Consider the following 61,035-nt stretch of genomic DNA (forward strand, 5'->3'; position numbering starts at 1 on the left):
AGAATCGCAACAACAGTCGCCTCAAGGTGCTTTATATTGTAAGGTAGACCCTACAATAATAGATACAGAGAAAACCCAACAATCATATGACCCCCTATGAGCAGCACTTTGGTGACAGTGGGAAGGAAAAACTCCCTTTTAACAGGAAGAAACCTCCGGCAGAACCAGGCTCAGGGAGGGGCGGGGCCATCAGCTGTGATTGGTTGGGGTGAAAGAAGGAAGACAGGATAAAGACATGCCATGGAAGAGAGACAGAGGTGAATAACAGATATGATTCGATGCAGAGAGGTCTGTTAATACATAGTGAGTGAGAAAGGTGACTGGAAAGGAAAAACCCAGTGCATCATGGGAATCCCCCGGCAGCCTACGTCTATTGCAGCATAACTAAGGGAGGATTCAGGGTCACCTGGTCCAGCCCTAACTATATGCTTTAGCAAAAAGGAAAGTTTTTAACAAATGACAGTCGTCCAGCCTGGAAGTAATAAATGCATGAACTCGTTTTTCAGCGTCACTCTGAGACAGGATATTTCTAACTTTAGAGATGTTGCACAAATGGAAGAACGCAGTCTTACATATTTGTTTAATACGTGCGTTGAAGGACATGTCCGGTCAAAAATGTGTGTTATCTGGCTTCATGGACAGATAGAGCTGGGTGTCATCAGCATAGCAGTGTAAATGTATGCTATGTCTTCTAATGATGCTGCCTAAGGGAAGCATGTATAATGTAAACAGAATTGGTCCTAGCACTGAACCCTGTGGAACTCCATAATTAACCTCAGTGTGTGAAGAGGACTCTCCATTTACATGCACAAACTGGAGTCTATTAGATAGATATGATACAAACCACTGCAGCACAGTACCTGTAATACCTACAGCATGTTCTAATCGCTCTAATAGGATATTATGGTCGACAGTATCGAACGCTGCACTGAGGTCTAGCAGGACAAGCACAGAGATGAGTCCACTGTCAGAGGCCATAAGAAGATCATTCGTAACCTTCACTAAAGCTGTTTCTGTGCTGTGATGAGCTCTGAAACCTGACTGAAACTCTTCAAATAAGCCTCTGCAGATGATCTGTTAGCTGTTTGACAACTACTCTTTCAAGGATGTTTGATATAAAGGAAGGTTGGAGATTGGCCTATAATTAGCTAAGACTGCTGGGTCTAGAGATGCTTTTTGAGTAAAGGTTTAACTACAGCCAGCTTGAAGGCCTGTGGTACATAGCCGATCATTAGAGATAGGTTGATCATATTTAAGATCGAAGAATTAATTAATGGCAGGACTTCTTTGAGCAGTTTTGTAGGAATGGGGTCTAAAAGACACGTTGATGGTTTGGAGGAAGTAATTATTAAAGGTTAACTCAGAAAGATCAATTGGAGAAAAAGAGTCTAACTTAACATCAATGGTACTAAGAGTAGCTGTAGATAATATTACATCTGTGGGATGATTATTGGTAATTTTTCCTCTAATGATAAAAATTTTATTTGTGAAGAAGTTCATGAAGTCATTACTAGTTAACGTTAAAGGGATGGTTGGCTCAACAGAGCTCTGACTGTTTGTCAGCCTGGCTACAGAGCTGAAGAGAAACCTGGGGTTGTTCTTATTTTCTTCAATCAGTGATGAATAGTAAGATGTTCTGGCTCTGTGGAGGGCTTTCTTATAAAGCAGCAAACTATTTCTCCAGGCTAAATGATCATCTTGTAATTTTTCTGTTGAAGGTTAAAATTTTCCTGTAACACTAATGATTTTAACTAAGCTAACACAAGACGAAGGCTAAGTTTATTTATATAGCACATTTAAAACAACAGAGTTGACCAAATTGCTGTACATTCAGACTGTGTCACTGCACAGTCTGAAGAGGATGGAGGAGATTCCAGGAGACAAGCAGTTAATCTAGTAAAGCTGCACAGGGCCTCCTTGCACTATCTGTTCCCTCGTGCAAGGAGGAACAGGATGATAGCACCGCCAGAGGCCTTAGAAACGAGCTCCAGCAGACCACTGGTGTGAAAATCTTTGACCCAACTGAACTGTCTGTCTGAACTGGAGCTTTGTGATTCTGTTCCCCACTGTTGCTTCTTGGTCTCATTTCCCATTCATATTGAAAGATCCCACAGTCGGTTTGAATACATGACAGACAGCCAACTACTGACTTTGTAGTTACTAATATTTGCTTGATCTGTTATTGATTACCTGCAGGTTCTGAAGGAGGATGAGTATGACTTGTGGCTGAAAGCACACATGCTGGCAGAGAGCAGCATAGAGAACAGAGAGGAGCTTCTTCTGGAGTCAGCTCAGAGGCTTGAGACCAACCTCACTCTGTTGGGTAGTCACTGCAGCTCAGACTTAAATCATTCGATATCAGAGCTGAAATACCAGCACTTAAAGCGTATGCGTGTGTTTTCAGGTACCACAGGGATTGTAGACAGACTCCAGGAGGAGGTTCCAGAGACCATTGCTGCTCTTCAGAGGGCTGGGATTAAAGTTTGGGTTCTCACTGGAGACAAACAGGAAACAGCCATCAACATCGCTTATGCCTGCAAACTTCTATGTGCCAGTGACAAACTGCTGACAGCTAACTGTGGAAGCAAGGTCAGTGAGTGAAAAAATCTTTGTTATTTTACTGTAGAGCATGTGCAAAAGGGTGTAAGGTCTTCTTCACACACTGTGCCCTTTGCATTAGATGGAGGAGTTGTACAGGGAGATGGGTGCGTTTGGCTCATCTCAGTCTCTCACTAAACATGCTCCTGTGACTACCCAGCAGTCACACCATGACACCCCAAGTATGACGGATGGAGTGTTGAGTGCGAGAGAAACTGACCTGAAAGATAGGATCATGGTAAAGCTGGACCCTCCGTAGTGGGTTACATAGAATATGTTAAGTACCCTCTGAAGGTCTACTAGAAGATGTAAATGCACCATAATGGAGAGTCCGTACTGCAACCATCACCAAAAAGAACCAGCTGATCTACACCACAGCAGCAGTGATCATGGAGATGCTTGGCTATATGATGAACAGCCCAAAGGAGCAGCGCAGTTCATGGAGAAGGAGTCGAGAGGCCAAGATCAAGGTAGCACGGAGGGAAGTTGAAAGTAGAAAGTTGAAGAAAGAGGTACCTAAGAGCTGCCCGTGCCTTGGAAACTCCCAAACAAAGACTTACAGCCTTGGCCAGCCACTTGAAGAAGCATACCACAGAGACAGAAGGCAGGAGCGTAAACCAGCTGTACTGTAGTGATAGCTGTAGCTATACCAAGTGACAGCAACATCAGGAAGAAGGAAAACCAGAAGCTGGAGAAGTGCCACGGGCTGAGAGAAGAGCTCGAGAAGATGTTAAGGGTGAAGGTGACGGTGGTCCCCGTGGTAATCAGAGTACTCGGTGCGGTGACTCCCAAGCTAGGCGAGTGGCTCCAGCAGATCCCAGGAACAACATCAGAGATCTCTGTCCAGAAGAGCGCAGTCCTGGGAACAGCTAAGATACTGCGCAGGACCCTCAGGCAGAGGACCCGAGCTTGAAGGATAGACCACCCACAGGGCTAGAGGGAAACTTTTCATATGATTATTTTATTATTTTTATATATTTCAGTCATGAAACCCTCAAAAACCTTTCTTATAAATCCTGTCTACACTCTTATAAATGCTTATTAAAAACTCATTTGTTCGTGTACACAGTGAATCAACTGTGTGTGAGATGAATGTAGTGTACAGCAAAGAAGAGCATTAGAGCATGTCCTCTTTCTTTTTGTTGGTGAGGAACATAGTGATGGGTTGTTTCTTCTGGACAAGGTTTCTATAGACATTTGTAGACTCATCCATCGACCAGTACTTTTACCAGTGCTAATGAACGTGTTCTATTTTTATTTATATTGTTATTCATTGTTTTAGGAAAGAAAATGCTTCTTTTACTGCATAAAATAATAAAAATCTAAACAAATACAAGTACCAATACGCAGCAGAAACCGCTTTCTGCAACTCGGATAGTTAGCCAATCATTGGAGCTGCTGAAAGATTCGAATTACAGCAAGCTGTCCATGCCTGAGGGCTTGCTTAGTGATAGGTTTGTAGCATAAACCTATTCGCTGGAACGTTCAAGACAATTTACTACACAGCGAAAGCAAGACACTTGCAGCCTCAGGAGTAGGAGTGGGTTTAAGAACATCAATTTCCAGATTCAAATTGATTTTATATTGAATAAAGCGATATCGATTCATTAAATCCTGACATCGATTTTTAAATATAAATGTATTTTGCCAGAAACACCAGAATCTCAGCTTAAAGCTCACAAAACTATTTCAACAACCGCCAAACAGCTAAAAGAGCAAAAGAGCAGGTAAACGAATTCACAGTGAATTTCAACTTTTACATATTATGCCAAATTACAAAACGCTTAGCTGTGTCTCTAACAAAACCTCTGTAACGACGCTCTGCTTCACTTCACTGGGGGTTATCTACTATAAAAATCCAGCCCAGGAAAATCTCCTTCATATTTTTCTGTGTTTTATCTTCACTTTGTTTGACATAAATGTGCTGTGATGCTTGCACCTCTGGTGAAGTCTCACAAGACTGAGATGCTCTAGCGTGACCTTAAAAAGGCGGTTCATGCTCAGAAACCCTCCAGTGTCACTGAATTGCAACAATTCTGCAAAGACAAGTGGGCCCAAATTCCTCCACAGTGCTGTAAACGACTCGTGGCCAGTTATCGTAAGTGCTTGATTGTAGTTGTTGCTGCTAAGGGTGGCCCAACCAGTTATTAGGTTTAGGGGGCATTCACTTTTTCACACAGAGCCATGTAGGTTTGGATTTTTCCCCCTTATTAAAAAACACCAACAATCAATCAAATCCAATAAAACACTGGGCAGGAGAAGCCATGTCTGAACTCACTCGCAGCAAGCAGCCCACCAATTTCATGAAAGAAACAGTTGCTATATAACAGCTCCGCTCCGCTCAGGCACATAACGGTCCTTTCTTTTCCTTCAGGATGCTTGTGCAGCTTTATTTGAGGATCTCATACTGGAAGTCCAGGGTGGTGAGAGTTTGACTGCCCTTACTGGAAATGGGGAATCCATGTCCAGCAGCTTCATTCTGGTCACAGATGGCCGGACGCTGGGTTGGGCCTTGGAGGACGAATTGAGGAGCAACTTCCTGGAGCTGAGCCGGCGATGCAAGGCAGTGATCTGCTGCCGTTCCACTCCACTGCAGAAAAGCCAAGTGGTCCAGCTGGTCCGGGACCATCTTGGTGTCATGACCCTGGCTGTGGGTAAGAACTCAGCCAACAGAAAAGCAGCTTGGAGCTGATTGTTTATTATTCCATAAAGACATTTCATAACCCTTTGTCTGTTAAACATTTGAAATACAGATGATCTGTCATTGCATGAGTACTGTCAGCTTTATTTATCACATCACTGCTTGAAATAATTTGACACGAACTAGTGGAAAACAATGCTGCTGTTTCAGGTGATGGAGCCAATGACGTAAGCATGATTCAGGTGGCTGATGTGGGCATTGGGATATCTGGACAGGAGGGAATGCAGGTATTAACAAAGAAAAGAAATGATAATAATACTAGTAATAACAAAAAATACTGTCAAACCGAGGTCTTTACAGAATACTATGAAGCTACTGTTTGTTAGTATCGGTTTAGTTCAGCCTCCCATCCAAGACCATGACAGAGAACTCTTTGAGAGCTGTAGCTTTCTGTGGTTATATTAGACTCAGTGTGATATTGCATTCGCCCGTATCATCTGGTTTCACTCACCAGCAGGCGCTAAATGAGGCTAACGCTTGCGTTTTTTCTTCTTCTTTTCATTATTTTGCTCTGTGGTCATTTTTTGTTGTTTTAAATCTTTCTCCAGGCTGTGATGTCCAGTGACTTTGCTATTTCACGGTTTAAACACCTCAGCAAGCTGCTGCTGGTTCACGGCCACTGGTGTTACTCTCGTCTTGCAAACATGATTCAATACTTCATCTACAAGAATGTGGTAAGAGTCTTTTTTGACAGCTTTATAAAAAAGGTTATAAACGGCTTGACTGACGTTTCGCATTAAGGCGGGTGTTGAACTCACAGCAGTTACACTGTCATCCCTAAACTCACCTGCTCACAAGAAAACAACAGCAAATCATTGTTTTAGTCTTACAGCAGTTTTGTCTCTGTCATGTTGCTGCATCCAAATATTTGTTTCCGGTTTATTCTGCCTATTATACTAACGACTACATTTAATAAGACTTAATATGACTTTGGAGGGTTCCTGTTGTGGGACAGGTCTTCTCCCCGGCCACTGAGTCCAGCTCTCCCAGCATGTCTCAAATCTGTCCTGAGGTCAACACTAGTCTGACAAACCCAAAACACCTCACACAGGTTTGAGGCACCCAGCAGCCTTCCTACTCTAGCTTGCAATGATGCAGAGGACTTGTTGATATTGAGCTTTGCCTGTGCAGAGATTAGTAATGACACCTTAAAGTAAGAAGGTTCCTGATTAGAAAGAGAGCTGGGGGCCTTTTATATGTGGACTTTGCATGTTTTCCTTACGTGTGAGCCAAAAGGACACATTATTAGCTTAAATCAAACATACGATCAATGAACAATCATTTATCATCGTATCACTGAAAGGATAAAGAGCTGGTGCAGTGATTTACGACCACGACAAAGCCGTGGTTCTCTGTGTCAGCATGGAGCATGGTTGTTCACTGAGCTCCTTCCCTCCTTGCACCAAAGCTGCTCATGTTCTGCCTGAAACTAAAGAATCTCCCAGAAATGGCACTTATTCGTTACAAAACACAGAAGATTTTAGAGCAATTCGTTGTTCACACAAGGATAAAAAAAGTATTAAGTAAGGAAATTCCTCACTGCTGACTGTGTGTTTCTTACCTGCAGATGTATGTGAATCTGCTGTTCTGGTATCAGTTCTTCTGTGGTTTTTCTGGGAGTGTCATGACCAACTCCTGGGTGCTCATCCTCTTCAATCTAATCTTCACATCAGCTCCTCCGCTCATTTACGGCATTCTCAACCAAGATTTACCTGCTGACACTCTGATGGAGCTGCCCGAGCTCTACCAGGATGCACAAACTTCCAAGGTCACTGCAAACACATACATGCCACAGAAATGACGTACAAACTCTACAAAAGGCAGTTGCTGTTTAAGGATTTCATTTGTTTTTTCATTTTTGTCAAACATTTTCTAGAGTATGGTCATTGCTCCTAACAAATGTATTTTCTGAAACAGAGCAGCTTATGAACACAAAACCTTAGCGGACACAGTTAGCATCATGAAGTCTCAGCAGGTTTGCATCACGTCGATGAAAAAAGAAAACTGCTTAAATTATGAAAAGTTTATTGATCGCTACATTTATTTGGCTTTCAAAGTATTTTAAATTACTGAATGTAAACTGGTTCTGCACTTGCTATGATGAAACTCTAATACCTACTAATGTAGGCTTCACACTAACCGGGCTGCTAACTCATAATGTGCATACACATGATCACAGCAGTCCTGTATAACAGGAAAACACATAAATTCACTTTAATTAATATGTCAACAGCTACATTTCTGCGATCATTTTATTATTTGCACAGAAAGAGGAAACAGAAGATGGAAAATAGGGCACTATCATAGCCATACATGTGTACATTACATATAGTAGAAAAATCACAATGCACAAAAAGAAATGCATACCGACACCACCTGCTGGTTCATATGATCATGTCCCAACATACTTCTGTTGGTCCTTTTATCTGTGTGCTACCGCTGACCTCTGGCCTAGCTCATTACCTCATTATCGTTAAGCATGGGTCATTTGTTTTTCATTGAAGTGTCGTGGCCTGTGTTAGCCAAACAAGTATTGCATGTGTGACATCAGTAACACTCATATTTGTTTAGAAAGTGTAACAGATGATTGTGATGTCTTCACAGACGTTTGTTCCATACATGTTCTGGATCACGGTCCTGGATGCTTTTTACCAAAGCCTCGTTTGCTTTTTTGTGCCTTACTTTGTAAGTACACCATGCAAATCGTTACTTATCACATTCCTTCTATTTACATGCACGTGGGTCTGTCTGTCTTCTCCTCATGTTCTAAGATTTTCATGTGAGAGTGTTTTAGGGGACTTTTTTCTGTTTTCACAGGCATACGCAGGATCAGATGTTGGGGTGCTGTCCTTTGGCTCACCGATCAACGCATCAGCACTTTTCATTATTCTGCTGCACCAAGTGATCGAGAGCAACACGCTGGTCAGACTCACCACCACCACTCAAAATCATTTATACTTCAGCTGGGCTGTGTCTCAGCTACTTTGCCTTTACAATAACAAGTGTGTAGCTTAAAGGTTATGTGTGTTATATTAGGGGGTACAGCAGGGGTCTCAAACTCACGGCACAGGTCACCACTACTTGTTGACCTGAAGAAATCTAATGCAGTTTGTCCCTTGAAGATTTGTTTGCTGTTGTGTGCAATCTTAAAATAAATTCTTTAAATGATTTAATATGAAGGCAAGATGAGCAGAGAGCACGAACATGCTGAGGGATTGGCTGTGTTAGTTCAGTGAGAGTCGCACACTAATGTGTACACTTATGTCTGCACTTTGATTTGTTACATACGAACAAAATTAGTGCTGCACGTGTCTGTCCGCAAAGACAGGACCAATGTGTTTATCTGGTAGTTCAATGAAAGGCTTCAGTTAGTTAAGAGTGCGAAACAAGAATCTGCATTCACGTTTGCAGTTTGTTGTACAATATTTGAAATTTAAAAAACAAAAGAAAAACTACACTTTTTGTTGTTTGATTGTTTTTTGTACGACTTGAACACTAAAGTGGCCCTCACATGAGATGACAGTGGCAGCAGTGGCCCTCAGCTCATTTAGGTTTGCGACCTTTGGTGTAGAGCGTGAGGAAAAATGTAATCCAAGTCAGAACTGAAAATGGAAAGATTCAGGAGCAGCTCTCTCTCTTTAGTTGTGCTCTGGAGTTTTGAATCTTTTTCTTTTTTGCAGACATGGATTCATATGGTCGTGTTGGTGCTCAGCTGCACTTCCTATTTTGGTTTTGTACTGCTCCTCAGTGGCTTCTGTGTGACCTGCAGCCCCCCTGTCAACCCTCTGGGGATTGAGTTACTCCAAATGTCCCACTCTCTTTTCTACATCACATGTGTTCTCACTACTGTGGCAGCTCTGTTACCCAGGTACGCGCACACACACACACTGCAAAAACTCATGTACAGGTAGTGTATTTCCTTTGGGGGCACTTCATAATTCATTAATAATAAAGAGCTTTACTCTAATGACACCTGGAGGTGCCAATGTCGTCATCACCGACACAGCTATACACTGAATTTGTTTTGTCACTCCAGTGGTTTCCATATTTCAATTAAACAATGTGGCAGAGTGGACTCAAACGCAGGACTCGCAGGCTGGTTGAGGATGTTTATTGTGAAGGCAGGATGAGCAGGACATGAGACGACTGGCTGACTGAATGCACACAGACAGAGGCGAACACAAGAAAACCGGACGCACGTGGAAAATAAACAGAGACAAAGTACAAACTGAAAACACTGAGTCAACAGCCCAGGAAACCTGACATCACTTTCATTGCTAAAACATTACCCAGATATCCAGGATCGTTTTTAAATACAAATATTTTAATTTGTTTATGACCAGACATATGCTTCAGGTAAAATAGTGCTGGTTACCATGGTTTCCAGGGGTCTTTTGGAGTATCCAATTTTCTATTTTTGGAAACACTAATTTTAATTGGACCAATCAAAATTAATACATAATTAAAATATTGCAGTATTTTTAAAGAAACATATATAATAAGCTGTAGGCAACAGCACTTTAAGGGATCCTGTTAGGAAAAGGTTTAAATATTAACCTTTAATTATATGGTTTTAAAACTGAAATCATACAATTCCATGTATTATATATATGTGTAAATAGTAAACAGCCCGACACACATAACTACAGTTGTAAACAAAAAAAAAGATTCTCACAGGACTGGTTTTGGCAGTCCGACAGCTAGATGCAGTTCACCTTTTAATATTAAAGTTCATTACAGTGAAATTAGGCAAAGACTGAAATAGGGCTACAACAATTCACTGAGTAATAAAATCACAAAAAATTCTTTGCTACAATGTTTCGTTTCACACGAGGCCCTGTAGTGTGTCGACGTGTTAAACGACACGACCGCGAGTGCTTTACCCGCATTTGCTACTAAAAACAGACCTGCACTATAACGTTTTGACAACATGAAGCCCACACAGCCTTCAGTTTGAAACAGAAACGCTGCTAGCAGCCGCAGTGATGATGACTCTGGGACAGTTTAACATGGAGCCGGTGTTCTGAGAAACCATCCTACTCTGGCAAAACGTCCTACCCGTATTATAATTTGACGGTGACCTGCGACTAACCATAACCTTAAGAAGTATTCCGGATGGGTGAGAGAAAAGGAAGTTAATTCGGCGTTGGTGTTGTGCGCATGCGCCGCGTCTGCGCAAAAACATTGGGTAGGATGTCTTTCCTGGTAGGATGGATTCCCAGAATCCATCTGTTTACTGCGGAGCCCCTCTGATGACATGGTCCAAAAAATAAATATATTGAGGCCACAAAATACTATTTCAAGGGCACCAAATAGGTATAACGTGCGCATGAAATGCTAATTTGTGCCCATGAAACACTTGACCGATAACCGTGATCCTTCCCTTGCAGTTGGTTGACAATAAAATCTATCCCGGCGTCCAGGTCCTACTTACGTCTGTAAAGCAACTGGGCTCTCGATGTCCTGTTTAAATGTCTCTCCGTAATAATGGTTCCTTGCATTGCAGGCTTTTCAGAATGCATTTGTAGCTCATTCCCAGCCTAAAATAAAACTCAATCATACCGTCTCTGTCCACGGTGCATAGGTTTAGCCTACTTATGCTTATGTCTCTACGCAGCTGTCCAGGAATTGTATCAATATGTTGTGCGCACGTTATCTATTTCGTTGCCACAAATGCATAATTCGTTGCCACGTTCTATCCAATTCATGGCCACAAAAAGTATTTCGAGGGCACAAAGTAGAATTTTGTGGCCACAATTTATTTATGTTTTGGACCATGTCATCAGAGGGGCTCCGTAGTTTACACACCACGAAGAGGCGGAGGCGTTACCGAGAAACCGAGCTCAGGTTGAGTGAAAGAAAACGTGTTTCTGGCGTCCAAAACAGGAGTACAGTTCCAGTGATGACCATTAAAACCTTTACTGGGAAAAATCTAGAGTGCCGAGTCCTTCATCAAAGCACCTGATCAACTCCAATGTGAAGAAAAACGAACTTTGTAGCTGCTCCATTCACACACAGAGAGTAATCTGCAGTAAGCCTCAGAAGTTATGCAGATGACCTGTTAATTTAATAGGTCATTAAGTTAATAGGTCATCCAAAGAGTTAAAAGCCAGAGAATAAAAATAGGCTTTTAATCTGGACTTAAAAACGGCACTGATGTAGCCTGTCTAATATTAAGAGGAAGATTGTTCCAAAGCAACGGGGCCACAGCAGAGAACGCCCGGTCTCCTCTGAGTTTCAGCCGTGACTTAGGGACTGAAAGCAGCAGTTGCTCAGCTGACCAGAGGGAACGAGTGGGAACATAAGGCTTTCAACAAATCAGACAAATAAACGGGTGCCAAACCATTTAAAGATTTAAAAACCAATAAAAGAAGTTTAAAACGGATCCTAAATTTGATTGGAAGCCGATGTAGGAGGCCAAAACCGGAGTGATGCGGTCGAATTTCCTTCTACCAGTTAAAAATCGAGCCGCAGCATTGTGCACTAATTGTAAGTGTGACAAAGTGCCCAGCTCCTATTAAAATGGAATTACAGTAATCCAGGCGTGATGTAATAAAAGCATGAATTACAGTTTCTAATGTTAAACATTGTGTTAATTCAGTTGCATTAGAATTTAAAAATATGAAAATAAGAGCTTTTTTTCATAAGCCACATTTTTTTTTTACACATGCCATTAAACTCGTTGTTGTTAGATTGGGCCCGGGCATTTTGACTAGAGACCGGCCCACCAGGTATTAAAGCCATAAAGCCTTTGAATGAAAACAGACGCTGTTGTGACAGTGATGTACAGTCTTTTTGGTATATGTACGATTTCTATACATTTTACATCAGATAAAAACTTTGTTCGCAAGATTCAGATAATTATTTAATAACAGTGAGACATTTTAAATGAGAATAAGAAAGTCTTTCTTTGTGCCCCCCTCTCCCTGTTAATGCCCTACCTGCCCCCCTGGCAACACTTTGCTAGACCCGCCCCTGCACAGTTACCAGCTGTCAGCTACCTAAAAAAGGATCCTGGTGTTATTTGTCTCTCAGAAACAGTTCATAACTTCAGCTCATTCATGTCACCTAAAAGGTAAACCTGTTTCTCCATCACCTGTTCAGCTCTGATGGTTCAGTAAGGACATCTCCTGGTTTCATGTTTCCCTCTCACCACATATCCAAACCAACATCATGACCAGCAGCTTTACAGCTGTGGCTCCAGCAAACATCAGCTGATACTAGAAAGTAATATTAAATAAATTCTAACAGCAGCTGACCAAGCTTAAACGTGCTGCTGTTGTTTAACGCGACATCTGCTGGTTTCCTGTTTCTGGCGCAAAGTGGGCGATAAACAAACGAGAGAGAAAAGCCGATCAGCTGATCATTGATCAGTTTCATGATAAGTAGCAACAGGAGAGGGAGGGGGAGAGGATGAGAGAAGAAGAAACAGCTGTGCACAGAATAATTCCAGCTTTGTGTCTTTTTCCATCCTAGCTGAAGTCCGGGACAAACTGTTCCTTTTCACCTCAACACGAAACGCGTAATATTTTCTCTGAATGCGAGACGATTCAGTTTTTTACGGAATGGTTGGAAACTCTAATAATTAACCTTATGAACAAAATAAAGTTCACTATCAGTAACATCATAGCACCACCCAGCTGTATAGAAACTCCGTCAAGCTGGCTAGAACACAGTACGAGTTATTGTAACTGACGGTAAAAAGTCAGCACAACGAAAATAAACTCCACCTAAACTTGGTTTATATCTGACCCAGATAGACTGCAGGTCATAACTTCTTACCTGAAGTTCAGTTCACCTGACACTCGGACCGGCGGCCGCCTCGGGTCTCTGCTCCTCCTGCCTCCCCTTCCCTCATCCACCTGCCGCCTCTGTGGAAGCTCCGCCATAGCCACCACCAAACAACTGAGTTATTTTTACATTTTACACATCTGCCAGCATCTGGACAATCCACCACATTTTATTGTTTATATAGTTACAAAAAAACAAACAAACAAAAAAACATCGGCCCATAAAAACGAAAAATCACCATCGGCCCAAATGCCCAGTATGCCCGATGGCCAGTCCAGCTACGGGTTGAATACTTAAATATTATTTACATTACTTAATGTGTTCATCATCATTGCATCTGTTTTCAGCAGCACAAAAACTTGCTCCCTAATTTGAAAGTTTTTCAGGCAGACAGAGCAAAGGTACATTTATCTTATTTGATTTGACCTTTGACAGTACATGAGATTATTTATATAATTTTGCATTTAAGAAAAAGTTTTCTTTAAAAGTTTAATTTAAATATGGTACGTACATACAATCAAAGGGTTGAGGGGTTTTTGACAGGTGTTGTATGCAGTTCAACTTTCTCTTTTGAATAGTTACTATTTCTCATTAATAAGACAAAAGTATTTCTTATCTGATTACTTGATTAAACAGTGGAATAATAAATGGATTACTTGATTACTAAAATAATTGATAGCTGCACCCCCTACTGGTGCTGAGCAAGTGTGGCTTGCTTGTAAGAGTTTTCAGGAGAAAGTCTGTTCATGTAAAGAGAACAGCAGTATGGTTTAGGTTGCATCCGAGCAAACGAGAACAGTTTGTTATGCTGCAGCTACAGGACCTGGGCACTTTGCTGTCACTGACGCTGTGCAACAGGACAGTGACCTCAAGTAAATCAGCAACTCTACTGAGTGGCTGAAAAAGAAAAGAAACAAGGAACTGAAATTGAAATGCTGCGGTTGGATGTTGAGAGAGCGCTGCAGAAACAAATGCCTGGAAATCTCAACAACTGAAGAAACAAAGAGAAGAGTGCAGCAGAATTCCTCCCCAGTGATGATACAGACTGTTAAAGGACTTTCTATAAGCCACTGAATCATGAGTTGTACTCAGTTTTTCACAGGAACAAATAAAACTATTTTAATGTGACTTTATATGATTAAAAACATACTTTACATAGTGTGTGTAGTAAGTAACATATGCATGATGCATGATTTTACACTGATAGCCAGAAGGCCACCTATTCTGTGTTTATTTATTGCATATACGTCCAAGCCCAGCTAACCAGCTGGATTTCATGGTTTTGGGGTTTCAGTAGGGGCTCAGCCCATTCACTCCGTCTAACACAAACATATTTATATCCTCCTCACTTAGTAAGTCTGAGGGTAGGCTAAACAAACGGCTGCATCAGGAGTTCGTTCCAACAGCGGACCAGGAGTGGCCTACCTCGAACGGCCTGGTCTATTTGTTTAAAGAGAAGAAGAAGTAATAAAATGTCATATATTGTGCATATTTTGTTTGGAAGGGCCAAACTTCCTTCTTTTGGTCCGCATTTTTAAAAAACCCAGAGGGGTTTTTTGGTGTGTGTGTTCCTAAAACTGACTGGAATGAAATGGGGGTTGATCAAACTTAGAGTGGGTTAGTTTTATTTTCCCTTATCAGTGAGTGAGAGTACCTTAAGGTGACGTGTTGTTGTGATGTGTTTTTGTCTTGAGTATAGTTCTTTACTCACAAACTAACTGAGCTGTTTTCAGTCAATGTTGAGGGTGTAAGGTTTGACGTTACTTAATTGTAAGGCAACAAACGTGTAACAGCACCATCATATATGTCAGGAGCCAGACTTGGCTGGCACTCCACAAGGAACCGCTTGCTTGTTAAAGTCTAATCAAAATGTCACGTTACATATTGTTTTCTAAATTAGGACTTTTATCAGCATGAAGCAGAGTCTAAACCGAACCACTGCTTTAGAGCGAAGTCGTTAATAGAAAAAAAGGCGAAATCAATGAAGTTTGAAAATGTCACGTGCAGCCACAGCTCTAGAGGACTGACTGATGTGCTCTTCTCTACAGGCTGTTTTTTCAAGCTTTATGCAACACACTGCACCCATCTACAGTTTTGAAATCAGCTCACATGGATACAGTGGACTCTGAAAATTACCGCAGGAGAATGCAGCGCTGGAACATGACCCACTCCAAAACCAACAGGCTCTCGGCGGGTGCCGACAACGCTGGCCTGGAGCCCAGCTTAGCGTGAGAGCTACGCACATGCAGAGAGTTGCACTTGATACCTCTACTGATGCACAATCTCCCCTGAGAAAAGTATACCTGAAACTGAAGGAAAGGTTTCTGTTGATGTGCCGCACTGAAGTGTACATCACAGCCAGAACAGAAGTTTTGGTTCAGTAAAAGACTTTGACTCCAAAGAACACTGAATATAACTGGCTGCGTTTTGTATGAATGAGAAGTATGCATCTGTGATTTTATGAATAAAGTATGTGAAAGTAATCCATCCATGTGATTCATTCAGCGTCTGTTTAAAAATCACACCCAATGTTTATCTTTATATAATCTTTCTTGAACAAACGCACTGGTGTCGTGCTTGGGACGGGATTGGAGCTCACACACGGTTCATGTGTGAGCTGTGGTGACGCGTTATCTTGTATGTCAGTTGGATTCTGATGAGATTTGGCAGAGTGCGAGAATCCTGTGAACCTGTGCGGCACATCATTTGACGTAAGAAGTTAGGTGTGTAGGCAAAAAATGGCACCAAATTTGACCACGGTCTGGAGAAATTACTGACGGCTGCTTTTGCAGCAGAGCGTGAAGCATTTATCTGTCAAGACTTAATACTAGACCGTCCCGTTATTTTCTTTTCTTATGATGCTCAGCATTCAACAAAGGCTCTAATTAACCTCTGTACTTGAATGACAGTAAGACAAACACTGATCAGTTTCTCAGGTTTGACTGATCAATATTTAAACATTTATTCTATTTTTTCGTCATAGCTTTCAGCTCCTTGTTTTTATGCTTTGGATTATGTTTGTAATGAATCCAACCAGGTTTTCATCTGTCCTGCAGTTTAAACAGAAGCCCTCGTTTAAAATCACAGTATTGATGTAAGTAATTGCTGTGCCACTAAATGAATAGATACACAGCCTGGAAACAGAAAAATAGATTTACATGTTTCAAAACCAAATTTCAAAAACATATTAAGGATTTTTATCGTGAAGACTTGTCTGAACCAAACTGAATTTAACCAGATAAACACGCACACACGCACACACAAACATAGTAACTTACATATAAAATGATATATAACTTATAAAAATAAAATATAAAACAAGCAAACACAGAAGTCAAAATAAGACGTACATAAAACAATTATTATACTAAATAAGATTAAAAGGCAGATCCAGTTTAAATACGCACTCTCCTCTTCACCTCTCCTGTGCACATTGGATGGATTCAGGTATTTAAAGTTACCTGCCTTCACTACCTCTGCTCCTTGCATCTTCACTGAATGTTTGCCTCTCATTCACATGCATGTATGCTGTCGTGCTTCTGACTCATTCCTCCTCTTTCATACCTCGACCTTGTCAGACTGTCTTCCTGCTCCCAAATCTCAAGCATCAAGGAGACGGTAAACGTAGGCTTTCTTGCAAGAGGGTGGAATAATCCATGTGTTTCAGTATAATTTAAATCCATTAAATTATGTTAACAACAATATCACATAAAAATATTATTAATAATATTACATTGTTATATGAGTAAATTAAAGTTAGATTTGTAGAAATGCCACTTTTTCACATTTGATTGGCCCAATTTCGCTGATTAGCTGCCCTGTTTTATCTAAACACTTCTCAAAAATGTGGGACAGCTGATGTTTCAGTTGCTGTATGGCCTCAACAGATCAGAGCGACCTTCTGATATTCAAATTAGGCACCGAATGGGAAATGAAAAAAAAGGGACTTTGAAAGTGGCATGACTGTTGGTGCCATGCAGACTGGTCTGAGTGGTTTAGAAACTACTGTCATTTTTCTATGGTTTACATTGGATTGTAAAGAAAGAGAGAATATATTCAGTTGGTGGCAGTTCTCTGGGCAAAAATGCTTAGTTGATGCTAAGGGATGGGGAGAATGGACAGTTTGTTTCAAGCCCAAAGGAAGGCAACAGCTAACAAATATATGAATATATGAAATGAAAATAGGATATTCAAGACCTTGTATGTGATGACAAAGGTTTTAAATTCAATTCTGGATTTGACAGGGAGCCAGTTCCTCACAGTTTTACTGGAGACTGGAGGAAGATAACGAAGAGGAGTCTCCATTTACATGAACAAAGTCTACAAAGTCAGAGTCTATTATATAGATATGATTCAACCCACTGCAGCACAGTACCATTAATATCTACAACATGCTATAATCACTGTAATAAAACATTATGGTCGACAGTGTCGAACGCTGCTGTCTAGCAGGACAAGCACAGAGATGAGTCCACTGTCAGAGGCCATAAGAAGATCATTTGTAACCTTGGTTGGATTTTAGACTTTTTAACTGACAGATCTCAGTGTGTGTGAGAGTAAACGGCTGTTTTTCCAATCAGCTGAATTCTTCCACTGGTTCACCACAGCTTTGTTTTCTCTCTCCCCTGCTATATATTTTGTACACTAATGACTGTCATAGTACACAGGCTGAAAGGCATTTCATTAAATATGCAGATGACACAGTCATTGTACGCGTCCTTCATGGTGAAGAGTATTCCCATGGACCTGCTGTGGATGAGTTTGCTTCTTGGTGTGATCAGTCCTTAAAGATCAAAACCTTACAAACTAAGGACATGGTAATTTACTTCAGGAAGCCCCCCTCCAACAGTAGTAAATGGTGCAGCCATTGAACTGGTGGATAGTCATAAGTATTTGGAGGTTGCTCTTGATAAGGCTCTGTCCTTTGAGTCACATTTTGACTCTACAGGGAAAAAAAGGTAAAACAACGATTGTACTTTTTAAGGAGATTTTAACGTTTCACCTCAGATGATTACCTTTTTTATAAAAGTTTTATTGAATCTGTTTTAATCAGCTCAGTGCTGAGGAAGGCAACCTCTGTCATGTCATGTTCAGACCATCCTCTCTTTAGAGACTTTCACCTGTTTCCCTCAGGTCGCTGGTATAAAGTGCCGCAGGGAAGACCGAGAGACATAGAGTGTCTTTTATACCTGCTGCTATTGTTATGCTCAATAACACTAAGCCATAAGTGTTGTTGCCATCACTACTGCACATTGCACTTTGTTGCTACAGATAAAATTTGGGATGTTCTTCCTCTTTTGCTTGTTTGGGGGTTTTGTGTTGTTCGGTGTGTGGACAAACTGCAAATCAATTTCCCACTGGGGACAATAAGTTTCCTTTAACGCTGACCTTCACTAAAAGTGTTTAGGTTTTGTGATGAGCTCTGAAACCTGACCCAAACTCTTCAAATAAACCATTCATCCACAGATGATCAGTTAGCTTACAACTGCTGTTTTAAGGATTTGGAAGGTAAAAGGAAGGCTGGAGATTGGCCTACAATTAGTTAAAACAGCTGGGTCTTTTACGTTATGGTTCAACTAATACCAGCTTGAAGGCCTGTGGTACATGTCTGCTTAATAGAGATCATATTTAAGATTAAAACATTAATTAATTGAATGACTTCCTTTAGCAGTCTTGTAGGAATGAATGGATGCCTTTATTTTGTCGGTTGCAGTTGCCTGCATCTGAAATTGACCTTGCCGACCGTACATACAATACACCAGGGGTCAGCAACCTTTCTGATGATGAGTGCCATCTAAAATTTCCTCAGAGGTCAGTGTGCCATATGACTGCATTAGCAATAAATGTAATAACAGTTACACACTATATAGAAGAACTTCATAGAATTATATTTGTTCGTAGATGCTGGCAAAAAAAGACACTTTTTATCCATATGAATATGGATAATATGGCATGTTTGCTACAGTTTTTCTCGATTGGTTTGGCTCATTTCTTGAAACAGAAATGACATTCTCAAAATAACACAGACAAACCTCCAAACCTCTTGGCAAATGTTCACAACAGAATGGCATTTCTCATTCATTTTATCAAATGGCAAATGCCTTAGTACATGTCTCAGTTGTCTCAGTGCATCTTTGCAAATGATTAAGTACACGTAGCCTACAGTTATACAGTTAGCCCACATTTAGCACATTTTCCAAATGAATAGATCCTGTAGATCTAAACTGATTAGTTGATTCTCAGTCTAATGATTATTCCTCCAAAACATGTCAGCATGATGTCATTGTATAAGTACTCGCATGCACAACTGTCTGTTCAATTGTCAAAATTGGTCAAGAACATAATACCATGAATACCATACATGAATTTCTTTGAATATTTGATAAATTGATGACAGTCATTGACAGTCAGGTGAAACTAGACTAACGAAGGGGGAGCGTCACACACAGGTGTGTTCCATGATTGTGTGCTGCCAAACACAGATATATAGAGCTTGACCAGAGCCAGTCCGAGGCTCTGAACATGGATAGACAAGGCCAAGCAAACGGACAAGGGGAAGCTCTTCCTCAAGGAAGAGGAGGAGGAGGAGGAGGACTGAGAATGCGTGGTAGAGGAATAGGGGGAAGAGCCCGAGGAGCGCGAAGACACTGTGCTGTCCCGAATGAAATTCGGGCCACGATTATAGACCATGTCATAAACCATGGCCTCACAATGGCAGAGGCAGGTCGTCGAGTGCAGCCGAATGTGCCTCGCTCTACAGTCTCCTCCATCATCCAAACCTTTCGCAGGGAAAACAGGTATGTACTCTATGTAATCTATGATGGAGTTACATGCTGTATAGGACAGGGCACTGTGCGTGAGGCAAAGAATGTATAACTTACTGTAGAGATTTTGTGTGCATCTGCCTACAGTAGTAGGTCTATACTAGCAGGTGGAGAGGACTAGTGGAATGTTGTGATACTAAATATGACAAGAAATATATTGAACTAATTACTGTAAACTATGGAATTACATCATTTATACAGTTTAGAGTAGTATTCCAGTCACTGTGCAATGTTGCATTAGGATTGTGGTGAAGTTACTGTGAGTAAAACAATAACACAATTACACTGGTAACTTACTGTATTCTGTTCTTTGTGTAGGATTGGACGACAACCTCACGTGGGTGGCAGAGGACAACTGCTCAATGAACAACAGGAAAGACAGATTTGTAGCATGGTGATGGCAAATAATGCCATCACACTGAGACAGATCCGAGATGCCATCCTTCAGGACGATCATATATTCCAGAATATAAACACAATAAGCATAAGTTATTCAGCAGTTCTTGGAGAGTGTTTGGGATATAATATGTCACATGTAACAATTCTGGATGATATCCAACAATTTTGAAGCAGAAACATTGTTTCAGTGACAAGTTATAGGTGGCAATCACTTTTTGGCAGGCTTAAAATGGCATATTATGGGTATTAATGATCCTTTAAAAGTTATTCAGCATTTCTTAGAGACTGTTTTGGGATATGATGTGCCACATATGATCCTTTTGGATGATACCCAACAAGTTTGAAGCAGAAATATTGTTTCAGTGACAAGATATAGGCCACAATCACTTTTTGGCAGGTTGAAAATTGCATATTATGGGTATTAATGGTTCTTTAAAAGTTATTCAACAGTCCTTAGAGACTGTTTGAGGTATAATGTGTCACATATAACCCTTTTGGATGATACCCAACAAGTGTGATGCAGAAATATTGTTTCAGTGACAAGATATAGGCCACAATCACTTTTTGGCAGGTTGGAAATTGCATATTATCAGTTTTATTGTTCCTGTAAAAGTTATTCGGCAGTTCTTGGAGAGTTTTTGGGATACAATATATCACATGTAACCCTTCTGGAATATATCCAACAAGTTTGAAGCCGAAATATTGTTTCAGTGACAAGTTATAGGCCACAATCACTTTTTGGTAGCGCTAAAATGCCATGTTCTCAGTCGTTATTCTGAACAAACAAGAAAGAGTCATGGTGATACTGGCACAATAGGTCTTTATTGTTTTAACTACTATTCGACAGTCTTATAACAAATATGAACAACGAGAGTAGACATACTAAACCTGTAGGCATTAATTATTCCATCGTGATGCGTGTAGTCATTCGTGACTGCGCTACACACTGAAAGCAACCTTCTGACAAGCGTCATAATTCGGTTACAAGAAACGTTAAAGCTCCATAAATGCATACCTTTGCCTAATAACAAAGGCATAAATGTGTTTGGGTTTTTTTCCCCCACGTTATATCAGTTGCACAGAAGTAGCTGGCAACGCAAGTAATCCAGGCGCTGCAGCTTTAAGCAGCTGCGCGCGCTCCCGCGGACGGCAATCACTTTCTGGCAGACAATCACTTTTTGGCACAACACCGGCTGCTTCCAAATAGAGCACATTTCATTTATAATGTTGTAAATCCAAGCCCATTATGTATTCATGATTTGAATCCTGGGTTGTGTGAAATCCCAGAAATACACCTTAGACAAAGTGAATCTGTGAACTTGGGTGTACGTCTGTTAGGTTATGTTGTGGTGATCCTCGAGTTGGTGGATTTGTGTTCATACTGGAGTGCACAATTAAAACCAATGGAAGATGGACAAGAAAAGTTCAAAGCCATCAGGTGCTCAGTTTAGAAAAAATGGAAAAGAAGAGGAGGAGAAACGAGCAAAAGATGCAGGTAAGCAGATGTGTGATTGGATAATGGCAGCTCATCCTGAAACTATCAGAGTGTGTTTATGGGGCGGGGGGGCGCCAGAGGGAGTGTTCGCCCGGGACTCCAAACAGGCTAGGACCGCCACTGAACACCACAGGCTGCTATGTCCATCCCTTTATCATCTTCTGATTGCTGGACAATTTCACAAACTTCAGACTATCTCTTTTTTTTTTAATTATATTTTTATTGAAGAGAAAAAAAAGGACTTGTTACAATAAAGTGCATTGACATTATTTAGCCAAAAAAAAGGATAAGAAAAAACAACCTTTTTCTTAGTCCTTTTGTTTTACATTCTGATAACAAAAAAAAATAACTCATTGGCTTGACAGTGTGTTACATAATGCAGCATATTTAACTTATTTACAACGACTACATTAGGTACATATTATGAAGTTGAGGGTCAACCTGACATTGTACAATACATGGGAGATACACCAATTCAGGGCTGGTCTTACCTAAATTCAGGGCGGATGGGGGACACAAAGCTAATCCATTTATTCCATATTTTATAAAATTTGTCTTTTCGAATTTTTAAAAAGAATGTCAATTTTTCCATTTTAAATATTTCGAAAACCACATTAAACCACTCCTCAAGTGTTGGCGGAGTTGGATTTAACCACTTTCTGGTTATTGATTTTTTGCTGGCCGCTAATAGCGCTTGTAAGAGTTTTGTGTCCCCTCCCCGGACCGAGCCAGCAACCAAGCCCAAGTACAAATTTACAAAATTGATGTCAAATTTTATCTTAAAAACCTCACACAAAGTTTTAGGGATTCCCAGCCAGTAATTTTTTAAGTTAGGGCAGTCCCAAAAGATATGATAATGATGTGCCTCTTCTGATCCACATCTCCAGCATTCTGCTGTCCCATTTTTATATTTAGTTTGATGAGGGGTTTTGAAAAATCTAATAATGTTCTTCCAACAGTGGTCTCTCCAAGATAAAGAACTTGTTGAGTACCAATGAAAATTATAAATCCTCTCCCAGTTCTCGTTTGTTATACCCATCCCCGATTCCAATTCCCATTTAATCTTAACATTTTGAGTAGTATCCTTCCTTGCTTGAAGGAGCACATCATATAGTTTGGAGATTGCCTTTCCCAGAGAACTATCATATGCTAATTTAACTATCTTAAAAATTTCTGACTCAACCATATTTGGGTTTGGGATATTGCAGTGTTTATTAAAGTAATCCTTCATTTGAAGAAACCTGAAGAAATCTACTTGTCTTAAGCCATTTCTTATTTGTAAAGACTGGAAACTCTGTAGTGTCCCTTTATGTGTGAAGGAATGGAATGTTGTTAGTCCACTCTCTATCCAGGACTGAAATCTATTATCACTTTCATTTGGTTTAAAATCTGTGTCATAAGCACACCATCTAAATACTTTTAGTATTCGTTCACTACCACATATTTTAGTCACTTTATTCCATATTTTTAAAGTGTGGCTAATCCATGGTCCTTTATCTTCTAAACGGTCTGCCAATTTTTTTTATCCGCAATTGAGGCTCGTAGTTGGAATTTAGGGGTTGTATTGAATTCTATGGATTTCCACTTAGCTTTCAAATTCGGGTTACACCATTGCAGCAGGGGGATGACCTGAGATGCATAATAGTAGTATTGTAAGCATGCGAGCGTTGCCCCCCCTTTTTGCCTTGCTTAACTGTAAAGATCTAAATTTAATTCTTGTTTTTTTCCCATGCCAAATAAAGCGCGAAATCCATTTGTCCCATTCCCCAAACTGTGTTTGACTTACTTCAACAGGCAAAGTTCTAAATAAATAGAGGAGTCTTGGGAGTACGTTCATTTTCACTGCTAATATCCTTGAATTTAAATTTAAGAAAGGCACCAGATTCCACCTATCTAAATCAAATTTTATGGGACCATACTTTACTTGTGATAGATTAGAAATATTCTTAGTTAGAATTATTCCCAAGTATTTAAGTGTTTCAGCTTCCCAATTTATATTATAATTATCTCGTAAAGTGTTAGATGCTGTATAGTTAAGTGTTCTTCAGACTATCTCAAACTGATTTCTTGAACAAGGCAGTGAGTTCACTAAACGCAAATGGGGGTTCCACAATCGCCAGACCTCAAACCATTAACGCACTTTTGGGATGTGGGTGGAACAGCAGATTCCATCTTGGATGTGCAGGTGACAAATCTGCGGCAGCTGCACGGTGTCGGAGTATCTCGTGTGCCTAATTCAGCGGTTGGTGAGCGTGTGTATTTCCTGTAGGCGTGACTGAGCTGAGCAGTTTTTACTTCTCTATTTGGCCGCTCCACTAGTTAGACCAACACCGAACTAAGGTTAACTGAAATCTGCTGGAGAGATGAGTTCTTTCAGTGATGCATCTTTCGAGGACTTGAGTGACGAGTTAGCGAGTCTTGGGTAAGGCCAGGTTAGGAATTATAAACACCTTTCACCTGTTGGAAAACATTAAGCTGCTAAAAGCGATACTTTACGCGATTCTTCACCAGCGCGCACCAATTTGATGAGCAGGATAAAAAGCAAGACCATAGCTTTATACCACTGTTGTTACACGGTAAAGTCCTTTTACAAAGAGCTAACTCGTTTATCTTTAGACCATATATTGTGACATGTTTCATCGTCTCTGTCTTGTGCTGTGTATTTAGGAATGACAGGATGTGCTTCTTAAATCAGTGTTTTGTGAAACAGTGTGAAACTGAAATCTACAAACTTACTAACATAAATGATTATCATATAACGTTTTCTAAAAGCAAAAATTAAACAGCTGAGTTCCGTGTTAACAGGTTGTTACGTAAGTTATGTGTACACTTCTAATTTACTTTGCACGAGGGGAATATTGGCAGTTGTAACATGCCGAAAACAAGTTCCAGTACCGACTCACTGTGCAGCCTATTAACACTTCGCTCAGCTATAAATTCTCTCCGTGTAATGTTTTGTGGAGTTTTCTGTTGTGTTCTGGTCCCTCCTGCACATATCAGACCCACTCAGGACAATATTTGCAATTCCAAAAGAAGCGCCATGGCGCGTTTCAGAGATGTCGAGGACTGCCCGTTCCGCTCCTTAAAGCAGTTTGTTTGTTTGTTTGTTTGTTTGTTTGTTTGTTTGTTTGATTGTTTGATTTACGGAAGTCGGGTGCCGACAAAATCGCTTCGATTTAAAGCCGCACAGAACAAAACTGCGCCCGAGACTCAACTCCGAAAACACGCAGCTGGTATTTAACGGTTACGATCATACTGGCCTAATAACTTGTGACTCTATCATACCGATGGTATGTTCTAACGTTGTTGATACTTTGTTTTTTTTTGAGGAAGGACAAATATAATGTTAAACCACAGGATGCTGCACACATGGTGACTGAACTTTTAGTGTGCTTATATATTTCACGAATTGTTAGAGAAGCTTTCTGTAAACGCAACAAATTCCAAATCCACAATCCTCAGGATGTATCCACAGACTGCTCTGACAAACGAGGTCTTACTATAAATGCACTGAATAAAGTCAGCATGGAGTTTCTGGAACAGTCGTATATGATACCTCAATAACGCTGCAAACATCCATCCATCCATTCTCTTCCACTTATCCTTGTCAGGGAGGCAGATGGCTACCATAGAGAAACAGACATTCACTTAAATGCCCTTTAACATTTAACCACACTATCACACATCTTTAGACTGTGGGAGGAAGCCAGAGTACCCAGAGAGAACATGCAAACTCCACACAGAAAGGCTCCGGCCAGATGGTGCATTTAAACTCAGGACTGCCACTCTGCAAACAAGAAATAGAAAAACTTAATGTTCAGTGTGGAATTTAAACGGATAATTCTGCAGCTGGTTTTAAAATATGATCAGAACCTTTTGAATCTAGCGGTTTTTCTTGAGCTGTTGCCTTCAGTGATATTTTTAAACAGTCCCAGCAACTTTTAATGCAAATTAAGAACTTTCACATCCTTTTACCAGTTCCCTTTATATTTCCATACAGTCTGAGGTTCACAGTACTGCAGAGATGACCTTGAATCATAACATAAGCCTGTTCTTTCACGTAATTTTGCACAACAGTGTAAAAAGCATACAGGTTCTGCATATGAGACAGAAGTCCCAGCAGTACACTTTCCTTATAAAAGTCAGCATTTTCATTCAGACCTGGTCTTCAGGAAAAACATTAGATGAAGCCCACGGCAGATTATTTAAATCTGCATTTTTTAGACCAGGATTAATTCCAGCTTCACTCTCTGTTAAAGTCGTTGTCCAAAATCGTCACATTTTAACACTCACCAATGTCGCTTATGGTTGTGAAATGGAGAAATAACATTGCTGTACAGTGTTGTATGTAAAAGTTTCAGCATGTAACACTGAGCAAGCAGCTTTAGGTGCCAAATAAGTTTTTCCAAGTCTTTGTAAATTGAGCACAAGCTCAGATGATTACTGTGATTTGTCCATGCTGTTGTATAAAGACTGCTGTTGTTTCTGTTGAAATATTAGAAATCAATTTGACACAGAATGAACTGTAGCTAAAAGATGGGCCGTGTGTCAAAATGTAGATAAAAATTAGACCTTTCATATCATTTATCTAACAATGGTTTTATTAGATTTTAAAAATAAAAAAAATCATATTACTATTGCCTTGAAGGTGGTACCACTATGACCTGTCTCGCCATGCTGCAGAGGCCCTTCTCTTGTCCAATGGGACGGATGGAAGTTACCTCCTGAGAAACAGTAATGAGGGATCAGACTGCTTCGCCCTGTCCGTTAGGTGAGTGAACGAGGGAAGTGCACCATGGGTTTGGAACCGTAACAGTGACAAAACAATGATGTCACAACAGATGCAGAGTTATCTTACCTGATTATAGCTTTATTTTTTACTTTTAGTTAAATTCGCCTTGCTCCCCATGTCTTGTCTTGCACAGTTTGGTTTCTCACTGGTGTGTTTAGTAATAACAGAGTCACCAGATCCCCTTAATGTCGAGGTTAAAGGTTTAAGTTTTTCATTGCAGTTTTCACCAAGTATTCTAGTATTAGTCACACAAAGCGTGTGTGTGGACGGGTATTAACATCTTCATGGGGACCAAAAATTGGTAGTTTACTGTACTTGTGGGGACAAACAGCCCCCATGGAGACCAAAATCCAGGTCACCACGAGTTTGAAGGCATTTCTGAGACTCAAAATGTGGTTTTAGTGTCAGGGTTACAATTAGGTTATGGTTAGATTTAGAGTAAGGGTCAGGGTTAGGCATTCATTTTTGATGGTTAGGGTTAGGGTAAGCGGCTAAGGAAAGCATTATGTCAATGAGATGTCCCCACAAGGATATAAATACACACACATGTGTGTGGGGAGAAAAACAGAGAGGTGATAGTGAACCACCTAGAAACACTTTGTTAAAAGCAAGTATGTGAATCTTAACAATGATGAAGAAAGGAAACACGTACTTGCTAAATTTTGAAGCTAAATATCTGCAGGTCTGTGGTTAGTGTACTTCTACTTGTGAATGACTTTTAAAGTGAAACATTTATGCTGTTTGTCATTTGACATAGGGCAAAGGATTCAGTGAAGCATTTTCAGGTGACACGAAATAGCAATGGCTATGTGTTTGGTTTTAATGAGTTTCCAACCCTTCAAGACTTTGTCAACCACTTTGCTAACCAACCTCTGCTGGGCAGCGACACAGGTATGCAGACCATGATCTTCATCAAAAAACGTAATGCTAGCTATGATGCACACATAAAGACTGCATTAAAACACACTCAAGAAGTATACTGACAAACAGGAATGTACGTCCATCTTTATTTCTTCCGTGTTTTAAAGTCGGCTTGCCGGGCATATAACCAACCTTTGTCTCTTAACCAGGAACCCTCATTGTTTTGAAGAGTCCGTATCCATGGCGTGTGGAGGAGCCATCTATTTATGAATCTGTGCGAGTTCACACTGCCATACAGACAGGACGCACAGAAAATGATCTGGTAGCAAATGCACCTTCGGTACGACAACCATTGCAAACACCCATGTAGTCTCATGTGAGCAACATCTGACGAATTTCGTGGGAAGGGCTCTTTTTCGTCATAAATACAAGCTCGCAGCTCTCACATGTTTAAATATTAAGTAGTGTGCTCTGATGATGCCTAAACAATTCGTAAAGTCTTTTTTTATTATGGAGACTTTTTTGTGCTCAAATGATCAGGCTTTGCAGTTGTGATAAGCACGTTTGGATTCAACTAGCAACAACTGCAATAAGTTCAGATTTCTCCCTCAGTCTTTATGTACGGACAATGATTATCTGACCACAGCAACTTTTGGTGTGATAAACCTTTTTTATTTTCTAGGTGACCTATTACTCTGTATTGTACGTCACATTACTCTAAATAAAATCTAAATATGTTGCATTATTCGTAATGGGTATTCACACAAGTTATTTTAACTTAAAGATTATATAGCCAAGACTTATTCACAGTATGCAGCTTAAACTGGAATAAACCACAGTTATTCTTGAAATGTTTACAATTTAAAATGTATTTTCTATTTTTTCAGCTGGGGACAAAGGAAGGCTTCCTGGTGAAGCAAGGGGCAATTGTGAAGGTAACAGCAGTTGACATGCAAGAACAGTTACTTAACTGATTCTCATCACAAATACTTAGGAAATCTGTTTGTGTTTCGTTGCAGACAGAAATCTTATGTAACTGTGTGAAACAAGAATAATTCAGAAACATGGCTTCAGAGTTTGACATGAAGTAACATTGAAGTAATTGATTTGATTTTGATTTTATATATGCTGTCAATCTTTTCTGCAGAACTGGAAGCAAAGGTGGTTCACGCTCAACAGATATGAACTTAAATACTTCAAAGACAAAATGGTAAGTCTGCTCAGCTCAGTGGTGCAGTGGCTAGCACTGCCATCTTTCAGAAAGCTTATGTTTCCTCTCATAGTCCAAAGATGTACATCTTATTGGTGTATCTTCTCACTGATTCCAAACTGGTTCTGGTGTAAACTCAAAAGACACGACGTTGTAGCCTCAACACAAGCTTTTCATTTCCACACCACATTTTCCCGCACACGCACACAAACCACAATTCACCGCAGGCTACCGCACTCTCGCGATATAACAGAAAACAACAAGTTAACAATCTCTCTCTTTCTTGTAAAATAAAGATATAAACATACAGGTTTAAAACATATGTGTATCTGTCTATCTATCTATCTATCTATCTATCTATCTATCTATCTATCTATCTATCTATCTATCTATCTATCTATCTATCTATCTATCTATCTATCTATCTATCTATCTATCTATCTATCTATCTATCTATCTATCTATCTATCTATCTATCTATCTATCTATATATATATATATATATATATATATACAAAAAACAACAACTTGTCAACATTGATGAACATTCAAGAAATTCAGATGTGCTTCACTTTAACTGAAGCATACTATAACTACACAAAATAAATAACAGTGCATTTTAATGCAAAAAAACAAAGGATCACAGTATCCAGAGTCTAGTGCTTGTAGAAGGATTAAAGGTGAAACTCCCTTTTTTGTCAGACAATCAGCAAGTTGAGATTTGGAATCTGACCAAACCAACAAATTCAGACGGGTTTGTCTGATTTCTAGCCCCAGTCTCTTCTCTGTAACCTGCTTAGTGGACTTGAGTGCATCAAACAAGGAATGATTGTCAGTCACACAGATCAACAGAACAGCATTCAGACCAGTGTTACCAGTTGTAAGCTCAGAAAAATGTGCTGCCAGGAAGACTGCACTGTCTATTCCATCTGACATGGCAAGAGTTTCTCCTGCCAGTGTACTTCTGACCACACACCTGATTTTCTTAGCCTGCCAAAAGAGAGGACAAAACTTTCCCCCTTTACCCATAAGGACAATTAATGCCCCTCCTTGAGTACAGCCATCAGGAAGGTTACCAAAAGAAGCATCACTGAAAACAACCAATGCCAAATCCTCACTGTTACCCAAGTGCTGAAACTTAAGAGTTACTTTCTCTGCCTTAGGTTTACAGAAACCTTTGTTCACTTGAATGGACTGCACAGTTACATCTTTAATATTAGATGCCAGGCTGCATGTGTCAAACATCACATCTGGCCTTGTTTGTTTGGTAACCCACAAAATCTGTCCTATTTTGACCTGAATTGCTCCCGTTCTGTTTCACTTAAAGAAGCCTCCCTCTCCCTCTTCTCGTTTGGCTCTCGGCGAAGGCGGTCACCCTTTTCTCCTCTCTTCTCCCTTATCTTCCCCGCTTAGCTTCTTATGTCCTTGTCTTGTCTCGTGTTTTTACTTTTCCCTGGAACAGTCTCTCACTGTCGTTCTTTAAAACCTAAAAGAGAATTATGGATTTGATTAACTGGTCTCTGAATGCTATTGACACCCTTTTCTCAACGAGAAGTCTGGGCTCGGGAGAGCCCGAGTGTCCTGGAGGGACTTTCCCTGCCGGATACACGATGGACGGGTGGCAGAAATGGAGGATCGTGTGCCTGGCGGGACTGTCGATCGAGGACGCTGAAGATATCGACCTATTCGAAACCCTGATAACAGGGTTCTTGCTGATCGGAGCTGGCTTGGCCCTGACTTATTGGAGAATTAAGAGAGCGGAACCAGCTGTTCAAACCCCCACAAGACTGTCCGCTGGGATTGAAACGATGGGACGAGGCGCGACTTCTCAGAATGGGCTCACTGAGTGCAGCATGGATAAGATCTTGGAGAAGCTTACGGCTGCTGTAAATACTCAGAATAACCTCTGAGCGAATGACAAGACCACGGAGCGCAAGTTTGATCACATCATGGAGAAGCTCGCGGCTCTCCAACGGGAGATTGAGAGACCAGTGTCGGACTGTTAAGAACAGCTCTGAAATTCCCATGAGTTGTTCGCACTAAAGAAAAACCACCATCATAATGTGCAGAGGAGTTTTTTTTGTATCCTGTTCTCATACTGTCCTCCCAGGAGCCCAGCATGAGTAGAGGTCTCTTTTTTTCCTCTTGTACTTTCCCATTGTAGTGTATATTTCAGTGTTTTTCTGTAACGCTACCGACCTTTATCCCCATGTGATGTCTGTGTTGTGTGTGTAAGGTCGGGGGGGGGTGTCCCATTTCACTGCAGGGCAACCTGCATGTGGCGAATAAAGCCTTGATTGATTGATTGATTGATTGATTGATTGATTGATTTACAGCCTGTGCTGCTTGTAACTGAACCGGTTGTATGTTGTCAATGTAAAGTTGGTTACGTTACGTCATTAACTGTACAAATGTCCATACCAACATTAAAAAGAAGCTGTCATGTTCTTCACGCCCCAATAGGAAGGTAGATTTCAGTACAGGAATGACATGAGTTGCAGAGTGACTTGAACTAGCCCAAAGGAAATGATGAACATGACATGCAAGCACTCCTGTGATCTCAGATTGTTCCTTTTGCCAATAAAACACCTCGGGATCAACCTGTGATATTTTACCACCAGTGCTGAGCATAATGTCTTTGACCTTATTGTACCAATGAAGTGAAGCATCTGCAAGTCCATATACACACCTTTTAAATTTCCATAGAACATTGTCCTTGTCAGCCTTAGATGGGGGCAAAGATAAATGTCTCTTGACAGCTCCATTCCCTGCAAAAAGGCAGATTTAATGTCCATTGAATTCACTTTCCACTTGTTTTGACATATCACAGCTAGCACCAGTCTGAGGGACTCAGATGCACATGTTGGACAGTCTTTTTGTAGTTCCTGAGTATTAACTTCTTCAAACCCGCATGCCACAAGTCGGGCCTTTGGGACAACACCATTAGTAGTTTCTTTGAGTGTACAGACCCATCTAGTAGACACACATTTTTGATCCTGGTCTTTCACTTCATCAAATACACCATTACTTTGCCAGTTCTAAATCTCCTGTTTGGCAGCATCAAAGGAGATGTTTTTGTTATGAGTACATCTGCATCTCTGGTTTCAGGTTCAGTGCAAAGACCATCAACAAGTGACATGTCTACAGCTTTCTTTTCACCTTAACTACCATCAAGCTCAAGATATTGCACATTATACCCGTTTTTGTATTGCCCTTTGGCTTTCCCTGCTCTGCCTAATACTCTGGCTGTATGTTGAACGCTGTCGTCTGTGCTAGTAAGTGATCAAGTGACGTGATCAGCTGTCCTGCTCTTAACTTTACATCTGCAGAGGAGACAGGATCAGTGTATGTAGAAGGCTGTGTCACAGACATGTTACTGTAGTGTTAGTTTCTCTGTCACTAGTGATGTCTTCTTCCTTACTCTGTTCACCATCGGGTGCTTCTGTCTCATCATTTTCAACTGAGTCTTTGTTGTCAGTGTCAGCATCAGTAGTACTCTGCAGTATTTGTTTATCTCCACTCTCTGTATCCACTTTACCCAACCTTGACTGCTGTACTCTTACAAGAGTCCCACCATGTCTTACCAATACAACAGCTCCATCCTGCCCAATAATTACACCTGGACCCTTCCACTCTGTACAGTCGACTCATTTGTAGTATACTGTATCTCCTGCCTTATATTTGTCATCTGTTGGCCTAAGTTGCTTGGGTAGTGCCCCCCTGATCCTTTCTGAATACTCTGCCTCAGTAAATGCTTTCCTGGAAGCATGTAATGCTGATAAATGTTCAGCTACTCCTGCACTTACAGTTGTGCCCTCTAAGGCAGGTGGTTTTTCCATCAACACAGAAGGGAGGTTGGGGTTTTGGCCAAACACAAGTTGATGTGGACTATAACCATGTAGATTAAGCATACTGTTTTTAGCCATAAGTGCCCAGTCTAGCGCAGTGTGCCAGTCACATCTTCGTTCCTTTTTTATGTAGATCCATCGCTACTGTCTCATTATACTCAGAAGCCAAGGGCAGACCAACAGCAGACCTCGGCTTGGTTTTGCAGCCATACTGACTGCTCGACAATCTGGTCTCTCATTTCCATTTGTCAAAACTCTTCAGCTTCTTTCCGCTATACAGTGACTCTGTGAAATTACAACCTTTGAAGGTCCATTCAAGGAAGTTCACCCTCCAGCAAAAAATCCTGACATGAAAACATGTGTCCTCTTTCTAGTTTCACTCCTGCCTGCTCTGATATCAGCCCTCAGGCCAGGCAAGCCTCTTGACACTCGGGCACCTAAGAGTAGGCACAATCAGGAATCATTTTGAAGAACTTGAGTGTGAATGAGCAGGTTACTAACATAACCAATAATCACTACAATGTTAGACATTAGTCCTACATGACCTTCCTCCAAGTCTTTGACGATGCATGACTCTCATGTCATGACCCTACTCCCCACTCATCCTGTGCACCACCCTGATCTGTGGAGCTTGGGCCTTTTGGGCCTTAGTGGTGTGAAGAATGGGGCATGTGTGGCCCCACCACTGTGGGGCCCTCGTAGGGTAGCCTACAGTGTGTACATTGTCAGCCTGTCTCCATTTAATGTGGGCACACACACTATGGGCTAGTGTTGCAACAACTTACTGAGCATTTAAAATATTTGATTATGAAAGATTCTTGACACAAATTCTTTGCTTTGCTGCTTGGTTTAAGGCATGGCTCTATTCTTACCATGGAAACACGAGTGTTTCACCTACATTTGCCACAAAAACAAACCATTTATTATAAACGTATTTAGGAGCAGCCTGTGAATAACAAGCTTGACAACATTAAGCACACACAGCCTCCAGTTTAAAGGATGATAGAGTCTCCGGTGGCGTATCCTCAAGCACCTCACCCAATACCTCTAAGAAGGCCGGGTACTCACAGACGACAGTCACGACCCGTTCCCCAACCGAAACGCGCATGGAACAAACCCTCTTGTCGACCAGAAAAACTCCAATGTAAGGGCAGCAAGCCACAGGGGACGCCCAGATATCCACCCCAGCCCACTGCCTTACACCAAGGGCAACTCCAGAGTGGAACAGAGTCCAATCCCTCCCCAGAAGACTGGTTCCAGAGTCCAAGCTGTGCATTGAGTTGTGCATGACTATATCACCACCTCTCAACCTCACGCACTATCTCAGGCCACTTCTCTTAACTAAACGTCACCTCTTTCAGAGAAGTCATGTTTCATGTCCCAGTTCCCACCACCCACCACACATTGCACCCAACCCCTACGATGCCACCTGTGGGTGGTGGGCCTACAGGAGGACCCCATATCTCTGGGGAAAAAAAGTTAATTATTCAGAAGCATGGACCTATATATTGATAAGAAATACATTAAAATATGTTAATAACATAAAAATCATCTGGAAAAAAAGGCTTGAGCAGTTTCTTTCCGAGCTCCTCAGACTACAATGACCTGAGTGACTGAGAACTTTCACAGACGTATTCATAGGGGGAATTCAAAATATGAAGGTGGAGTGTTGGTAAAACGGCTGGTTATTGAGTCAACCAAGTGATTTCTCATAGATGTTTAACAGAAAGTGGTGTCTGAGCCTGCACCTGGTCAACTTGTCTGTTTTTTTAATGCTTTTTTTTGTTGACTGGTCAGAGTTGCCATCCTTATGAAATAAAGACAACAATTTTTCCACACTCCACCTTTTCTACATTACAAATGTTGGCCAAGATGGTTAGCAAGAGGAAATTTGTCTGTTAGAATGATAAATCACAGAAACTCTTTTACTTGCTAATGCCTGCTGTGTAGTGAAAGCAGCGCCAGCACCAACTTACTTCGCACACTGGTCTCCCTTCAGTTAATAGTGAAAGACCAGAGGTTTATCCACAATTTGTTTCTCACAAACCACCAGTGAAAAACTACTGGCCTCTCACTCATGCCCAGCTGAAGTCATTATCAGCGGGAGACAGAGACTACCATGAATTGGAATCAGAATCAGAATCAGAATACTTTATTAATCCCGAAGGAAATTAGGGAGACGGCTACATGCACAGTTTGTCACGATCTGCGATGGCAGACCGCGTGGAGTGGAGATCAGTGGACCCAATTGCAGACAAACGAAATATGGAAACGGAAATAGATTATAACAAGAAGTGTGGCCGAAAACTAAACTAGTCACAAAAACCTAAACTGGTAAAACTAAATACATGAAAACCAGGAACACTAGGAAATACATGAACACTTGAGATAAGGGAAGGTTAACAGATGATGACATGAACAGAAGGAGACTTACATACATATATGGGTAATGAAATAAGTAGAAACACACGGGGAACACAGCTGACACAAATGAACATGACGCCACACGGGAAGCAAAACTAAACACGCCGAACACGGAACATGGGTTTGACAAAATCCACTTTAAATGCTCTACTCTAGAACCTTACCTGGCTAAAATCTAAGACAACTGAATGGAAGTGAAGAACCTGTTCTCCTCTTCAGTTTGCCCTATCATAAACTCATCATATTCTGTGTTATGATTTATTTTTATTGTGTTTGACAAGGTTTGTGGCCTTGCTGCATGTGTCACAAAACGCATCTTCACTGTTTACATGACTCCGCTTACGATCAGCCAACATTGTCAACTGAATGAGCTGTGACACATTTCGTATATCCCTATGACAGGCGGAAGAAGAAGTAGTTCCTACAAATTGTTTATACTATTCCAAAAATATAGTTACTGTACTTTCTACCATGTTCCTGGTAATGATAAAGTCCAGTTTTCCCCAAGTAACTAAAATATTGATATTTTAATATGAGACTATTCTAGAACACAGATATCTTGTACTGGAGGAATTGATATTTCAGTACTGAGCTGCACACAACTAAAAAATATTAGTGATATAAAGAATACACAAGCTGCCCGACACCTAGCAATGCAGGCAGATGAGCGTATACACATCTTCTTTATTGAACTTACACATTAAAACATAAAAAGCAGTAACAAAATGTAAACAAACACAGTAACCTGTATTACTGATGTAATGTAACATAGAAAGCTGTTTCGATGTACAGAAAATCCGGAGCTGGAATGAGTGCCAGAGGACATAGCTAGACTTTTACTGGAAGAGCTAAAAAATAAATAGCAGCTGCAGTTAAAAATTGTCCTACAAAAATAAGGCTTTGCTACATTTATGTCAGGGAAGGTGTTTTTTTTTAATGTACCTGTTTATGTGCACAGTAAGTATGTAGAATCATTTTTCTGTTGCAGTGTGAGGAGCCCATTCGAACCTTAGATCTGAGGTCCTGCTCTGCAGTCCAGTTTGACTACTCTCAGGATAAAGTCAACTGTTTTTGGTAAGTGACCCAACAACAGATTTGAGGAACGTGCCTAACTAGAATAAAGAGAAAGTGATCATTTACTTTAAGGTGGATATTGGAAAGTTAACTGAAACACAACACAGCGTTTTGTAGATGTGGCCAACACATGAACTTTCACTGCCTTACCTCTCAGCCTGATTTGGTATAATTTTACCAAATTATTAACTTGAATTTTTGTCACAACCCACACTCATATTCAGATATTGTTATTAATAATCATAATTAATAATCATTTTGGAGGATTTACAAGCTTTGAACTTTGGTTAAAATCTGGAACCCAAAATAAAAATATAACATTAGGAAAATATGGAGAAATCTCTGTATGGAAGGTACAAGGCAAAGTAGAAATTGCTGGCTAGGCTCAGTAACACTCGGAGCCACCACAAGTTAAAAAGTTGATTTAAGAGATACTGAGCCAAAATGGAAAGCACAAATTGTACCTGTGACAGTGAAAACTATTGCATGGTTATTTAAAAAAAAAAAAAAAGGGGGGGGGGGGGGGGGGGGTCTAATGTGTTTTAGCAAAATGTCAAAATAACTTCTAAAGAATATTTAGCAGGCAAGAGTCCTAAATCTGTCCATCTACAGTTGAGAACACTCAGTTTATAAATAGGTATTATAAGGTTATAAAGAGGATCCTAGTTAAAAATGACTTCTCACAGAAGTATACGACGCCAAAGTTTTGAAATCCATGTTTGGATGCAGAGTGTGTTTCTGAGATGTTTGGGGCCAAATATTATAGCTTCAGTTTTCCATGATTTTCTTCATATTTTATTACCAAGCAGTCAGATTTGCTCGTAATTTCTGTGAATGGTTTTGAGGAGTAGTTCTCCAGGCTTTCTGGAGGTCTTTCAATGTTTTTGTTTGTCATTGGCTGCCATTTCAGTCATTTTCAGTCAGATCATTCTCAGGTGAATGTGTTTTTCTTCTTTTGTTTAACCACTTATCATGGACCTATCAATCACTCAAGCAAAAGGCAACTAATTCAACTAAGTCAATGGGTGAACCAGTGTCCATAAAAGACAACAAAGAACCAGTTTTAAATCTCAAAGACCTTCAAGGAATTTGAAGCTTGTCACAGCAACACCTCATGTGTTTCTGTTTTTTTCAGTTGAATCTGTGAAAAATGCCAAATACAACATAGTTTGACAGTATCAAATAATATTTTTGCATAAACAATATCCAAAGACTCTATTGGCCTACATTTTAACATATGTTGGCATGGTGTGCAATAAAACAAGAAACTGGACAAGTGGGAGACAGTAGATCTAAAAACAACAAAAAACCCTGCAGCGGATGGTGTCATAGTCCTGGGTTTGATTAAAATCATTAAGATAGGTTGACTTGTGTTCTTGTGCTGTATTAGTTTTCTGTATTAGTTCATCTGGAGCTCTGTTTTCCTAGTGCCTCTGATTTTTCATTATTTATATTCCTAGCTTTTGATTTCTTGTATTTATTATGTGTGTCTACCCTTTTGTGTCAAGTCTGTCCTGGTCTCTTCTCAGTGTTTTGTTATCTTTTTATGTCTGCATAGCTGTCTACGTGCAAACTAATACATTTGAGTCAACATCCATCTTCAGCCCTCCCTTGCACAGTTTCTCCACATAATGAGCAATATGCATGTCATGACCGTGTGAATGGAGTTGTTTACTCTGACCCTGAATCCTCCCTTATTTATGCTGAAATCCAGTCTTTAACCTCCTAAGACCAGAACTCTTTCATGGCATGCATTTTTAATTTCTCTTTGCCATTTGGGCTGATTGGGACCAGATGAATGTAAAATTGTTTTTTTTACCTGATTTTTGTTTCTGAGAAAAATTAGATCCGCATATGATGACATTTGCTTTAAATTTTGATAGAAGAGAGGCAGTACAATGTCCTCATAAATGGATATCAGGCCCTTGTAGAGCAAAATTTTGTATTTTGGTCTAGACAACCCGAAATGTGATGTCCACATATGTGGACGCCAGGTCCTAGGAGGTTAAGTGATGACGTGGTGAACCCTGCTTCGGGGTCCAAACTACTCTGCGTTTAATAAGGCTGTTGGATTTTGTTTTTTTTTAACATGTTTTAATGCTTTGTATCTTGTTCTAATTAATGCGAACAAGCCCCTAAAAACAGCCAGTGATCACTGTCGGCTTCTCTCAGTTTTTATTACTGCTATTGATTTTAAAGCTCAGTTTTTAAAACAATACGATGTAACTACAGCCCAGCCCATGCAGCTATGTATTAATGACTAACCTTCAGAGATGGGCAGTAACGCATTACTAGTAACGCGTTACTGTAATCTGATTACTTTTTCAAGTAACGAGTAAAGTAAGGGATTACTATTGCAAAATCGGTAATTAGATTACCGTTACTTTCCCGTAGGAACGCTGCGTTACTGCGTTACTAAAACCGTGATTTTTTTGCGAGAATGTCTCATGACAGTGACGTAAGCGAGTGCGACGTTAGTGCCAACAGCTGTGTGCAGATCAACAATGGATCACATATCGAGTGCGGGAGAGAGTATGAGCGTGCAGCGTTTAAAGCGTGGAAGTACTGACCTTACTTTGAGTTTGATTCCATAAAAAGTGACAAAAACATTAGTGTCCGCTGTGCGTGGGAAGAAAACTTCTTTTTACAGCGAAAAAACCCCTAAACTTCCAAACAAGCACCAAGTAGCTACGACATAATGGGAAACTCACAGAGAAACTCACGGATTCTTCCACTGACCGCGGCACACCTGCACCAGGGTAAACCTCCGCCTACCTCACTCCTGCTTTACAGGTGAAAATAGAGCAACAGGACCGCTGAGTCTTTGACTTTATTTATTTTCTGCTGTGTTTTACTTGCATCTATTTGAAAGACTGAGTGTAAACACAAAAAATATTTTATTTTATGTGCTGGAATGTGCAGAAAATAGGTTTAAATAAGATAAGATAAGATAAGATAGAACTTTATTAATCCCTCGGGTGGGTTCCTCTGGGAAATTCGACTTCCAAAAAGCACAGCACCGACCGAAGTTACAGTTACAGAATTGTTATATATACACACACACACACACACACACACACACACACACACACACACACACACACACACACACACACACACACACACACACATATATAAATACAGAGACAAATATAAATAAAATATACAAAGGGGATAAATAGAATAAATAGGAATAAAAAATAAAAATACAAGTGAATTGCACATTTCAAGTATTGAGTCTATTGCACTGTTGACTATTTACAAAAAGTATTGCACAGTGAGGTGAAGAGGCACTACAGCTTAGTTGTTCCCCCCTCCTTTGTCCTCCTGTTTCCCCTCCCTCTCCCCTCCAGAGAGGAGTTAAACAGTCTGATGGCGTGTGGGACAAAGGAGTTTTTAAGTCTGTTAGTTCTTGTCTTTGGGAGAAGCAACCTGTCACTGAACAGACTCTTCTGGTTGTTAATGGCCGTGTGCAGAGGATGCCCAGCATTGTCCATAATGTCCATCAGTTTCTTTAGTGTCCTTTTCTCTGCCACTGTCACCAGAGTGTCCAGCTTCATGCCGACCACAGAGCCAGCCTTCCTGATCAGTTTCTCCAGCCTGGATGAGTCCCTCTTTGCTGTGCTGCTCCCCCAGCACACCACAGCATAGAAAAGTACTCCAGCAACCACCGACTGGTAAAACATCCTCAGGAGCTTCCTGCAGATGTTAAAAGACCTCAGCCTCCTGAGGAAGTACAGTCGGCTTTGGGCTTTTTTATACAGGTGCTCTGTGTTGCATGACCAGTCCAGTTTATTGTCCACCCACAGCCCGAGGTACTTGTACTTGTTGACCACCTCCACCTCCTCCCCCTCTATCTGAACCGGCAGTGGACCTTCTCTGGACCTCCCGAAGTCCACAACCAGTTCCTTAGTCTTTGAGGTGTTGAGTTGCAGGTGGTTTGTGTGACTCCATGCGACAAAGTTCCTCACCAGACTTCTGTACTTCTCTTCATGATCGTCCCAGATACACCCCATGATGGCTGTGTCATCTGCAAACTTCTGAATATGGCATAATTCAGAGTTGTAGCAGAAGTCAGAGGTGTACAGGGTGAAGAGAAGAGGGGACAGCACAGTTCCCTGTGGTGCTCCTGTGCTGCTGACCACTGTGTCAGACGTGATGTCCTTCAGCCTGACGTACTGTGGTCTGTCGGTGAGGTAGTCGGAGATCCAAGCCACCAGGCAGGGGTCCACCTCCATCCTGTTCAGTTTTTCCTGAAGCATACAGGGCCGGATGGTATTAAAGGCACTGGAAAAGTCAAGAAACAGTATCCTGACCGTGCCTTTTCCCCCATCCAGGTGTGAGTGGGCTCTGTGTAGGAGGTACAGGATGGCATCCTCCACTCCGACACCCGCCTTGTATGCAAACTGTAGTGGGTCCTGGGCATGTTGTACCTGTGGTCGGAGGAAGTTGAGGAAGAGCCGCTCTAGAGTCTTCATAAGATGTGACGTCAGTGCCACCGGTCGGAAGTCATTCAGCTCATTGGGCCGGTTCCTTTTAGGGACCGGGACGATGCAGGATGTCTTCCATAGGGCGGGCACTCTCCCCAGTCGCAGACTGAGGTTGAAGACTCGTTGTAGCGGCTCCCCAAGTTCAGCAGCACACGCCTTAAGCATCCTAGGACACACCTTGTCTGGGCCTGCTGCCTTTCTGGGGCGAAGCTTCCTCAGTTGCCTCCTGACCTGATCCACTGTGACACTGGGACACTGGGAAATGTTAAACTCATTTATTCCAGTCAGAGAATGTTGCATATAATTACATTTTTGCTTGATGCATAAAGTTAAAAGATTAAAACTAATAAAACAAGTTAAAAAAAAAGAGACTTTTCCCTTTGATTATATTTTGTATGATGGATTATGCAGAAAAAGTAGAATTGGGCTGAAAGATCTATCACTTTATTACCTGTTCAGGTTGTAAATCGTGTTTTTAAAAAGTAACTAAGTAACTAAGTAATTAATTACTTTTGAAAATAAGTAATCAGTAAAGTAACGGGATTACTTTTTTGGGGAAGTAATCAGTAATTAGTTACTGATTACTTTCCTCAAGTAACTTGACCAACACTGCTAACCTTGTGTTGTGGATGGATTATCTCAGAATCAGAATCAGAAAGACTTTATTTATCCCCAAGGGGCAATTAACATACAACAGAGCAGCATGGTTTTAAAGATAAGGACAGGGCATAAACAGGCAGTAAGAGTGAGATAATAAACACACAGAATATACATTATATACACAGTTTCAAAACTGCACAGTTTTAAAATTAAAGTGACTGAAAGATGAATAAATAACTGTAAGTGAGTAAAAGTGAGTAAAGTGTCGGCAGTATAAAAAGAGTGTAGTTTATGTTTCTGGTGTGGGAAATGGTCTTATCGGCTGGAGTTAAAAAGCAGAGTGGGGAGAAGGTCATGAGGCTTCCCAGGAAGGGATAGTAAAAAGTCATCATGATGGCTGTGCTGACTCCAAAGGAGTTGAGTTTCGTAAGGAGGTATAGCCGTTGGTGGCACCTCCTGAGAATCTCCTCTGTGTTGGCAGAGAATTTCAGGAGGTTGTCAAAGATGGTTCCCAGGTATTTGTACTCCTCAACTCCCTCCACTGGCTTCCCGTGGATGATGGTGGTAACTGAAGCAGCCAGATCCCTCTGCTTACTGGAGAAGGTCACCACCATCTCTTTGGTTTTGCTCACGTTCAGTTCAAGTTTGGAGCTGTCACACCACTCTACAAACTCCTGCAGAGTGGGCCTGCTGGTGTTGGCCAGTAGGGTAAAGTGTCTTGCCCAACGACACAACGACCAGGACAGAGAGAGCAGGGGGATTGAATCGGCAACCTTCCGGTTACAGATGAGCTTCCCAATCCCCTGAGCCACAGTCGCCCCCCACTTCATTTATGTTGGAAGTGATAGCAGAGCTGTACGTTTTAATTTTTCAGAAATCTCTCAGTCAGAACATGCTATATCATGCTTAGGTGGAAACTAGCGAGCTAACTTCTAACTCTGTTAAATGTAATAAATCCTGTTTTCATGGATGCCTGGATGTTAAACTTACTTGTTACACCTGGTAAAGCAGCAACGCTGATCATTTTATTACAGATGAAAGAATTTATACAGTTTTTAACTCTCAGTGATGCCGCAGTGTTCGTTTGACTTTGGGACCTGAAGCGGTGTTTGGACCTAGACATGGCTAATAACGTCAGACTTAAAGACCGGCCAGGTCTAGGCTGCTGGGGGATTCCCATGATGCACTGAGTGTTTCTTCTTCACTCACCTTTCTTACTCACTATGTGTTTGTACACCACTCTGCATTTAATCATTAGTTATTATTTATCTCTGGCTCTCTTCCACTGCATGTCTTATTTCTGTCTTTGGCCCCTCAACCCCAAACCAGTTACAGCAGATGGCCCCGCCCCTCCCTGAGCCTGGTTCTGCCACCTGTTTCCACTTGTTAAAAGGGAGTTTTTTTTAAAAGGAAGAATGTCTTAATACATTAACAAAAGCAAGGTTGCAGTATGATAAATTATGCACCAACAGAGCAGAAGCAGCTATGGCCAGAACTAGATATCACTACTATGAATTTGGAAACAAAACAAGTAAATTACTGGCCTGGCAAATTAAGAAAGAAACATCGGAGAAATTTATACGGACAATTCTAACGGAAGATGATAAACTTTTTGATGAATCAGTACTCATAAATGCAGAGTTTAAACGGTTTTATGAAGATCTGTATAAATCTGAGCAAGGGGTCGATGGTACTGCTGCAAAAAGATTCATAGATGGAATAACCCTTCCTAAATTACATAATGAGGACAAAGAACTGCTTGATGTAGATATAACGGAGATGGAGGTTCTTCGAGCCCTCAAGTGTTTACAAAATAATAAGACCCCTGGACCAGATGGATTCTCAGCTGATTACTATAAGGCCTTTTCTAACAAATTATTGACACCACTTACAAATATGATTAAAGAAGCCTTAGAAAATAACAAATTACCGGAATCACTGGAAAATGCAACAATTACATTATTGCCAAAGCCGGGCAAGGACAAACAGAGATGTGACTCTTATAGACCACTTAGCCTTTTAAACGCAGATTATAAAATATTATCTAAAATAATTGCACATAGATTGGAGGACATTATGCCTAAGATAATAAATGCCGATCAAACAGGCTTCATTAAAAACAGACAGGGAGCAGATAATGTGCGGCGCCTGCTCCACATATTGAATGCCGCTCAAAAAAATCAAGAACCATTGCTAATAATTTCCATGGACGCTAATAAAGCATTTGACAGGATTGAACCAAACTTTCTATTTCAGACAATGGAAGCCATGGGCTTCGGAGAAAAGATCACCCGCTATGTTAGGATACTATTTAACGCCCCCAAAGCCAATATTATAACAAATAATGTGCTTTCTGACACTTTCTCCCTAACCAGAGGCTGTAGACAAGGCTGTCCAAGTTCTCCCTTGCTCTTTGCGATTGCGATCGAGCCACTAGCAGTGGCCATTCGTACTAATGTTGCTATATCTGGAATCAAATTCGGTACAAGTGAACATAAACTTTCCCTATATGCAGATGACCTCCTACTATATATAACGGACCCTCTCAAGTCAATTCCCTCATTAATGAATTGTCTTAAAGAATATAGTGCGGCTTCAGGATATAAGTTAAATTATACCAAAAGTGAGATTATGTCATTAAATATACAAGATAATCGTGTTAGAGCTCTTACAGATCCACTACAGTGGTGTAATAATGGATTTACATATTTGGGCATACAAATTGGTAAATCTGAGGATAAAATATTCAAACTAAATTATATTAAACTGTTGGAGCAAACTAAACTTAATACACAGAGATGGATGGATTTTCCATTATCCCTCATAGGGAGAATTAATGTTGTTAAAATGAACATTTTGCCTAAGTTTACCTATTTATTTCAGTGTCTCCCTATAAATGTTCCTAAAAGTTTCTTCAAAGAATTAAATAAACTTATAACCTCCTTCATATGGCAAAAGAAAAACCCAAGAGTTAAACTCTCCTCATTACAGGCCCCTTATTCAAGGGGAGGACTCAACCTACCAAACTTTAGGAATTATTATCTGGCCTCCCAATACCGATCAATTTTGATCTGGTTACATGCAGAGAGGAGTGAGGTTCGATGGGTTCCAATAGAACAATATGAGGTGAATCCCATATCATTAAAAGACGTCCCATTTCTAGGTACGAAAAAATGTTTATCTAAGCTCACAAATAACTCGATAATATTAAACACCTTCCGTGCCTGGCAGGAATCCCACTCACTTCTAAAAATAAATATTTCTTTTCTTAGAAGGACACCCCTATGGGGCAATCCTGATCTCTCACATCATATTTCCGACTCCATGTTGCGGGGATGGAAGGATAGAAATATTCGAACTGTTGCCGATCTATACAATAATGATACATTTATTGACTTCCAACAACTAAAGGAAAAATTTAAACTTCCAGACCAAATTTTTTTTAAATTTCTACAAATAAGAGACTGGATCAAAGAAAAAACCAAAGGAACATTCCCTGAGATTCCTAAAGAAAGTCCTTTTGAAACGCATCTTTGCACCAAACCATGGAAGTCAATAAAAGGAATAGCATCTTCAATATACACTATTATTAATGAAATATTACCTGACTGCAACAAAACGTCTCTGAAAAGAAAATGGGAGGCAGATCTGGGCTATGTTTATGAAGAGGTAGAATGGTACCATCTAATGGAACAGGCACAGACCATGTTAATTTCTACAAATCATAGACAAATGCAATTTAATATATTCCACAGGACATATTATACACCTTACAGATTACATAAAATTGATATTAATTACTCTCCCAAATGTTTGAGATGTAAGGTGATAGATGGTGATCTCCTTCATATGCTGTGGAATTGCCCAGTAATAGAGGAGTTCTGGAGACGGACTACTGAAATAATTTCAAGGGTAATTGGGATCCAAGTCGAAATGGACCCAAAACTATGGATTTTAGGTGACATAGATTCTATAAATGTGGATTACCACAAGAAATATTTTATTTTACTTGCGAGTACTGCAGTTAAAAAATGTATTCTGACACATTGGAAATCTGAAAATTCTCCAACACTGAGATATTGGATTAATGAGTTAGCATCCTACTGTACACCTGAGAAGATTTCGCATAGTATAAAAGGGAAATACCGAACCTTTAAAAAAATTTGGGGACCATTTCTTTCAGTATTACCGTCTTTGGACTTGACAGAATATAGAGATGACGTAAATTCCTCTGGGTTTACCCTGAATTGATCCTTGGTTAGGCCCTTCTGATCAGAATTCTTGAATGTTGTGCTGATTCTTGTGTATAGACGGGTGTAAATATGGGCTGTTTGGATACACGAATGTGATGAAGTTGAGAGCCATACAGGGGTAAAGGGGTGGGGGGATGGTGGGAGGGGTTCACACGATATGTTTTTCTTTTTTTCTTTTTTTTTTCTTCCTTTTTTAAAAATTATTATTATTTTTATTTATTTATTTATTTATTTATTTATTTATTTATTTATTTATTTATTTATTTATTTATTTTGTTTTGTTTTAAATTTCTGTAATTACCAATACTGTTACTATTATAATTATTATTTTTATTATTATTATTAATACGCCCGTATTTTCTGTGCTCGGTCCTCAGATGGTTGAGGCTATGTTTGAAAGATAAAGATACTAGAGTGTGTTCCTGAGAATTTTTTATTTTTTTTTGGTCATAATGGCCAGTCAAGCTTTGGCTAGTTGATGATACCTACTCTGTCCCATAACTGTGAATGTCTTTTATTGTTTGTTTCTGTTTGTTTGTTGTTTGTTTTCAATTTAAAAAATGAAAATAAAAACTTTAAAAAAAAGAAAAAAAGAAAAAAAAGGGAGTTTTTCTTCCCACTATTGCCAAATCGCTTAGAATGTAAAGTTCCTTGAAGCAGCTGTTGTTGTGATTTGGCACTACACAAATAAAACTGAATTGAACTGAATTGTAGTTTCTGTTAATCCTTCACTCCTTTTATTGGTTCCTTATTGTTTTGTTCTTTATCCCCTCAGCTCTTTTTTTTTTAGTTACAGATAACCTTAGTTCCCTTTTCTGTCCCCATTCTTTATTAGGTTCCCATCTCTGGGTCAGATATTTTCATGTTTATGTTACTTCCCATGTTTTTTGGGGTGGTTTTTGACACTTGTGTTTTGTTTTTAGTTATACTTCGTCTCTCTCATCCACCATTATTAGTTTCAGCTGTGTTTGTTCCCCCTTCCTTCATTATCTTGTGTGTATTTAAAACCTCGATCTCCTTGTCTTCTTTGTCACGATTAACAGCTTGTTCGCTGTTGTTTCCTGTTGTCTGCTGTTTGTGATGCTGTTGCATAGTAAATCATAGGATTTGAGAACTTTTTTTCCCCTAAAAATCACAACAGTAGCAATTCTAGTAACTGAAATTGGACTTGATGCATTTGAAGTTGTGGAAGTAAGAGTGGCCCAGGGAGAGAGTGATTTTGCAGCGGCCAATGAAAACATAGGCCAGTTTGAGGAGACAGCGCTCCCAAGGTGGTATATATAATGAGAACTTCCAGACAGGTTTTTAACAACTCTTAAGATTGCACAGCACTGAAGCTGAATGCTGGCAACAAGAATTGCTGAGAGGAGAATAGACTGCAGGCCTCACAGAATGCAATGCAGGAACTTTTACTCCAGCTATTACACAGGAGAGCTTCACGGTTTGGGATTGTGATGGGGTCGAAAGATAATGCTTCCTGAAATCAAAATGATTGAAGTTATGCATAAGCTTCATTTGTTGTCTGTTATGGTCGTACTGACAGTGTGCATGTGAGAATGGATGACTCATGACTGCAGAACAAATCAGCCTATCGGGACAAATAAAGTAACCTGAACATTACAAGCCAAATTTTATGATGGATATGAAAAAAATTACAAATTTGTTGCAAAGTGCTCAGCAGCTGTGAGACCTCTCTGTTTTCCCCCTGCAAAACTTTGTTTGCCACAAAGGCCATTGTGGAAAAATAATTGGGCAAGCCAACAGCACATCTTTGGTCCATTAATTTGACCATTTTCCTGAAACATTTGTTGCATTAATTTGTTTAGTAGACACACTTCTTTGGCTGAATGGAATGCGATCATTTCAGTGTACCTTTTGAAGCTGGATAGTTACACAGGTTGCAATAATGATGCACTGTAACTTTAAAAATCCAGATCCAAATATGTGGCTTGTGCTGCTCCAGCTCTAGCAAAAAATAAACAAACAACAACAAAAAAAAACTACAAGACTCATAGAGCACAACCCTGAACCTTAACTTTTACTTGACTTTACTTTTACTTTTCACCAAAATTAAATCAGCTCGAACTGTTATTCGTATCGACCACCACACAAAATTGAACATATCTTGAAAACTGTGGATGCTAGTCCTGCAAACAGACACAGCTGAGTACATACTCCCTTCAGGGGGAGAATAGCAGCACCAATCACACTTAAAATAAGCACGTTACAAGTTTTAAGCTGCAACTGTATCGCTACACATTTTTATACCTTCAGCAGGCCTGCTTGTTTGTAACGTTACACTGACTTGCACTGCTGTTGTTGGGTTGCATTGTGAATGAATGTATTTACATTTGGTGTGGCTGTAGCTCAGGTGGGGGAGCAGGTCAGCTACCAACTGGAAGGTTGGTGGTTCAATCCTCTTCCAGTTTGGTGTATGAATGCTAGATAGTAAGCGCTTAACAGCTTAGAAAAAGTGCATGTGTGAATGAATTAGTTATATAAAGTGCCTGGTCTTTTACTTCATCCTAGTTCATCCATTGTAGTAAATCTGGCCCTACAGGTCTTTTTTACTGTAAGATAGTGAGTCAGTCAGTTGAATGGGACCCCTCAACAGACAGAAGAAGATGGATGGATGTTTTTTCTTACATGTACATGCACAAACACACACACACACACACGTACACAGTCACAAACGTCAGAATACAGGATGTTGTAAAACTCATCCTTCTGCTCTCTGTGTCCACAGTCTCGTGTTTCCAGATCGAACATTTTACCTTTGCGCTAAGACGGGTGTGGAGGCAGATGAGTGGATCAAGATGTTGAGGTGGAAACTGGTGAGTTTGTCCAAACTGGATGTTTTACATGAAGGAATGTTTTTGTCATCAACTAAAATAATTAAAATCAAACATTTTCTGAAAATGGGATATTGCAGTAGAAGGTTCAACATGTTGAGGGAACATTAATATTTATAAGGCTTAGGTCACGGCTCAGTGGAATTGGCTCTGAAGGAGGATTTGTACTTTAAGCGGTACCAGCATTGTGTGAAGTGTTGTAATAGCTTGTGTAACATTAGGCCACTTCCTTATTACTGACAAACTCAACATTTCTTCAACTCCAAGTTATTTAAATAGCCTTGAGACGATTGCACAGTGATCTGTTAAATGCAAGAAAGGGTTTTTATACCAGACAAAAAATAAGGAACAATCCTGGTACTACTACTACTAATAATAATAATAATAATAATAATAATAATGGATACTTTATTGATCCCCATGGGGAAATTACTTGTTTTTCTCTGCATTTGACCCATTCACTCAGTGAAGCAGTGGGCAGCCCACTAAGCAGGCGCCCGGGGAGCAGTGTGTAGGGACGGTACCTTGCTCAGGGGTACCTCAGGGTAGCCGTTAAGTGGATTCGAACCGCCGACCTTCCGATCATGGGGCGACCACTTTACCTACTGAGCTATCCCTGCCCTAGTACTAGTATTACTAGAAAATACCTTAACTATATCTCTCTCATCATAAAGAAGAGCATTACAGCCAGTTACCAGTGAATGTTTTTCAAACGGTTCAAGCACTGTGGTTGCAAAATTCCCCTGAAGCAGTGTACCAGTGACAGACTAATCTGTCTTAGTTGCACAACCCAGGCTTCAAAACCTGGTGAAAAGCCGTTGTTTCCTTTTCTATTTTTCATATTGGTCCATTTAACAGAGCCAACAAACACTGATAATTACTGTTATATTGCTGTTGTTGCCTCACTGTTTGGGAGAATTTACTGCTACTGCTGTTTTGTTCATAATGTATTCACTATTTGTGGACATTTGTGTGTAGTGTCAGTGTTGGTAAGTTGATTATCCCCTTTTGTCATGGTTGTTTTAATTATGACAAAATATATTAAACCACACTTTGAATATATACTCTTAACTGACTATTTATAAAATACTATGAAAGTTCCATACATGTAGAGATGCAGGGTGTATCTGCATATATATTAAAAAGGAGACAACTATTCATAACGTAACATGAGTTCAGAGGGGGAAAGTATTTCTGGAGTGTTTGCCGGAGCGTACAGTCATATGAAAAGAAAGTTATGTAAGACGCTATGTGGTCCTTTGAAAAATGAAGAATACTCTTATTATTTCAGAGTATTGCTGCTAACGGTGGTTCAATAAGCTACTGAATCACATGGTCTTTTACACAGGACTCTACACAATCCTGTGAAAACGTTTTTCACAACATACTGGAAAGTTTAAACAAGTGGTAAGATTTTATAATATTGACACGCTGTTAAGCATAAGTAAGAGATTATTAAGTACTAAGTCTATCCTTTGAAAAGCTCCTTGGTACGTAATTTATAAATACAGATATAAAAGTTGATTCTTGATTAGAATCGTTTATAACTTGTTCATGGTATTGTTTAGAAGTAATTAACAAACAATTTAGATGTACATTGATACAGTGGGTTAAATAAGCACGTCACCAACTTTCAAAATAAACATATTTCTAAAGGTGCTTTTGACATGACATTCTCACCAGATGTCAGTAATAACCAATCCATTCCACACATGCAAAAAAATCAACCATAGATATCCACAAATCAAATTATGTGTAATATTTAGAAAACATCACAGGGAAACATTGAGCACATTTACTGAAATATATTTAATACTTTGGACAAAAGCCTTTGTGAGTGATGAAAGCTTCAACATGTCTTCAGTATGGAGTCATATGCATTGAGTGCATTGCTTATTGTTTTCTTTGATTCCAATTCTTTCTGTAGCTCTCCTTGTTCTTGGACAACTTTTCTGATCATTCTTTTCACTTCTCTGACTGAAATCTTGTGGGAGCCCCTGGTCATGGTCAGTTTATGGTGAAATTCTATCTATCTATCTATCTATCTATCTATCTATCTATCTATCTATCTATCTATCTATCTATCTATCTATCTATCTATCTATCTATCTATCTATCTATCTATCTATCTATCTATCTATCTATCTATCTATCTATCTATCTATCTGTCTGTCTGTCTGTCTGTCTGTCTGTCTGTCTGCAAGTCCCACAGGATATTAGCTCGGTCATTTTAAACCACTCTAGGGGGCGTGTCTCATTTTGACCTTGGTACTTGCAAACCGTACTCAGCACAGATGTCCCTGTACACTATGCTGGCTGCTTGGTTATGGCATTCGATTTATGCCGTGCCTGCTAGCACCTTGCACCCTGCTGTTATGTGCAGAATTGTCTCCTGAGCATTTTACACAGCCTAAACATAAACATTTATAAATTACATACTGAGGAGTAATGTTTTTTAAACAATGAATTAAGCACTTACTGATACTGTACTAATGCTTAATCCCTTAATAGTTTGTCATTATTATACAGTGTTGGGTATAAAGTGTTAGCCAACAAGCTAAATTTGTAGGTAATCTTAAAATGAATAAACTTATCATTTAATGTTTCAAATTTTTGTGTCTTTTTAGTTTCATTTTGATTTTTTTTTCAGTCCCAGATAAGAAAAGGCAGATGATGGCTGTCACTGGAGAAACAAGATGGAAGGAAGACCAACCTGCACTGAAGGACTGAGATCAACAGGATGCACAATAATGAACAACAGGACAAAGAGAAGGAAAACAATCACTGAGCTAATTTAAATTACAATTTGAATTGAATTAGCTAACCTGGATAGCAAGGTGTATCTATAGATTGTATGGGTTAATCACATACAGACCAATACCTGCTGATGGGTAACGCTAAAGAAAATAATAGAATTTCACTCAGATAACTGAATCTTGGAAGCTGTGTTTTCCATATCAGCAGTGTGGCTGTTCTCCACTGACATCTACCATCAACAAGTCATTTTCACCCACAGGACTGCCACTCAGAATATGTTCTCTTTTTATGATCATTATCTGTAATTCGTACAGACAGATGTGAGAAAAACTCCCAGTAGATCAGTAGTTTCTGAAATACTTTGACCAGTCTGTGTGGCACCATCATCCATACCACTTTCAGAGACACTTTAACCATTTTATTCCTTATTCTGATTGAACTCAGCTTGAACATCAGCAGGTTGCTTTGATCGTGTCTGCATGTCTGAATGCATTGAGTTGCTGTCATGTGATTGACATTTGTGTTAACAAGCAATTTAACTGGTGTACCTAATTTGTTTAGTACAATAATTTAATACGATATATTAAAACCACTTGAAAAGCCACAGTCTGTTCATTTAGTGTAAATTTCTTCTTAAATTAGATCAGTAAAAAGTCTGGAGTTCATTCTAAAGTTCATTCTGCATCTGTGAGTCTGCTTGGGACCTGGTAATGTAAATTTTGCTATCAGGCAGTGATTCCTCCTCAGAGAATTTACATTACAATGCTCCAACGATGCATGTTCCCCAAGTTGAGAATATCAAAGGAGTATAACAGGAATGTCAACTCAGCTATTGGGTCTCCAGCTGTCCATGTGTGTATTGGAGTAAAATCTAGTTTAAAGTTAACTCCCATCCATCCATATGTTAGAGCAGAGCAGGAGGCTCGTAGCAAAGGCCTGGCCAGTACAGGGCTCACAGGATGCTGGTGGCTCAGGTTCGACACGATCACGATGCTCATGCGTTCTGGTGTCCTCGAAGTCTCGGGCTGCAGAGGGTATACAGAGTTATTATGCAGTTTGATATAGAACAGTAGGAATGATTTCCTGCATTCTTTTTGGTAGTAGAGTCGAATCAGTGTAAGGTAAAAGTAGCTCTGCTGCCTCAGAAGTATGGAGTGGAGCAGGTGAGGTGGATTATCCATGATGGAAAGCAGTCTGTTTAGTGAGCTCCTATCCCTCACTGACTCAAAAGCCTCCAAATTCTGACCAGTGATGGTTCCAGCCTTATGGATTAGTTTGTTCAATGTCAGGCGGGGGAAGCTGTTCCTTCATGGTAACATGGATTGAACTGCACCACCTTTCTTCAACAAATACTTCAATCCCTCCAGTCTTTTTCTTACCATTCATCTTGGCATGTCCGTCAACCCGAACACTGAAAAAGCTGAATTTATCCATCTTATTAGCCAAAGACCTCATGTTCCCCATGATGCCCAGTGAAATGGAGTTTACATGTCCTTCTCGTTGCTTTAACTCTTCCTCCACCCGGCACCTGCAGTGTCTCCTCTTGAGTTTCTGCTAGATGACCAGTCTGGCTCCGGACAGCAGCTTGTTTTGGAGAGCACTAGTAGCTGGTCCCAAGTGTATGTGAATACAGAGTGACCGCTTAGCATGAAAAAAACAAACTATTAAGAAAAACACAAAGTACCAGAAACTCCAGGAGCTGCTGCAGAAGTCTGCCAAGCACACAGTCGGTCAGAAAGCAACCCTAAATCCTTCTTTTTTTGCCTGCTCCCTTAGGGCCCTTCCTCTTCTCCTCCTGCCTGACAGCTCCATATTCAACATCCTTTGTCCAGCATATCAATTGTCCCTTCTTCTCAGGAAGGACAATCTACTAACCATATGTTACAAGGGTAACTGAACCTTGTGCTACATTAATATAATAATGAAGTAAAATTGACGATAGTACAAATATTACTCTTATTCTAATGAAAGTACTCAGTCATCTGTTATGTAGGAGACATGCAGCAAAAGATCATTTTTTTAAATAACTATTTTCTGTTGCCTGCATTTAAGAGGGGCCTTTGCCTCCACACATCAACAGTAAAATGAGTTCAGTCAGGGGTTACAGTAGGAGTCAGCAGGTTAGGGAACCATAAGTTCTGTACAGTGGCTCAGCTTAGAGAAAAGAATCGCAACTCACAGTCACTTCTCATAATAAGCTCCACTGGGTTTGCTTTGTGTGCAGGCTGCGATCAGCTGACCTGCTCCTCTTTGTGGATTTACACAACTGAATTTAAGAAGATGTTTGCAGTTGGCTGATGTCCATCCTCAACAAGAAGAACAACACTCTTGACTCCATTTGTATGTCACAGCTCCCACATCTGTTCGTACTTAAGGTGGCCCTCTGGAAGGGAAGGCTCCCTTGTCCATATACGGCAGACATCTAGGCGCCATGCGCACTCCAAAGGTCACAGATCACACATATGTCAACACGTATGTTCACATATTATAACAACATTGAACTGTGTACATTAGACCTACTTTATGAATACCAGAACCATATGCTGAGCCTAGATTTGTGTGAATGTGGAGGTATCAGTACAGGTGGGGGTGCATGTCTCTGTCGATTCATCTGTGTTTGTGCTTGTATTTCAATTCAATTATGAGCAGCACTTTGGCGACAGTGGGAAGGAAAAACTCCCTTTTAACAGGAAGAAACCTCCAGCAGAACTTAGGGAGGGGCAGGGCCATCTGCTGTGATTGGTTGGGGTGAGAGAAGGAAGACAGGATAAAAGACATGCTGTGGAAGAGAGACAGAGGTTAATAACAGATATGATTCAATGCAGAGAGGTCTGTTAATACATAGTGAGTGAAGAAGAAACACCCAGTGCATCATGGGAATCCCCCGGCAGCCTACGTCTATTGCAGCATAACTAAGGGAGGATTCAGGGTCACCTGGTCCAGCCCTAACTATATGCTTTAGCAAAAAGGAAAGTTTGAAGCCTAATCTTGAAAGTAGAGATAGTGTCTGTCTCCTGAATCCAAACTGGAAGCTGGTTCCACAGAAGAGGGGCATGAAAACTGAAGGCTCTGCCTCCCATTCTACTTTTAAATACTCTAGGAACAACAAGTAGGCCTGCAGAGCGAGAGCGAAGTGCTCTAATAGGGTGATATGGTACTACAAGGTCATTAAGATAAGATGGGGCCTGATTATTTAAGACCTTGTATGTGAGGAGCAGGATTTTGAATTCAATTCTGGATTTAACAGGAAGCCAATGAAGGGAAGCCAAAACAGGAGAAATATGCTCTCTCTTTCTAGTCCCTGTCAGGACTCTTGCTGCAGCATTTTGGATTAGCTGAAGGCTTTTCAGTGAGTTTTTTGGACATCCTGATAATAATGAATTACAGTCGTCCAGCCTGGAAGTAATAAATGCATGAACTAGTTTTTCAGCGTCACTCTGAGACAGGATATTTCTAACTTTAGAGATGTTGCACAAATGGAAGAAAGCAGTCTTACATATTTGTTTAATATGTGCGTTGAAGGACATGTCCTGGTCAAAAATGACTCCAAGGTTCCTCACAGCGTTACTGGAGGCCAAGGTAATGCCATCCAGAGTAAGAATCTGGTTAGATACCATATTTCTAAGCTTTTCAGGGCCGAAAACAATAACCTCAGTTTGATCTGAATCAAGAAGCAGAAAGTTAGCGGCCATCCAGGTCTTTATGTCTTTAAGACAGAGCAGAGCAGCTATCTGAACGCTACCCCAACAGAGGTCGTTTATCTTGTTAATAATTTCACCTCCTCACTACGTACGACTCTGGATACTGTAGCTCCTGTGAAAACTAAGGTCTCTAATCAGAAGTACCTGACTCCGTGGTATAATTCTCAAACATGTACCCTAAAGCAGACGACTCGTAATCTGGAGAGGAAATGGCATGTCACAAATTTAGAGGATCATCATTTAGCCTGGAGAAATAGTTTGCTGCTTTATAAGAAAGCCCTCCACAGAGCCAGAACATCTTACTATTCATCACTGATTGAAGAAAATAAGAACAACCCCAGGTTTCTCTTCAGCTCTGTAGCCAGGCTGACAAACAGTTAGAGCTCTGTTGAGCCAACCATCCCTTTAACGTTAACTAGTAATGACTTCATGAACTTCTTCACAAATAAAATTCTTATCATTAGAGGAAAAATTACCAATAATCATCCCACAGATGTAATATTATCTACAGCTACTCTTAGTACCATTGATGTTAAGTTAGACTCTTTTTCTCCAATTGATCTTTCTGAGTTAACTTCAATAATTACTTCCTCCAAACCATCAACGTGTCTTTTAGACCCCATTCCTACAAAACTGCTCAAAGAAGTCCTGCCATTAATTAATTCTTCGATCTTAAATATGATCAACCTATCTCTAATGATCGGCTATGTACCACAGGCCTTCAAGCTGGCTGTAGTTAAACCTTTACTCAAAAAGCATCTCTAGACCCAGCAGTCTTAGCTAATTATAGGCCAATCTCCAACCTTCCTTTATATCAAACATCCTTGAAAGAGTAGTTGTCAAACAGCTAACAGATCATCTGCAGAGGTTTATTTGAAGAGTTTCAGTCAGGTTTCAGAGCTCATCACAGCACAGAAACAGCTTTAGTGAAGGTTACAAATGATCTTCTTATGGCCTCTGACAGTGGACTCATCTCTGTGCTTGTCCTGCTAGACCTCAGTGCAGCGTTCGATACTGTCGACCATAATATCCTATTAGAGCGATTAGAACATGCTGTAGGTATTACAGGTACTGTGCTGCAGTGGTTTGTATCATATCTATCTAATAGACTCCAGTTTGTTCATGTAAATGGAGAGTCCTCTTCACACACTGAGGTTAATTATGGAGTTCCACAGGGTTCAGTGCTAGGACCAATTCTGTTTACATTATACATGCTTCCCTTAGGCAGCATCATTAGAAGACATAGCATAAATTTTCACTGCTATGCAGATGACACCCAGCTCTATCTGTCCATGAAGCCAGATAACACACACCAATGAGTTAGACTGCAGGAATGTCTTAAAGACATAAAGACCTGGATGGCCGCTAACTTTCTGCTTCTTAATTCAGATAAAACTGAGGTTATTGTACTCGGCCCTGAAAAGCTTAGAAATATGGTATCTAACCAGATTCTTACTCTGGATGGCATTACCTTGGCCTCCAGTAACGCTGTGAGGAACCTTGGAGTCATTTTTGACCAGGACATGTCCTTCAATGCACATATTAAACAAATATGTAAGACTGCTTTCTTCCATTTGCGCAACATCTCTAAAGTTAGAAATATCCTGTCTCAGAGTGACGCTGAAAAACTAGTTCATGCATTTATTACTTCCAGGCTGGACGACTGTAATTCATTATTATCAGGATGTCCAAAAAACTCACTGAAAAGCCTTCAGCTAATCCAAAATGCTGCAGCAAGAGTACTGACAGGGACTAGAAAGAGAGAGCATATTTCTCCTGTTTTGGCTTCCCTTCATTGGCTTCCTGTTAAGTCCAGAGTTGAATTCAAAATCCTGCTCCTCACATACAAGGTCTTAAATAATCAGGCCCCATCTTATCTTAATGACCTTGTAGTACCATATCACCCTATTAGAGCACTTCGCTCTCACACTGCAGGCCTACTTGTTGTTCCTAGAGTATTTAAAAGTAGAATGGGAGGCAGAGCCTTCAGTTTTCAGGCCCCTCTTCTGTGGAACCAGCTTCCAGTTTGGATTCAGGAGACAGACACTATCTCTACTTTCAAGATTAGGCTTCAAACTTTCCTTTTTGCTAAAGCATATAGTTAGGGCTGGACCAGGTGACCCTGAATCCTCCCTTAGTTATGCTGCAATAGACGTAGGCTGCCGGGGGATTCCCATGATGCATTGAGTTTTTCCTTTCCAGTCACCTTTCTCACTCACTATGTGTTAACAGACCTCTCTGCATTGAATCATATCTGTTATTAACCTCTGTCTCTCTTCCACAGCATGTCTTTTATCCTGTCTTCCTTCTCTCACCCCAACCAATCGCAGCAGATGGCCCCGCCCCTCCCTGAGCCTGGTTCTGCCGGAGGTTTCTTCCTGTTAAAAGGGAGTTTTTCCTTCCCACTGTCGCCAAAGTGCTTGCTCATAGGGGGTCATATGATTGTTGGGTTTTTCTCTGTATCTATGAAGCGCCTTGAGGCGACTTTTGTTGTGATTTGGCGCTATATAAATAAAATTGAATTGAATTGAAAGTTCATGTGTGGCCAGAAGAATCTGAGACGCAAGCGTGTCAGCGTTTTTGCAATGCCCAGATGTCCGGATGTAGGATGATCGTGGTAATACTTGAGCAGATAACCACGGAGTGTAGTAGGAGCAAACAGTTTAACCCTTTAAGACCTACCATAGAACCAAGTTCGCCAGAGCTTATAGTATATTTTTACATGCTGTGGAGCCATTTTTGGGAGCATTTCAAGTTGCTATACATCAATACAACCATTATAGCCCAAACTTTAATAATATGTCTGCATTAGGTGCATTGTAATTACATAAATTGCAAAAAAGTGCAATAAACTACAAAAATATTGAAAATCGTTTTTGTTTTTTTAACATATATTTCTAGTTAGAGAAATTTAAGAGGCTTATCCCTCAAAACTGTAAATACAAAAAAGTTGGACAAACTAGTTTCCCACCACAAGAAATTTATTTTAAGTGTCTTCATAGTTTTATTTTTGAAATACACCAATTTTCATACACTGCAGGAAAAACGAAAATAAATATTATAGTGCAAATATGCAAAATAACAGCATATGCATCAAAATAAATTATTTCCAGCAGTGCAATATGAGTCGTAAGCATCCCAGAAACAACACAGAAAATCATAAACTCAAACATAACTTTTAAAAACACAAGTGTAGGCTCATAAGGCCCCAATCGTAAAAAACTACATTTCCGCAAAATTACGTCACTTCCGGTTTCGGGCAGGTCATGGCGGACATGCGACAGTTCACGCTGATGGACGTAGGAAGTGTTGCAAACAGCTGATCGGATCGGCAAAGCGTGTTTCTGGAATATTATGTTTTTGTTGCTGCAAGTGCTTTTTATGCAGTTTTTGCAAAGCTATATGTGGAAGGAAACTGTGACCGAGGACAAGCTGATGGCATAAGATGTAAGTACAACTCCTCTGGTTTCATATGCAAAAAAAATTATTGCGCTAGCTTACGTGGTTGCAGTGCTACCGGGATTTAAAAATAGTTACGCAAAATGGAGCGTGCCCGCTCCGACCGGCTTTAAAGGGTTAAGCTGCTTGAGTGGGTGGAGACCACATTTCGTTTTTGGGTCGAGGAAATAGAGGAGACCATCATGTACAACATAGTTTTCCAGATCTTGATTATCCTCCCCAGTTTGTTGGTCACTCTCCAGCTGATTGAGCAATGAGCCTGTGACTGGGTCCTCAAGCTGCAGTTGACGAACATGCGGGCGGTCTGAAACAATTACAGAAGGCAGAGCACGAAGGTCCATGCTCCCAATCACGGCGTAGGGAGGGAGAAGATCAATGGGGGCATCCACATCTGGTAGAGGATTACGTGAAAGGGCATCGGGCACCTTATTATGTTCTCCAGGTTTGTGGATAATGCTGAAGTCAAAGTCTTGAAGGCAAAGAGACCACCGAGCAAGCCTGCCAGAGGGGTTTGGTGGAGACATCAACCACTTGAGGCTGCTGTGGTCAGTGTAAATGGTTACGTGCAAGCCTTCGACATAGGGTCGGAAATGTTCCAAGGCCCAGATCACGGCCAGACACTCCTTCTCTGGAGTTAAGTAGGGCTTTTCCGATTTGTACATAGCACAGCTAGCAAATGCTACAGCAACGTCTTTGCCATCCTCATCTTTCTGCATTAATGCTGCTCCAAGACCAGCATCGCATGCATCAGTGTGAATGAAGAATGGACGCGAAAAATCTGGGAACCTGAGGACTGGTGCTGAGGTTATAGAATGTTTCAGAAAGTCCACAGCTGCCTGGCACTTGTCATCCCAGTGAAACTGCACGTCCTTTTTAGTGAGGGCGAAGAGTGGCTCTGCATGGCGGGCGTAGTCCTGTACAAAGCGGCGATAGTAGCCAGTTAGGCCAAGGAACTGTCGCACCTGCTTTGTTGTGGTCGGCACTCTGAAGTCAGTCACAGCTCTCACCTTGTCAGGGTCAGGATGAATGCCAGCCGGCGTAACCCGATAACCAAGGAAGGTGAGTTCTGAAAGGCAGAATTGGCATTTGCTCAGCTTTAAAGAGAGGCCAGCGGACTGAAGCCTACCAAGGACCTCTTTTAAGTCAAGCAGGTGTTGCTCAAAGGTCGGTGATGCGACAACAATGTCATCTAGATACACCGCGCAGGACTTATAAATCAGGCCAGCTAGAACATTGTTCATAAGCCGCTGAAAAGTCGCAGGGGCGTTACACAGGCCGAAAGGAAGGACTCTGAACTGAAACAGGCCACAGTGCGTAATAAAAGCAGTCTTTCGTTTAGCTTCTTCAGCAATGGGGACCTGCCAGTAACCTCGAGCGAGGTCTAGTGTTGTGAGAAACTTCCCTCTCGACAGAAAGTCCAGTGATTCATCCACCCGCGGGAGTGGGTAAGAATCCTTCACGGTCAGCTGATTCAGACCACGGAAGTCAACACAGAACCGTGGTTCGCGGGGGGGGTTTGTTCACAATGACCACGGGGGCTGCCCCTGGTCCTGATGCAGGTTCGATGATGTTATCCTGTAGCATTTTTTCCACTTGCTCTTCTATGATTTGCTTTTTAGCTGGTGAGGTGCGGTATGGTGGCAAGTTAACAGGCTTTGCATCCCCAGTTACAATGACATGTTCTGCCAGAGAAGTGCGACCAAGGTGGCCATCAAACAGGTCACCAAAACTATTTAACAACTCCAACAGTTCTTCCCTCTCCTCAGAATCCAAGTTAGCTTCTCCAGCCTTATCATGGAGGGAGAGCTGCGGGGTGTGCTGCAGGGTCATAGTTCCACACTCAAGATCAGCTTCCACAAAGCCATTTTCACCCAGTTCATCAAGACATGGGGGGTTATCGTCCATAATTACAGTTCTTGTTGGGACATGTATAGTTAGTGAAGTGCGAGTCATAAAGTCCATCCCAAGAACAAAGGGGGATGACAGGTCCTGCACTATCACAAACCGCTGATAGACTCGCTTGCCCATAAATCCAATGGTTAACCAGGTTATTCCCAATGGACTGCAGTTAGTGCCATTGGCCAGTCTTATGGGTGGAGAATCCCACGGATTCTTTAATGACTGATTTTGGTTTTTCTCAGACAACAGGTCTGCATTTACTGCTGAAAGAGATGCCCCTGTATCTAGTGTGGCATCCAGAGCTGCCCCATTAAAGTTCACTTTAACTCTGAGAGGGGTGTTCCACGATGCTTGCGAAGTTCCATCTTCAACGTGACTGAGCACTGGTGGCACACTTTGATCTGACAAAGGCGATGAGGGCTGAGTTATTGGCTGGGGGGAGGGTTGCCCCTGTGAAACACTCTCCCCCCCCCCCGAAGTTTCCCTGCCTCCTGCCAGCTGCTCTCGTCTCCCTGACAACGCCAGTTTCATCTGGATCCGCAGGCTGAGTTACTGGATGTTGGTCGGGAGACAGCGTTTGAGGAAGCTCCGGAGCCATCCTGGGAGAGTGTCGAGCTCCCTGAAAATCAGTGGAACAGTTAGGGCACGTACGAGATGTAACACCAGGCATGGCACATTTGAAACAGCGGGGTCCTCCCTCAGCTCTGTTTTTCAGCTGAGCTCGGGAAGGCTGTGAAAGGCTGGTGCCAAGAACAGAATGCAGCTCATGGGCACGCAGCACTAGATCAATTTCTGACCTTACAGGCGTTCCATACAGTGCTACTCTGTACTTCTCCACTGCGTGTTTACAGATGAGCTCAATTTGCTCCAGTTCAGATGGTGGGTTCCTCAGTCTCCTAAATTCATTGAGCATATGGGCAACAAACGTTGGCAGAGGCTCTTCGGGGTGCTGGAAACGGTCCAGGATGCCTCTCAAAATCTGCTCCTGGTTGTCAGCAGGCAAGAAG

General features: G+C 40.7%; 2 protein-coding genes across 3 annotated transcripts in view; both read left to right on the forward strand.

Annotated features, from left to right (window-relative positions):
- Window positions 1–15,573, forward strand: part of atp10d (ATPase phospholipid transporting 10D) — a 42,050-nt gene extending 26,477 nt beyond the window's left edge. Inside the window, exons 14-23 of the mRNA XM_085391445.1 lie at window positions 2,197–2,323; window positions 2,405–2,589; window positions 4,973–5,252; window positions 5,450–5,526; window positions 5,848–5,973; window positions 6,867–7,067; window positions 7,904–7,984; window positions 8,117–8,221; window positions 8,980–9,167; window positions 15,139–15,573. Coding sequence (XP_085247571.1) covers window positions 2,197–2,323; window positions 2,405–2,589; window positions 4,973–5,252; window positions 5,450–5,526; window positions 5,848–5,973; window positions 6,867–7,067; window positions 7,904–7,984; window positions 8,117–8,221; window positions 8,980–9,167; window positions 15,139–15,322 — 1,554 coding nt within the window. The 3' untranslated portion in view covers window positions 15,323–15,573. The remainder of the gene's footprint in view (window positions 1–2,196; window positions 2,324–2,404; window positions 2,590–4,972; window positions 5,253–5,449; window positions 5,527–5,847; window positions 5,974–6,866; window positions 7,068–7,903; window positions 7,985–8,116; window positions 8,222–8,979; window positions 9,168–15,138) is intronic.
- Window positions 15,574–24,027: 8,454 nt separating this feature from the next.
- Window positions 24,028–51,568, forward strand: dapp1 (dual adaptor of phosphotyrosine and 3-phosphoinositides). Of its 2 annotated transcripts, XM_085391446.1 has the most exons (10): window positions 24,028–24,230; window positions 26,457–26,579; window positions 27,358–27,491; window positions 27,671–27,801; window positions 28,349–28,396; window positions 28,609–28,671; window positions 35,932–36,017; window positions 48,107–48,194; window positions 50,140–50,218; window positions 50,863–51,568. In XM_085391446.1, the coding sequence occupies exons 1-9, from the start codon at window positions 24,172–24,174 to the stop codon at window positions 50,191–50,193; spliced, it is 786 nt and encodes a 261-aa protein (XP_085247572.1). In that variant the 5' UTR covers window positions 24,028–24,171; the 3' UTR covers window positions 50,194–50,218; window positions 50,863–51,568. The 2 variants fall into 2 exon arrangements, with proteins under 2 accessions (XP_085247572.1, XP_085247573.1); XM_085391447.1 differs by lacking the exon at window positions 50,140–50,218 and having other exon boundaries at window positions 24,034–24,230.
- The last annotated feature ends 9,467 nt before the right edge of the window (window positions 51,569–61,035 follow it).

The sequence above is a fragment of the Rhamphochromis longiceps genome, linkage group LG19 (assembly GCF_057381845.1).
Source record: "Rhamphochromis longiceps isolate RC_006_pf linkage group LG19, R_longiceps_female_GT1.1, whole genome shotgun sequence".
NCBI lineage: Eukaryota > Metazoa > Chordata > Actinopteri > Cichliformes > Cichlidae > Rhamphochromis > Rhamphochromis longiceps.

Coding starts and splice junctions, on each gene's coding strand:
- dapp1 (XM_085391446.1), top strand. CDS start 24,172: ATGAGTTCTTTCAGTGATGCATCTTTCGAGGACTTGAGTGACGAGTTA. Junction 27,492..27,670: donor TCTGCTGGGCAGCGACACAG/GTATGCAGACCA, acceptor TCTCTTAACCAG/GAACCCTCATTGTTTTGAAG. Junction 28,397..28,608: donor AGCAAGGGGCAATTGTGAAG/GTAACAGCAGTT, acceptor TCTTTTCTGCAG/AACTGGAAGCAAAGGTGGTT.